Here is a 60,948-nt window from a genome sequence, read left to right as displayed (position 1 = left end):
AAATACAGCAGGTACTGTTGACTGCTACTGCGGCTGCAGTTTAATGCTACTGTTCACTGCAACTGCTGCTAAAAATATTACTGTATCAGCAGCAACTGTTCACTCCAACTGCTGCACCTGTTGCTACTTTCAGCTGATACTGCTGCTGCTGTTAATACAGCAGGAACTGTTTACTGCTACTGCTGCTGCTGTATCCTCTTTAGGTATTGATCAGCGCACAGCATAGGACTGGGCTTGGCCAGTACTGGCTACAAATGACTGAACGGGTATAATTTCTTTTGTGGCGGCTTATCAATATTATACAAAGTAAACATAGAATTCAAAACATCCTGACCTACGTTTATAAAGTACGATACATTTGTCCATTTGTTCTTTATACGGTTTGACCACGCCTTTTCTTTCCAAAAGCACGATCTTGGTATGCAAAACGCACATATTGTGCTATGTGTATGTGTGGCATATGCTTTTTGCGGTGTTTACTGAAGTCATTCTTATGTAATAACTCCTTTTATTGTTGCATGCCCATTATTAAGACTTTCTGTGGTGTCGTTTTAATTGCTTGTTGGTACAAATACAGAGTAAGTGAATTGGTACTATTTTTAACGTATGAGTACGATTAGCCTCCCTTTTGTGAACGCTTACGTCGTTTAGTCAAACACTCAAATGTGCATAATTTTAATTCTAGGTTCTGACACAGAGAGCATTGAGGAGTTTTCTGGCATTGAACAACCACCGTTGCTGGAGCAAATGAAAAGGATTCTTGACGAATACCGCAACGATGTTCAGATTATAAAGGTACAATTTCAGAACTAATCTAATAAGTAAGAGTAACAACACGTATCAGTCTATAAATATACATATAGATTTAATAACAGTCGTTGTCAACACTGACGATACACACTTTGATGCGCTGGATTTAAAGCAAGATTAAAGCACTCTTTAGTAGAAGTGTAAGAGCATGCTTAAATACAAAAATATACAAACATTCGTTTGCACGACATAATCAATTAGAGGAGTAATATAAAATTCAATTATTCTGCGTTACAATATTTGATAAAAGATTATTAATGTATCAGTATGTACAGTAAGTAAAACGCGCACAAAATGCACGATAAAACGTGACTGTGCAGCAGGATCACAATATGTACTTCCGGGCAGGCATGCGCACTTTTAAATATCAGGACCTATTTAGTAATGACTTTCATTTCAGGAACTTGTACAAAATGCCGATGATGCTGAAGCGACATCAATGAAAATTTTGTATGAGGGAAGAACGATCAATCCAGAACAAGAAAATGAAAAAGAATATCGAAAATTTCTTAGGGTATGGTTTTGTTAATCTTGCTGTGAAAATGTTGACTTTTATGAAATTGTAGCAGATTTATAGCCTGTATCGGATTTGTAGAGATTAGAGATTCATAGATTTATGAAAAACCAATGCCTTCCCGAGGTTTATTGTCTAAAGGTCGACCTCTAGATGTTTATGGGAAAGGATCAATGAGGGGAAGTCCTGGTGATTAAATATCTAAATATCTTACTTATGAACTGTGGTAAATAAGACGATAAGCCCAAAGAAGCTTATTATAATATTATGATAAAAATATGCTGAACTTCATTGACGTCATAATGTTCTACCAAAGTCCCGAGTGGCAACCGTTGTTTGTTATAAATTTTACAGCGCTTATTTCCTCCTTTGCTGAACTGACAAACCAAACGAACCAAGTTTAGACTACAGAATATGATATCTTTTACTCTCAATTTGTCCTATCTCAATATATAAAGTGTGAAAGTTTTCATTAAAAAGCAGCTTCTTAATAATATTAGATATGCAAAATGGTGCACCCATTATTGCATTTGCTTGCAATATCAACATTCCTGAGCTATAGAGAGCTGCAGTTTAGACTAACTTTAAAGGAAGACAATATTTCCACAGGCACCTGCTTTGGTATTCTACAATGACAAAACGTTTACACAGGACGACTGGAGAGGTATTAGATCGATATACACAAGCGTTAAGAGAGACGATCCTCTTAAAATTGGCCGGTTCGGTTTGGGATTCAAATCCGTGTTTCATCTGACTGGTAAGCCAAGATAGCAAAACATAAACAATTAAAGCTAAAAGAAAGTTTTGAAATGATATCCAGTATACTAAAAAGTAACTAAAATTTTAAAACAAATCTAGTCCCCTAACAATATTAGAATAATAGTCGACATCTTACATTATATTATGTTTATTTGATCCGAGAAATTTATTTATATGAAATAACTAATGTTGTAATCTGGCTACAACAGTAAGCATGAACCTCTTGTCGTACAGTCGACTTAAACTTTTGTTGTCTGTAATGTGCTCTGCATTTAACAGGGTAAAATACAATAGAAATGCTTAATTCGAAAATGAAACTAGTGTTGTCTGTAGAGCCAGATTTCCTCCTCACTCTTGGTCTTTACGACATGTTTCTTGTGGTTTAAAATATGTTGGCTTTGTTATTACATACAGAGCACCCTTTTGTTTTAGATTTCCCTTGTATAATTAGCGGAGAATATGCCCTGTTCATTAACCCACACGCCAGCGAATTCGGGAAAATCTGTGTTATGGTAAAGCTGAAAAACCTCAAGAAATGGCATCGACTCAACAATGAAGATTACATGAACAGCTTAAGCGGCACCTTTGGGTTTACAGAAGACACTCTAACGACGGGGATGTTTAACGGAACAATGTTTTGGTTTCCTCTACGTCAGTGTCCATCTCCACTCTCATATAATACCTACCAAGAGGAAAATGTTTTAAATCTTTTACAAGCATTCATTACAGAGTCACAAAGAAGTCTCCTGTTTTTGAAGACCCTTTGCAGTATAAAAATGTTTGTAAATATGCAAACGAAGGACGGTATAGCCTGTGAGCAGAAGCCACCACATTCAGACGATCCCTACAAGGAATTAGAATATATGAATTTAGGGAAAGATACAGAATGCTTTAAAGTCGAAGTTAACAATAAATCCAATGACCTTTCAGAGGAAAGGCGAGCCTTCTTAGGAGAGTTACAAGACATTGGTAACGAAATACCTGATCAGTCAAAACATTGGGTCTTCGATATTACTGTCCAAACCGAGCAAAAAAGTACTAAAGAAGACAAGAAGGTAGCAAAATCACGCTGGCTGATTGTTAATTATTTGAAAGGCGGAGAGATATCAGAAAAGCTGGGACAGCTCATGAAAGACAAAGACCTTGGTTATCCACATATTGTTGGCCTGGCAGCACCGATTGATACAAATAATCATTATTCCAGTACAGCTGGTCATGTGTTTTGTTACCAGCCACTGCCGCAGGAAAACGTATGCATGACAGGATTACCAGTGCATGTAAACGGATTCTTTGCTCTAAGTCAAAACAGAAGGCACGTGAGATGGCCGGACCAAGGGGACACAACAAATGGTCAGGGTGATAAGAAAATTGAATGGAACATAGTTCTGAGGACACAGATATTACCAGAGGCTTATGAAAGACTCATGGCGGAGCTTGTTAGCTTGTGTCGGCATGAAGAAAACCCGGATTATCTCTTGAATGCTGTATACAGTGCAGTTCCAGACCTGTCGGTAGTCGAGGAGCATTGGTCAGATTTAGCCAGCGCAGTTCCAGAACTCTGCAAAAACATGGCCGTTGTATACACAAAACAGAATGATGGTAAATGGATTCGCCCCCAGGAAGCAGTGTTTACCAGTATATGGAAATGTGTCGATAATCAGACAGACCAAAATGACGACTTTGACGTAACCCAGAAAGAAGAATACATGGAAACCGTTTTTGATCTACTGCTTTCAGATAAGGTCAATGTTGTAAACGTTCCTTATCATATAGCTGATGCTTTTGATAATGCATGTTCCGCATTAACATACGCAACACCTGCATATATGAAATTGCATATGAAAAATCACAACACTTACAAAGATCTCGATATGGACAAAAAGCAAGACCTCTTTGAATTTGTCATGCTAGAGTCTTCAAGAGAAGGGCTGGAAAAGTTAGAACTTTTGCCATTAGAAGATGACACTTTTCTGAATTTTGCTCCAGGAAAATTAATCTTTTTAGAACATCATGATGTAATCAAGAAGTTTCCAGGACAAGAGGGCAGTTTCGTCCGAGCTGATCTCAGACCAAGAACTATAACCCTTCTGACAGACCTAACGGAGAAAGGTAGGATAGCATATATTTAATTTAAATAAAATAATTATTACTATAACACATATTAGGATTTACATTTGTAAAGTTGCAAAATATCCTCCTTAATTGAATGCGTCTATTTGTCATTCTTTTCACTATACTTCAAATTGTGATTTTGTATAGGCACAACGTTAAATAAGTTACCAAGTTTTAAATCAGTTGACAGGTTTATACAAAATCAGATAATGGATGCCATAATATTAGTTTAATATTAGGTGGTATGCAAAATAAAAATTTAATTGTTGCTCATTCGCTCCTTGGTATTCACCGATTTATTTTATAAAGAGGGGGGAAAGATTGTACTCAGTTAAAATTGTTAGATATCTTAACAAACAAAACCCAAATTCATTGTTATTCAGTCCAGTACTCTGCTAAATTAGGCTTAGGACAAAACGATTCCGTTCTCTATGTGTATTTGTGTTTTAGACATACTCTGCTTCTTTTGATATTTGTTAAGACTATGAAAAAATATTAAAGCAGTATGCATCCAGATTTGGCTAAAATAATCTTTCTTTCTAATTGAAGTTTGGTCATATTATGAACATTAGAATATGCATTTTTGTTTCTAAAATATTTTAAGAGTTCCAAATCAAGAACAAAATATGACCGCGCCGGGAATCGAACCCCGGACCGCCGCGGCAATAAAGACATTTTCCCGTCGTCGTAAACAATAGCGCTATAGCTGAAATAGTGAATAATGACTCCAAAATGTAGATATTTGTAATCGAGACAGTTTACCTGGAGTAAAAGTGTGACAAACCCTTTTGGATTTTCACCGTAAAACGTAGTAAAAACAGCAAATTCTCTTGTTTCCGTAACATAAAGTTTGTCAGTAACTAAGTTTTAAAGCCTTTTTAAGAAATATAGCATTTATTTAAGCTAACAAAATTTTATAATTTTTGTTGTCGAACGATCAGGAGGCATTCTTCTTTAAGGGGTGATATTCATGAAACTTGGTTATGCCCACATCAAAATATTGCTTGTTCGGCGGATATATTGTAATTGTTCTTAATTATTCGTATGTCCGTCCGTCTTTCTATCAGAACCAAAACATTTAAGTCAATCCAGTGAATGTAATTTAATGCAACTAAATACAATAATAGCTGGTACATATAAATCTGGTATATGTAATAACAAGAGTTGAAGAGCTCAAAACCAAGGTCTTAACTTCTTGATGATTGAATTGCTTTTGCATTTGTGCATTATTGTTTTCACATTAAACACTATTTAGACAGTTATTTTAAAGCCGCTGAATAAATAGACGTGCACGATTGTATGCGCCGATTTATACCTCCACTTGGCTAGCCCGAGCAAGTGGTCGGTACACTGTCATGGACTTCTGAATCGAGAGGAGAACATATACACACCACAAGGTGTAGACGATATAATGCTTAATTTATACATATCACCGTTTTAGACATTATTATAATACGTTCTGTACCAAACTCACATTGATATCAGTTTATACATGTCACACATTTTTATACGCCTGTTTGAAAACCAGGACGTATTATGAGAACGCCCCTGGCGTGCGGGAGGGCGAACATGCGACGTCCATAGACTTTGTCTGGAGCATATTTTGTGCATGGAAGGATTTTGATGTAACTTGGCCCAAATATTCACCATCATGAGACAGAGTGTCATACGAAAGAAACAGGTCGGTAGGTCTACGGTCGAGGTCTCACTTAGAGGTCAACGGTCAATGTCAAGAATGACTGTCCGGAGCATTTCTTCTTCATGCATTGAGGGATTTTGATGTAACTTGGCACAATTGTTCACCATCATGAGAAGGAGTGTCATGCGTAAGAAACAGGTCTCTAGTATAGAATAACTTCCCTCTGTTTTTGCTATAAATAGCTTATATTGTAACTTTGTTTTTTAATTACTGGCCGTAGGGAAAAATCGAGGCCACTTTTCTATAGAACAACTTGCATGTTACATCCAATTTTTATGTGTATCTTGATCTGTCACTACCGGGAAAGGATTCTTAAGTGAATGTCACAGGGTGAGAAAAACGTGCAGCCAGACCGGAACTCGAGCACGGGGCCTCGGAATACCGTTCCGATGCTCTACCGACTGAGCTACCCGGCCACCTACACATTTTCTCAATTTAAATATTCAAGTCCTATACCATGACATACTCCCCCCGCTATATTAAATTCGTCCTCGCATTTCTAATAGGAATTAGAGAACACGGTAAATATATATATTCAGTTACTGCCCCACGTTGGTCGCCATTGAAGAAGGGCTTTCCTTGTCGTGCCCAGCGGTTAGCTCAACCCTTCTGTCAAAAATATATAGTTTATGGTAGATGCGGGTCCGTCCTTTGGGCGCTACACACCTTGGATCACTTATTTATCTACCAGAACAATCACATTACTGAAACAAAGTAGTAATTATCTTAGATAGTATTCATTATTGATATAGATTAAATCTATATGTATGCATTTACATCAAGAAGGCAAGTGCAATGAAGCACTTACTCTTGTTCTCAAAGGTTAGTTCATTTCAGGTCGGGGACCGGGGTATACAAGGATAACGGTAAACGGTAAATAACTATATGTCTAGTTTAGGGTTAAAGGATGGAAATGATGGACGGATTTAAAATTAAGCATATTTGGGTGTAATTGTTAAACTGAATGCATGTTAAAAGGGATGTACTCAATTTAATTAAAACAAACACTTTTAGTATGGTTTATATTTAATTAAAGAAGATGTAAAACAAATAATTTCAGAACGACACATATCCTATGACATAGACGTAGATAATTTTATTATTGTTTTTAACTTTCCTTTGTTGTTACTATAAATAACTTATACTGTTGACCGTAGGGAAAACCAAGACCACTTTTCTTTGGTACATCATAGATATTACTTTCAAATTTTATGTGTATTTTAAGGTATCTCTAGGTGGTTAGGAGTTTCTTGTGGACTTAGAAAAACAAAAGAATTACAATAATTTCTACACAACATAATTACAATTCCAAAAACATGTGCTAGCGTAAAAAATTGCTATGATGGGCGTATATTGTGACATTCTGGCACTCTTGTTTAAAATATCTTTTTTATAATATTTCTTTTTTTATTTTCCATCTGATGGTCATAAATATGCTACGGACCTATTGTGCTGAGCAGGCGGGTCTCAGACTTGATCTATATTACATAAACTAGGTTCATTTTACTTTAGTAGAAAATCACGGTATCCTTGGGTGTGTTAAAAAGTGTTTTTTATAATATTTGCATAGCAACATTTTTTTGAGCCCATATGACATATCTTCGAAATTAACATAAATTTCATTAAATGGAACATTATCACAAGTTTTCATATGTGTTAAGTGTATTCTGTGGACTGACGCAGTGGCCTGCTTTTCTAATACAGATGATCCTGTTTCAAACGACAAAAATACATTTTGACCTTGCGGCCAAGGCTTTCTGTTAAATACAATATAGTCTCATTTCTGATGTCAAGTAATCGAGTTTTGCATATTTTACTGTGATTATTTAGGGAAATATTCTAATCAAGTGTCATTAACAGTGGGCAAAAATTGTGACCTGCAGACCATTACCAAGCAAGCTGATGATGACGACTGACGGAGACGTGACGCTCACATGTGAGCTAAAACAATATCAGAAATGAACACGTGACCTACTTTTTATGTGGCTATAATTGTACCTAAGAGATTTTTAAAAATACCATCATTTTCGTCGCCGAAACACTGTCCTTCTATACATCGAGTTAAACGTGTACATCTCTAATACTCAGCATGTGAAGTTGTGCAACTGGGAGCTTGTTCTTGATTTTACTCAGCCAGACCATAGTTATGGTCCTTGACTAAGTAAAAGCTATGCGCAAAGCTCAGAAGTTAGAGTCGGATATACCTAAAAATTTTCTGACGTAGCGTTTCATAGTAATATTATCCAACATATGAAGTTTCAATTGGGATTTCATTCCGCCGAATCCGAGTTGTGGCCATTGACTCACGTTCAGAAATATGCTTCTTAATAAATAGGTTTCTGTTAAACGAACCTAAAATGTTATTCACCTAGGGTAATAAAACATTACATGAATGTTATTCAGCATGTGATGTTGTGTGCCTGGGCTTTTATAATTATGGGATTTTACTTTGTCGTTTGTGTCGCGCATGTTTGTGTCAACATGTGAGTTTGTGCATCAAGGATTTTATTTATGACTCCAATTTTATGGCCTATGATGTTGTCAAATATATGACCTTAAGGCCTAAATGATCGTGACGCTTGTATCTCAAAAATCAGTTGACCCAGAGTCATGAATCTATAAAGGAGTATTGTTAGCTTATGCATTTGTGTAGGTAGATTTTTATGCCCCCGAAGGTCCGTTCGTGAGTCCGGTTTATTTCTGTCCGGGCTGTAACTCTTTCATCCATGAAGGGATTTTAAAATAACTTTGCATAAATGTTAACAATAATGAGACGACGTGTCATGTACAAGACCCAGACTCTTAGCTCCAAGGTCAAGGTCACACTTAGAGGCAAAAGTTATCATGGTCTGTTTCGTGTCCTGTCCATAACTCTGCCATCCATGAAGGGATTTTCAAATAACTTAACATAAATGTTTACCATAATAAGACGACATGCCATGCGCAAGATCTAGACCCATACCTCCAAGGTCAAGGTCACACTTATAAGTCAAAGGTTAACAGGGTCTGTTTCGTGTCTGATACATAAGTCTGCCATTCATCAAGGGATTTTGAAATTACTTGGCATAAATGTTCCTCATAATGAGTCGACCTGTCATACGCAAGACCTAGACCCATAGCTCTAAGTTCAAGGCCACACTCAGAGGTTAAAGGATAACAGGGTCTGTTGCTTGTACGGGTTACAACTCTGCCATCGATGAAGGGATTTAGAAATAACCTGGTACTAGTGTTCCCTATAATGAGATGCGGTGTCATGCACAAGATCCAGACCCCTAGCTCAAAGGTCAAGGTCACACTGAGGAGCCAAATGTTTTTCCTATCTGGTTTATAACTCTGCCATTTATCAGGGGATTTGAAAATTATTTTAAACTTATGTTAACCATACTGAGAATGTCTGTCACGCTTATGACCCGGGTCTCTTAGTTCAAGGTCAAGGTCACGAAATGATTTTTACGCATACAGCTGTATCATTCTTAGGCATGCTTCGGGGCATTTGTCTCCAATAGTGACAGTTTTTGTTTAGCTAAGCTGAGCACAAAGTGCACGGGGTGACCTATTGGGATCGCTCACCGACGGCGTCCGTCCATCCTTCCGTCGTCCGTCCGTATTTCGTCCGTCCACACTTTACATTAAACAACATCTTCTCTGGAACCATGGTGGAAATTGATTTACATTTGCCTGCATGTTTCTTGGATAGTCCCTTTAAACAGTTATTCGAATTATTGAATTCCACACAGAACTCTGGTTGTCATGGCAGCCGAAAGGAAGAGAAATAAAAGTTAAATATAGGGTTATATAGGAAAAAATATTTTAAAAATCTATCTGATCAGATTTCCTAAATTGTTTGATTCCAATTACCTACAGATCCCAAGAAATTAGGGTCACTTGACTGTGACCTTGACCTACTGACCTACTTTCTTTTCTTGCTTTTTAAGATACAGCCTGGAAATTTCGATGATATATACAGTTTTGCAAACCGATCTTAACACTGACTATGAATGTGAATGTTTCAACATCAATTTGTCCTTTGAAATATGTAGCTTAGGTGAGCGATCGATCGAGGGTTATCAAGATCCTCTTTTTTTTATTTAATCCCACGTACTCACCTTCCTTTTCCCCTATTTTAGCATACAAGAGCACAAAGTGCTTAAGGTAAGCTATTGTGGCCGGTTATTGTCCGACAGCTTCCGTCATCCATCAGCATTCAAAGGAAAAAACTTATTAACACTATAGAGGCCACAGTTATGACCCAATCTTTATGAAACTTGATCAGAATGTTTGTCTAGATAATCTCTAGGTCAGGTTTGAAACTGGGTTATGTGAGATTAGGTCAGTAGACGAGAACAAAGGAAAATCTCGTTAACACCCTAGAGCTCACAATTTAAGTTTGAAACTCATGAGAATGGGTAGAATATTTGTTTTGATGATCTCGAGGACAAGGTTGAACCTGGGCTATGTCGGGTCATTTAACCAAGTCACACGGCTAAGTCAAAGGAAAAGCTTGTTTACACTCTAGTGACTACATTTATAATTCTATCGTCATGAAACTTGGTCAAAATGTTTATCTTGATGATTTGTAGGTCAGGTTTGAAACTTTGTCCTGTGGGGTCTAAAACTAGGTCGCCAACCCAAATCAAAGCTTGTTACAGGTGAGCGATAAAGGTCAGATCAAATGAAAATGTTATTAACATTCTAGATACCGCATTAAAAGTTTGAAACTCATGAGAATTAGTCAGAATGTCTTCCTCGATGACCTCTAAAACATATTACAATCTGGGTCGTGTTAGGTAAAAAACTAGGTCACCCTATTAAATCAAATATTAAAGCTTGGGACCACATTTATAATTTTATCTTCATAAGACTTGGTCAGGTTGGTTGTCTTGATAACCTTTAGATAAGGTTTGTATTTTGATTGTGTGGGGGTCAGTAATTAGGTCACCTGATCAGATCAAAGCAAAAGCTTGTTTACACTCTAGAGGCTACATTTATTACCTAAAAGACGTTAAACCCGAACACACACACACACACACACACACACACACACACATTTATTACCTATCTTCATAAAACATTGTCCGAATTTTAATCTTGATGATTCCTGAAACTGAGTCATGTGGGGTAAAAAACTAGGTCACCACTCAAATCAAAGTAAAAGCTTTATAACACTCCAGAGGTTCCTTATCGTCATGAAACATAGTCAGCATGTTTATCTTATTTAATAATAATGCCTAGGCCAAGTTTGAAACTGTGCCATGTGGGGTCAAGAATAAGGTCACCCACCCAAATCGAAAGTTTGTTACAGGTGAGCGGTATAGGGCCATAATGACAATCTTGTTTAAACTCTTTCAGTATCTTTTCTCATGCGTGTCCCGGTGATGTTTGTTTTCTATGATGCCTTGTCCATATGTTATATCAGAAGTCTTTTATCTTTTGTATTGTCAGCAAGTAACATATGACAGTACAGTATCGGGGAATGGGAAGGGGTGCATCTATGGACACACATCTATTTTCAACATCAAATATATTAGGCTTACGTAACTAAATTTAGCGTCTCCATGCCTTCTCGAAATTCGCCGTGCAGTTTCAGTCAAGCTATCCGGCTCATCCGGTAAATATACCAAATTGATGCGCGTTTGCAGACCGATTGAAACAATTTCAAATCGGGCAAAATCTGTGTATAGAGTGAAATCGGCGTATACAATCGAATCCGTCTGTTTCTTGATGAACTAATTGGATTGTAGTGCAATAAATTTTAGAACACAAGAGCAATAACCTTTTCTTAGATAATTTAAACTTTTTGTACAAAGGGTTTGGCCATATTCTAGCATTTAAGAAAGTTACTTGGACTGAGCATTCTGCTGCAGGGAGTGTTATGTAGCTTGACGCAATAATGAAATATTACGGATGGGGGAAGAGCACATGTTCAAGCACATCAATCTTGAAAACTTATTTTCACCTTTTCACACAGAAATTTTCCCATTTTCTTACGGAAAATCGTTTTCTTTGGAGGTAGAGACTTTAAAAGGTAGTGAAAAGATCAATGATACCGGTAAAAGAGGAAGTGCAATGTGCAAGAACAATATCTCTGGTTTGAGGAATATAATTATCACTTTTCACTTTTTTGTCACATTCAGTTGGTAAATCTTTCGTGAAACGGCAATAGTCTCAAAGTTCATAATGAAGTATATGTCTAACTTTGAAAACTAAACAGAGTATTCTATAAAAGGAAGTTCCCATGAAACATCGTTTTAAGATGAGGTGTTTGTAGATATAGGAGGGTGCGTGGGTTACCTTGAATGATTAATCTAGTTAAAGGTGGAAAAGGTATCCGAACAAAGGAAATGTAGCAACATCCTGTAATTGGTATCTTTGCTACATGTTCCCCTTTTGTATTTATTACAATTTTTTTCAGGTGCACATTGCCTTGAACGACTTGGCGACGACAGTGCGGCAAAAATGGCAAAAGATATTCTCAAAAATGAGTTTGGCGAAAGGGATTGTATCCATATTAACAGCTCAAAAATTGGGAAGTGGAAACTATGGGTGAGAGGTATTTGGAATTTAATTCAATGTAGGTTCAGAAATTCGGTCAAGAAGTTCAGTGATATTCCAATATTCCCAAAAGTTCCAAGCAGTGTTTGGAGACATGTGGAAGAGTTTTCGCTCTTAATGCTTAAGACACCAATTCTACATATACCATCATTAATTCAGCTTGAAGACAGGCAGTATATTAATCGATCTTTTGAGCTTTTGTCAGTATCAGTAATACAGAACATTCCGGAAGATATTGAAGTCGCTATTGTGGGTACATATTTACATGAAGAAACAAGTGAAAGTATCACGTCACTTTTGGATCGTGTAAACTATCACCAGGTTGAAAAGTTCAACAGCGAATCTTCCGATGTGTGCAGTGCCGTATTTTTGAAGTTCTTGTCAGAACGAATTCACACAAATATTGGCAAAACAGGTAAACGTAATCTACAAATCATGAAATTATTCAGAGGGTATCAAACGGTAAATGAAAGTGAACTCGTTTCGTTAAAAGATACAGAAGATGTGTACAAAAACGGAACACAATTTCCAGTCCGTTTTCCGTCACTTATGATTTTGCTGAATTCGGATGCAGAAATGGCTTTAGTGGAAAAGCTAGGCGCAAATATCATATCTGAACTTGAATTAGTCAGACGAGCACTTCGGAGAATCAGTGACTATAACTCAAATGACAAAGTGAGATTCATTCACTGGATAATAATGAATGGAGAACATTTCCAATATTACGATGTACAGGAATCCCTGAAAGAAATATCATTCCTTGAAGCAGAAGATGGTTCGTTCTACAAAGCCAGTGAGCTTTTTGATCCCACAGATGAAACTTTGTGCAAACTTTTCAGAGACGAGCATGTGTTCCCTAAAATGGTTGCTGAGAATGAACAAAATGTTGTGTACATTGACGGTCTGAGATCACTGGGACTTAAAACTGCTAAAAACCTTACTTGGGATGACATTGCACGTGTTTGTGATATCATTCATCAAACAGCTGTAGAGGAAGTAGCCATTGACAAAGAGAAGTGCCTTGCGTTGCTAAATGTTATGAATAAACACAGTGATTTAGTCCGAAAAAGCGATATTTACAACAAACGATGTCTCATCATAGAGGACACGCTAGAGGACACCATCCCCCAAAGCGTCCAATTGAAAAACAGATGCAGCGATTCATCAGTACTGGTTTGCATGCCAAGTGAAATACTCTCGGTCAAACACGTACAGTTGGTTGGGACGGTGATGTTCGTAATTGACTGCAAAAGGTTATCAGCTTTGTCAAAGATATTTGATTGGGAAGCTCAGCCGAAAGTCACAAAGGTTCTAGAACACTTATTTAACATTGTGAAAAATTATCAGGCAGAGTATAAAGCGTCATATCTGCCTATTGTAACGTCTGTGTACGAGTGGCTTTCAACGCAAAAAGAGTACGATGCGGTAGAACTCAGAAATATCGTCCACCAGCAATTTGCTAAACCATTTGATGCTTTTGTTTGGGACGGTAATTTATTTCAGCCAATCAAAAATATGTATGCTGAAAGTGCCAAAGGTGATGTAGATTTGCGGCCATTCTTACATCCACTTCCTTCAGAAATTGAAAAATTGGCGGACTTTTTCCAGGAATTAGGATGTCAAAAATCGATTGAATTCGATACATATGTAGACACTCTTCATCAGATAAAATGTTCCGAACAGTCAGCATCTGATGATGAAAACCTTGCACAAACGTTGACAGAAATGTCAATAGCTATTTTAAATAAGATAAAAAAGAACTTCTTAGATGAATATTTGGACAGTGAAGAACAGTTGTATTTCCCTACAATGACAGAAAATGGTGGTATCCAAATGATGCCTGCCAAGTCCTGTACTTATTGTGATGAACAATGGCTGAAAAATATGGACTTTCAGTTAGACGATGACATATATTATGTACACCCCGAGCTTCCGATAGCAACGGCAGAAGCCTTAGGTGTTCCGTCATTACGCCAGCAAATGATGTCTGACACAGAAGCATTTGCGGAGTGGGGTCAGGAAGAACCTTTAACACGACGGTTGCGAAATCTCTTAAAAGAAGGTTATGTAGATGGGTTTTCAGTGGCAAAGGAATTATTTCAAAATGCTGATGATGCAGGCGCAAAAAAGCTTTGGATCTTATTTGACGAGCGAGAGAATAATGAGGCAAAAACACGGCTAATTAGCGAAGGAATGGCTGAATGTCAAGGACCAGCAATTTGGGTGTACAATGATGCACAGTTTACAGAGCCCGATTTTAGAAACATAACGAAGTTAAGTGGGGCGACAAAAGAAGACGATTCAACAAAAATTGGAAAATTTGGATTAGGCTTTTGTGCTGTGTATAACATAACAGATGTTCCTAGTTTTGTATCGGGAGAAAGTATTGTCATATTTGACCCAGATATGTCACATCTTGGCAAGGTTCTGCCTGGAAAAAGTCCAGGATTGCGTGTCAACTTCAGAAAAATGAGTAATTTGAAAATGATGAAAAGTCTTAAAAATCAATTCCTGCCGTTTGAGGGTGTATTTGACTGCAGAATTATAGACAGTGATTCGCCTTTTTTCGATAGCACTTTGTTTAGGTTGCCACTGCGGAATAGAGCCAGCGACATTAGCGACGTAGTTTACTCTTCCTCTGAGGTAAAAAGTCTGTTTGACAAAATAATGTCAATGGCAGCCAACATGCTCCTTTTCAATCAGAATGTTGAAGAATTCAAACTTCTACATATTCCAAAAACTGAACGTAATCCTGCATCTGCCAGATTGTTATTTGAAATAAAGAAGAACTCTATAAGGTTGAAACCAACAAGCAATGAGCGCTTAAATGCCACGACGATTCTTGTTGAAGCTTCGAGACTGAAACAGAATAAGACATTGCGCGACAATCCCCTGCAAGTGATAGATAAAGTTTCTGTCATCATACGCAATCATGTTGATTCGAAGTTTAATGCACTTGCAGACAAACAGGAAGCAAAAGAGGATTGGTTGATCAGCTGGTCAACAGGAACAGAAGGGAAATCTGTTAGTTTAGCATACGAAGAAAAGGGAGCTCTTCCGCTCGGTGCTGTTGCGATACCTTTTAAAACTACATCCGGCAGTGTTACCTCACTTGATGTTTTACCATTGAGTAGTGTTTCGGAACAATTCTATCAAAGCGGTCATTTATTTTTCTTTCTCCCTTTACCTATTCAACATAGGTTTCCTTTCCACATCAACAGTCAGTTTACTGTGACCACAGACAGAAGGCAACTCAGAACCTCAACGGAGGATGACAAAAATGTCAACATGAAGAAATGGAATAAGTATCTACTGGAAGATTCGGTTACAAAAGCCTTGCTATTTTTACTGGAACACCTACACACGTTAGGGTCGTTAGAGGGATATCAGTTCCACAGTTTGTGGCCAGCACAAGAAACGGCGGAGCTATTAGAACATCTACCACGAGCGTTCTATCAGAATGTTGCCAAACCTGATCGATACAACGTCTTTGAAAAAAATGGTCAGTGGTTTGATATTTCGAGATGTGTTTTCATTGAGCGGCATTTTCGGTCGTCGGCCGTCGGTAAAACGGTATTTGAAGTTTTATCATCGCTGACTGATTTTGTTGTCGATATTTCGGAAGAGGTTTATGACATGTTGTTGCAGGCAAATCGGCCCTTAATTGAAGAGAAGACGGTGTCGGAAAAACAATTTTTCCTGAAATATTTTTTCCCCAGACTAGAAGAATTTTCATCTGATAAATGTTTGAAGGAAAAGAGAAAACAGTTATTGTATCATGCAGTTGTTCTACAAAATCATTCAATTGATATGTGGTTAGAAGAAAACAAGTGTATACCTTCACAACCTCATGGATGTCTTAAACGGCCCAGAGATTTAATTGACACGGACTCAAATTTGTCTGCATTATTTGTGGCAGCAGATGGCTGTTTTCCAGAATGTCCCTTTACTGACAGACATATGTTAATTAAATTGCGAAAGCTTGGGCTTATGCACAATGTGTTATCCAACAGCCTCGTAATTAATAGGGCTAATTCAGTCGAAGTTATGAACAAAAAATGTTCAATTTGTGCTGTGGAACGATCTGGACATATGTTGGGCTACCTTAGTGAAAACATATCTAAACACCGCTCAACAATTTCAGAACTTGGAAAAGTTAAGTTTATTCCAGTGCAGGCAAAACCAAATGATTGGTTTTTTGAGTGGCATGCTGACATACTTACGTCTAAAAAATCAGGGAAGAAGTGCAAGTTACACAAGACGGAAAGACATCAACTGTCGCATTTTGACCGCCCGTCTAATATTTACTACAGTGAATGTAAGACTATTGTCGGATGTGTCGCTTTTGTTTTTGATGAAAGGTCCTACTTCATGTGTAACGCGGAAATTAAAAGCAGAGGATTAAGAAACATGCTGAAATACATTGGAATGAACGGTCTGACGGAAATGGATATTGATTTATACTTTGTTCTGCAGCAGCTTGAATGCATTGCGACATCATACGGATCTGTCACAAAGCACATACCTTCTTCAAACATGTCTGGAATTCTTCAAGATATATATCGACACTTGGATACAGCATGTAGATCAAATGATGCTTTTGAGGCCGTAGCAGCGGCTACAAATGATAAGCCAGTTGTTTTTGTGTCAGGAAAATTTGTGTTGCCTAAAGTAGTTGCGAGAAACTGTTATTTGGATTGCAGGCCGCACCTTTTCAGGTTAAAAGACTCGCCATTGAAATCCAGTTCAGTATTATGTAAATGCTTCAAAATTTCTGATTACTTCCAGCCGCATGATATTGCTTTACTCCTTCAAAATATAAAGCACAAGAAAAATGATACGGCTCTAACTCCAGCAGAAATACACACAGTTATAAATATCATGTACTGTCTACAAGATAGTATACATAAATTACATGGTAAAATGTTCGACGTTCATAGTATTGTGCAAGATCAGATACAGGCAATCTATGGACCTGATGAGAATGGAATCCTAAGGGACTGTAAGACTATGTGCTTTAATGATTATGATGGTATTGAAAAAAGCAAAACAATGATTTACACTCATGTCAGTTTTCCACCGGATTTAGCAAAATTCTTTGGAGTGAACCCAAAACTAATCCACAGTCTTGAAGAGACTACTGAAGACTTTGACGAAGATTTTTATCAAGAAGAACCACTTGTTACACGCCTTAACAGGCTCGTAGAAGGATACCCGTGTGATACAGGAATATTCAAAGAATTAATACAGAATGCAGATGATGCAGGAGCAACAGAAATACGCTTCATTAAAGATTATACAACGCATCCTAAAACCAATATCATTGACCCACGTTATGAAGCTCTTCAGGGGCCTGCTCTGTTGGTTTTTAACGACAGTGCATTCTCCAATAACGACCTGAAAGGTATACAAAGGCTTGGGCGGGGAAGTAAATCAGAAGATCCGTCTCAGACTGGTAGGTATGGAGTTGGATTCAATGCTGTTTACAATTTGACAGATGCCCCGTCTTTCTATACCAAAGGTGGGGATATCGAGAATGAAGAAACGCTTTGCGTTTTTGACCCTTTAGCGAAGTACCTGCCGAAAGTCACGAGGAAAAGGCCGGGAAAGCGATACAGAAATGTTCAATGGATCAGAGAATTTCATAGTAATATGATGAGTGGTTACCACGAGAAGATGCTGATAACTGGGAAACAAGGAACAGTATTTAGATTTCCATTACGAACAGCAGACATGGCAGAGACGTCAGAAATAAAGAGAGAATTTGTTGATATTGATATGGTATCCGTCCTGTTGAAACAGTTTTCTGAAGAGTTAAGCAATGTCCTAATTTTCCTTAAAAACTTGAGAACAGTAAAAATCTTTACATGTAAAGAAAATCGCTTCCTAGAAGAATTCTGTTTAAACGTGAAGATGACTTCAGCCGAACTTGAAAAACGCAAGGCTTTTATTCAAAACCAAACACATTTGTGTGACATATTTAAAGAAAAAAGGCAGGATCTGTTTAAGTTTGAGCAGTACGAAGCGAAATACGAATTGTCAATGAATGTTCAAAGTGATAGTAAATCACAAACTTATGACTATATTGTCGTGCAAGTACTAGGCTTAAAAGAAAATGCCGAACTGAACCCTTTAATTAGGGATAAGATTTTAACTGGTGAAATCGGACTTTTACCACATGGAGGTTTGGCTTTGTGTTACGTAAGAGGGCCAAATTCTGCTGAAGATGTACGATGGAACACACAAACAACATGCAAAGCATTTTGCTTCTTACCACTTCCTATTAAAACAGGTCTACCTGTACATGTACATGGATATTTTGCCTTAGACCACGAAACAAGGCGAACGCTTTGGAGATCAGAACAAACGGAAACCTGCTTCAGAACATTATGGAATAACATGTTATTCGAACAAGTTATCTCAGTGGCATATGTAAATCTTTTGAAATACACTAAATGTCTACAGTTTCAGAAAATAACTAATAATACAGAAAATATGTTGGTTGTTTCATCTGTCCTTGACAATTACCAATTGTTATTTCCATTGAAAGATAACGTTTCCGATTTCTACTGGAAACATTTTCTGACTTCATTATACAAGAGACTAGTTACTGAACATATAGACTTTCTTCCTGTTCAAAATGTGACTACAAACATACACGAAAATGTCCACGTTAGAAAAGTACACCTGACATGGACCTCTTTGAAATCGGAAGGGTCGAAATTCCCTGCATACATTCGAAAGGAAAACACAACAGAGAAAGGTAATGAGTCACATCTTAACACTATTTTGCGTAGACTCGGGATGCGTATAGTGTTTGTTTCAGATCAAATAAAGGATTCAATGAAGTTCGCTGGAGTCGGTATCTCATTTCTCAAGCCAAAGCATGTCATAGCATTTATATGCAGTAAAACGTCACAGGACACATCTATACAAAAAGAATGCAATATTGAGCTAGGAGAACACATCGTTCAAACTACACTGCAGTCAATAGCAGATGCTGCGGATGTTCTTCTGTTTTGTCTAAAAGATTCTGAACAATTTAAGTTAAGCTTCAAAAATATACCTTTAATGGTTACGAAAGATTGCTTTGTGCGGACGGTGCCAGACAATGGTTACTTTCTTTTGGAAACACAAGAGGACTTCTGTGAGTTTTTTCCATCGAAGCGAAATGTGTTTCTCCATAACATAATTGCTAAAGTCCTAAGTATTTACGTTTCAGAAAAAGTTGATATTTTTCAGGGTATGGTGAAACGTTTCAGTCTGTCTCAATTTGTAACCTTAGTTAAAGAAACAAATGTAGTTGAACACGACTGTACCTCTCTTAAATCATGGATCAGAACAAGCTCAGAGGAGGCATGGATTCGGAAGTTCTGGGAGTTCTTCAGTTATCAGCTTCCAAACGAAGATGAAAAAACTGTATTTCAACAGCTTCAGATTATGCAGCATCTGCCACTGATACCAGTGGTAAAATCAAGTTCAAATGACTTGTACCTTGCACCCCCGGTCAGCATACATGAGCTTATCGATCTACAGAGTTTCAGTAGCAATCCTGTATTACACGAAGCGTTGAAAAGTTTGAATATACCCCATGTATACAATGCAGTCTTCAGTGGAAATGAGGACTCAAAAAGTTTCAAGTTGTTGGTGAAACAAGTTTCAAATTTGAATACGCCGATTGCCGTACTAGAATGTCTGGACATAAATGTAAACCAGGATACAATGTCGAACCTTACCGAAGATCAGGTAAACTCAGTACTTAAGTATTTTAACGATTGCTTGTATGAAAATGTGTCGCCCAACACTCTTGCAAAGCTGAAAAATATACCGCTTTTTCTATCTCATTTTGGCAAACGTGTATCGCTTAAATGCTTCAAGAATATATATGTTGTGCCAAGCAGTTTACCAACTGAAGGACTTGAAGATTTGGCGGTGAAGGCGGATGTGTTATTTCTGAGCAATACTGGACACCAAAATCTGTTCAAACACTTAAACATTAAGGCATTGTCTCTGACTGAGGTATATTCTACATACATAATACCGCAGCAACACTTCATGCAAAGAATATGCTTTTATGGGCATTTAGAATTTCTGAGTCGGCATTTATATAGCGAAGGACATGAGGACCTGAAAACATTACTTTCAGTTTTGCAAACTATGTCATTTGTTGAAATGCATGATGGAACACGTAAACGAGTATGTGATTTGTTTGATCCAGAACATGTCATCTTCGGGCAAATGTGCGAGAAGTCCGAACTAGTGCCGGTCCTTCTGCCAGATAGGCTCAAACAGTCCAATCTATTGAGACTGTTTCGTAAGCTTGGGTTGAAAACATTGATGACAGTTACACTATTTGAGCGCTTTGCCAGAAGTATTGGTGCGAGAAGTGAATCAGATGTACTATCTGAGAGCATTTGCGATAATTCGAAAAAATTAACTGAACATCTGTTGTCTATGAATGATGAGTTTTTCGAAAAGGGATCATTTGATAATCTTGCTAAAATTAAGTTTGTCACACCGCATGTTGTAAGCAAAGATTTGTCTTCGATCGAACAGCAGTTTAACTGCAAGACACTAGTGTGCTTTGAGGGATCAGTGTTAAATACGTCTGAAAACATTTCATGGACAGTCTTAAATATTCTTCCTATTCATGCAAACCCAACTATGCACAGGAATTCGAAGCCAGATGTCGTACTTAGGAAGTTGAAAATACGCCAATCACCGAGTTTTGAAACATTCGTGTGTCATTGCAGGCTTGTTGGTGAAAGCCTCGGCAAAATCATGAGTAAAATGAATAAATCGAGTCGTTCAAGATTGTATTCTATCATGGATGATATGTATTCTGCCTTTCGTATATTTCATGAAAATAAAGAGATAAATGAAGAGTCTTTGAGCAGCCTTGCAGGTGTTCCGTTAATATACTATCCGAAGAAAAAAATTATCGTCGCTGGTAAAAGGGTTGTAATCTCTTGCAGGTCAGACGAAGAGATACCTCCGCATCTGCTGAAATATCCAGACTCGTATTCTCGTCACACGGATGTGTTTCTGCATCTAGGAGCTTCCGAAGAGCCTACTTGTGATTCCTTCGCCTGTGTGCTTCAGGCATTGAAAGACGAAACTAAAAATACTGGAGGACCTGATTTAATGCCAAATGAGCATGCTTTTGCAGTTAAAGCTATGGGACATTTATTCAAATATCTCGCCAATGAGACTGATGAAGCAAATCTTTCCTGCAGAAAATTATTCCTTTTGTCCGAAAACAGAACGCTTGAAGATGCTAGAATGCTTATTGTTTCAAATAATATCTACTTTCGGCAACTGATAGATAAAGATGCCTCTGCAAACTGTATGTATCTTATCGGATTTAACCAGCTTCAGGAGTATCGTCTGAAATCTGAAGACTGTGTTGAGAACTTGAAACAACTGTCTGTGGCACACAGACCACATTTACTGACAGAAGTTGTGACGGAAAGGGTAGATCTTGCAAAAATTAGAATCAGAGGCATTGAAATGTCATCATTAATTGAGGGATTCATACATAGCAACACCTTCCTGTACGGATTTTTGCGACTATACAGGCATGTGTTAGAGTCAAAGAGCAAGAAATGGAAGTCAGAAGACGAAACGCGGATATTAAATTTTTTGAAGAAGATAACCATTAAACAATGTACTGGAATAGAAACAGTGCTATATTTGAAAAACATCGGACAACAGGGCAGAGAAATCCGTATTGCTGATTCAAATGCAAAGAGATTCATACATACAGAGAGAAACAAAGACAATACGTGTATCTATTTTGACACGTCGGATGCCAAATGGGAGAAAAATGTCAGAGATCATTTAACAATCCAGCTCACTGACCTTGTAGATGGATGTTTCGACACTACAAATTCCATTTACCTTATGGAAATAGTTGGTATGTTTCAAACGCCGAATGAGATAGATCTGTACCTCAGCCAAGCAAGGATTAAAGAATACACGTTTGATCCAACTACATTTGAGGAAAGCAGTCCGTCTTTCCCTATTCCAGGGGAAATTGTACCGAAGAAATTTCACAGATACCTAGATAATGACATTGGGGTTATTTATGAACATGACTATAAATTCATTGCTCTTGAGTTTGACGACCCTGCCTTTGATATAAATGATAATGAAGCAGAAGATGAAGATGAAGATGATACGGAATGTTCAGACAAAGATTTTGAACCAACTTATAAATATGTTCACATCACGAGACAAATGGGACCAGAAAACGAGTTACCACTTTTGCAGGAGTATGAGATAGACTGCGGATCTGACACTAAACTAGTAGTTAAGGCATTTCAACTGTATAAATTTGTAAGAAAGAATAAGTGCGATGAAAATAGTACAGATGTCGTTATTTATGCCAGAAATGGCAACGAGCCACAGAATGAGATACCAAAGGAAAAAGTGGTCAAACAAACATTGAAGGAGGTATTTTGTGAAATACGAAAATATCTCAAAGAAGCTTGGAAAAAAGAAGAACACGAGAGAAGGCGGATCATAAAACGTCTGATGCTAAAATGGCATCCTGACAAGAATCCGGATAATATAACTTTTTGCACAAAAGTATTTCAGTACATACAGCAATGTCTGAGTCTACTTGAGAGAGGTCTAGATCTCAAGGAAGGAAATGAAGAAGGTTCAGACGACACTGGAACAAACAGAAGCAACACTAACCCGTTTTCATCTGGAACATATAACTCGCATTCGTGGTCCTACGGAAATACTAGGTATGACAGGTATTGGAGGCGTTACGAGAGGGGAAGACAATATAATGAAAGCAGGTATAACAGTGATTCATGCAACCGTGGAGGCAGACGCGCTAATAGCTGGTACAATAATTTTTATGATACTTGGAGGGCAAGAGGAGGTTACAAGCATGCACAGTATGAACCTTATCACTGGTATAGTAGGGCAAAACTTTGGTATAAACAAGCAGAGTACGATCTCCAACATGCCAGGGATTCTATCAGGCAGTCTGTGAACCAGCAGTTTAACTGGCCATGTTACAGTGCACATCAGGTAATAAAAGGTTTATAAGGAATAAAATAGTTTTGAGGCATCTGACACGGCACTAGGAACTGTAATTCATAGTGCTAATTTTGCATTGATTCCGTCTTTAAAACTGATCAATAGCGATTTCTGATTTTCTTGTCCATCATGAAGGTTAAAACCTGCCATGCACGGATGATATATTTTGTTATTTTTACAAAACGGCTCTGACTTCCCCAGAGATGTAATGTTACATGGTAATAAATCAGCGAATAAATACAAGTTATTTATGTATACAAAAGCTGTGTTTATGGTCCTGTGTGTCTTATCCTAAAGGTTAGAGATGATAAAAGAAATTGTGATGCTTCACAATATATTACTTCCGTTTAAAAACCCGATCTCAGATACACATGTATTTAAATGTGTTTCTAGGGACCGGATTTTCAATGCTCGATATCAAAATGTCTTGTATAAATGTCATTTTTTGACGTATGAAAAATAACATAATGACATTCTATCAGTAATGTATAAAAATAAATGCTGCTCTACCAAGGCACCGTTGAGGAATTGTCTGCATTGAGACAGTCCGTCAAGGGTGTTTCGAATTATTGCTGATAGACAACTTTTTGTGGTACATGTATCCTGTTAATTTCGTAATCAGCTTTTACGTTCTCTTTAATCATTTATCCAAAAAGAGCCGTAGACGTCCGGATAAATAAATGGTTTGCTGCTGATAATTACGTGCTCTTTAATATCCTAGACATCCTTGTATTTCCTAGGTAAGTAAATAATGTCCTTTGAGATAAGATTTGATACATTGATTTCCTGCTTTCATGAGTTGGCGTGTAAATTTGCAAAATTCTACGTTTAGAACGAGCAGATAGATATCTAATGTTAATAATGAACTGAAAATTTTATTGCTATATGCAGGCAGCAGAAAAAGCCTTGAAGGCAGCTTGGTATGCTAAAGACGCTAACAAGATAAACGGAGTTATGGCTAGCCACAGTTTGGAGTTTATAGCTAGAGGTTAGTCTTATAGTTTCATATTTCTGTAGCAGCCACCATAACTTAATTTAAACAATACTGCTTTTTTGTTATTCTAATCATTACGCTTTAAGTTTCTTTTATCGCCCCACGTAATAATTGTTATTTTACGTTTTATGATTTTATTCGTTGTATTTTAAAGAAATAATTGTGCAAATTATATAACACATGTATATTGCTTTTGTCTTCTTAGAAGACATCAAACGTCTTAAGTCATATTTACGCAGATTGTTAAAACTGTTATTTTCAAATATTTATCAAATATGAGAAATTGATATATTGTGTAATTGTCTATCTCAATTCAGACGTTTTGTACGTATTTGAAAATTACGGTACAGGTTGCAATATCTTCGGCCATGCTATTACATTGGTTATAAGTTAGAAACACATTCTAAAGGAAGGAAAGGAAGAATCGCAATGAAACTGTTGTAAAATTAAATTTTATGAAATATTTTATCATTATGTTATCCAGATCTGGGTTCGTCAATACTGTTTCTTGCCAAACGTTTGTCAGACGTGACGGGAGATTACAAAGCAATGAGGTACCCGCGCTGCTTGCCAGGTCAGCAGATCCCTGCTGAGACATATAATAAGGAAACAGCAACAGCAGTGATTGATGTTGCTCAAGAACTATTAGCATTAGTCCATAGTAATTATATCAAATGAGGAAATTGCATAATTTGTATGTATGTCATATATTGGTGATACTTGATTTAATATAACCTGTGTTTTATTCTATAAAAATCTATATTCTTGATTATCATGGAGCCAGAAAAAGTCTGTTGTTACACGATATTACTCCTCTATGACATTATCATAAGAACAACTTTGCATGGGCTGCTTCGTTTGTCTTATCCTGTTGTATATACTGTTTGATTGGAAAACTTCAGTTATAGTGTACATACATAAAGTAAAATACATGTCCATATGTCATATTTTTGGTTTCATCTTCTGACTGGCAAAAATATATGTTGATGGGTTTGTAAATACTATCATGTTTGTTACAGAGTATATTTCCTTTGTGTGCTGAAGTGTTTATGAATGATGTAGTTTGGTGTATATTACTTTACAAATAATTCTACGTGATAGTCTACAAGTAATCATATGTGATACATACCCGTTTGACTCATTCTTATCTTCTGAATAAAGAAGATCAACCGGAATGTATACCATGTCTAACACTTCTAACTATTGAACATGTTTTCATCAATTGTGCGGACTTTGCTCCAAAACGCAGTACATACAATGACGTTCAATCTTTGCTATTTGAAAAAGTTTTAGTCGGAAATAGTTTATCGTTTTTAAAGCAGGTTAGAATTTATCAGAAAATCTGAACATTTCATATTTTTATTCACATATTTTGCAACATTTTATTTTGTTTTATGTTTGCAGCCGGTATCATAACATATACATATATACATTTTTACATATATTGTTTAAGATATGCTTTACATTTTTACATAAATGATTTTCGATATGTTTTACATTTGTACATAAATGATTTTAGATATGCTTTACATTTTTACATATATGACTTTAGATATGCTTTACATTTTTACATATATGACTTTAGATATGCTTTACATTTTTACATAAATAATTTGGAGTATGTTTTACAATTTACGTTTTCAATATAACTTCTCGGCGATATATAACTAGTTTGTGTCGGTTCGCCTTAAAACCCAAACTACTCTCTCACAGTAATTGCTGTCAGTAAAAATTACAATAATTTGCCCTAAAGCAATTAATATTGACAGTTATGAACATATTGAGCTGCAAATATATTAATGTAAATGATAGACTGTTTTTATATAAGAAAATAATATTTAAGTATGAAGATCATATCATTGAAAGGCACGTGTCGTGTCGAAAGTGCGTTCTGCAAATTAAACGTAGTTGTAACCTTTCGAAAGAAAACGAGCAAGCATGTACTGTATGTACATAATGTTTTGGATTAATAATTTGCGTCGCTGGTTTGAATCAGATGTCACCTCTGTTTGAGACATATAATGTTGACCTAACACTTCTGTTACCCAACCTATGAGAACTTTTTATGGAAGTTTGAAAGTATTTCAAACATCTAGAATGAAAGTTGTCCAAAGAGCAATATAGATTTATTGTACAAGTTTTTTGGGGGTAGATGAACACAATTGACTGTACATAATTTTATATGCATGTATTCATTAGTTGTAAATATTTCCAACAGATGTCGTTGTTTACATCGGTTTTAAGTGATTATTATAACATTGTTCATAAAATTGTATTGTTCACATCGTTTTGAATTTTGCACTTAAATAAATATGAGGATTAAATGTTACACTATACTAAGGTGTATTATATCTGTAGCTGGTTGGAATCAATAAAACGCTTACATCAATTATCAGAAAAGGTTAATATCGTGTTTTTTGTGCATAATTTACTTCGTTTGTTCACATATAGAAAGGACATTTTAGCGCACATTGCTCAATACCAGCTTGCTTTTTAGCGTGACGTAAAAGCTTCGCTGTTGTGGCAACAACCATTATTTGACAATAAAATTGTCGCAGTAAACTCGTCTAGTACAGAGTCAATCTAAATAGATGTTTAATAAGTTAGAGAAAAATTCAATCAATTTCTGCATTAGCGTTTTATCTGGTACATTAGGCATTTCTGCTTTGCAGAAATAAGCAGACACATTTGAAATCCGTTTTGTAATTTGTATGTAAAAAAGTTTGCCAGTCTATTATTTGAAATTTTATTATAATTACATCATTGTGTAATGTGCATTAGTTGTCATAGTCTGTCTATTAGTTGATAGCCGTTATGTCATTTTTTCAGACGTTTTATGCTATTTCTTGAATATCACATGTCGTTCAAATACTGCTTATCATGTTATCATATTTTCATATTTAAGAAGTATTGATACACTGGACATTCATTTCTGCTTTGCAGAAATAAGCATGGTTTGTAGTGGTTTCTCATGCCAACGTTAGTAAATGGCAAAAACATTGCTTTGTAAATGATAATGATAATGTTATAAGTATTTTATTATCATGCGTTCATAGGAGATATAGTAATTCTTCACTGTACGTAGGTCAACATTTTCTTCAAATAACTTCCTGTCTGAAACATTGAGTGACAATCATTGAAACTTTTCATGTATTTCCTTGATTGACTTCTAATACATCTGTTCAAATGGTTTCGTGGTAAATTTCGCAAAGATTTTTCTGTATGCCACTATGGAAAACATTTTATAAGGACATAGAATTCATCTCCATTGACGTCGCAGTTGATATTTTATCATTATATATTTTCTCTGATTAAAACTAGGTCTTCAAATACAAATTCCTTGTTAGACAAATTAGAACAGCTTTGAAGTTTTAGATTTTGAAATTCAGTGGAAAGTAACTATTGATTTATTCATATTTTTTTTCCTGAAACTCTCACAACATTTATATTATTAGATATAAGTTTACTCCTATAAAGTAGTTTAGCATTGCTGATTTGAAATGACTTCTGTATTAATGTATTGTTTATATATTATTTTATTGCTCGCGGAAACCTCGTTTTGTATTACATATATTCAGGGGAGTAAGTTTTGTATTGATATGTTGCTGATAAAAGGTACATGTTATTGTATTGCTCATACAAATTACTGTAAATGTTGCTCATATTGAGACCATATATTTTGTACTGAATGATTTGTAACGAATTCTGTATTTATTCCTATTATAGTATTAATTAATTTTGCCTATATTGAATGTTGAATATGAAGTTGCAAATGTGCCTTGATACAGAGTTATTTGATAAAATATGTCTGGGTAACTTTCGCATTGCATATTTGTTGATGGATTAAGCATTTTTTATTTGAAACTTTTGTATTGTTGGTAATAAGTCATCTTTGTATTACTAATACAAAACGATGATAATTATGAAGTAATGTGTAATATTTACATTGCTCAATATAAGTAACATCAGCGCAGCTTTTGAGTATCACATTCCTATTGTGTAATGAAGTAACGTTTTGTTCTTATGCAAATCTGTTTGTAGAAAATGAAAAATAAAGAAATATGTTCTTATTTCTTAATTCACGAAAAAAAAATTCATTTGACGTCATAGTGGATATTTCAGAAGGGAAATATAGAGTTGTACAACAGAAAAGCTGTTTAATACAACTGCTGATTTACTTGTACGTGGAAAGAGTCACGCGGAAAAATTATTTGGTACATCAGATCCACATCTGTATCACATTTGTAATAGAAATAGTTACAGTTACGCCTGGATGCATGTATTTACATTTTAATGTATACATGGATATATTTGAAACACGTGGGTTAGTCGTAAATACATTGCTTATCAATTTAATGAAACACATAATTATGTACATGTAATGTTACATATATAAACATTACAATTATTTGGTAAATTTGTATAAATTATAATAAAGAAGGAATAAAATAACTAGGAAGTTTGTCATGCCCTTTCACGGTGATCACGTTTAAACATTACAGAATAAAAAAATATTTAGGAGAGTACCTTATGAACCATACTTAGAACAATAATTTATCAATATTTTGTCATTGGTGTGCGTGTATTGATGTGGTTTACGGTGTCGGGAGACTGAGTTTTATGTAGATGGCTTTCCCTGTTAATTATTCATCCTTGTTTTACCTCTTCCCTCCAGTACCCCTACCATGTCTAGCCTTTACCCCTCTTCTTGTATTTTGCACATAATTAAACGTACTTGTTGTTGGAATTTTAAAGCAACCCGTTTACTATATTTTCTTCGTTTTGGACACACTTTGAGAAGCATGGCTCTATGCTCTATGCTTCGGGAAAATCTCTTAACTTTTATCATTTTAGAGACGGAATTAAATGATTAAATGATATACACTTAAAGAAGAACAGTTTTGGATGCGGAACTGTCAAATCAGTCACCCATGAAAGCCAAGGCAAACTGTTTTATAACGTTATCGCTCTGACATTAGCATTAACGTATTCAATCGTTTGTTCTACCAAGTGTTTGTAAGTTGGTAACAAAATAGAGAATGTTGAGATACGGTAACTTTATTGCATGAAAAGTTAGACGAAAAACTAATAATATTACGGAAAAGCAACAATTAGTTAAGTAAAATTTACGCTAAGAATGTATTTTCATATAAAGTTATTTTTGTTTGACGGGTTTAACATCGCACCGACACAATTGTAGGTCATATGACAACATTCCAGCTTTGATGGCGGAGGAAGACATCAGGTGCCCCTCCGTGCATTATTTCATCACGGATGGGCACCTGGATGGAACCACGGGCCTTCCGTTACCCAGCTTGATGGCTTCCATATATGAAGAATCCTATTTCTCCAGTGTGGCGCGAACAAACATCGGTGAGGAGCAAGTGATTCGAAGTTAGCGACCCTAGCCACTTGGTCATGGAAGCTCTTTATCAAATAAGGACAAACTATTATAAAATAGTGTCAATCAAAAGCGGAAACATGTGCTTGTTATTAAACTATATCGTTCAGTTCATCTAGCTATCAGTCTGCCCGCTTAACTCAATAGAGAGAATACAGATTTATGGGTCGTGGGACCGAGTTCGATCCGCGGGCAAGGCGTTTGTTTTCTATTACAATTTAGTTTATACATAATTTATTTTAGGTCGATTGTGAAGGAAGTTGTACAACTTATATTAGAGAGTTTGAGATTTCAAACTTCGCCTTCCCCTTCAACGTCTCTCATATATATTTTGGGTAAAACGTCACCGATATGCGTGTATTTTATTTATATCACACGTTGCTACTAAAGTTTTCCATGTAATATCACATAAGCCTAAGACTACTCTTTATTACTATGCGAAATAAAAAGCTTAGTTTCAGGATGTCTGCTTATTAAGTTATTTGATTATCCATATATATAATTAGACTAAATTTGATGCGGAACACTGTCAATAGGTATAAGAATAATAAAGTTTTGTATGGCTAATGATTTTAACTAAATACATTGAATTGAACCTGGAAGTATGAAGTTATCAACTGATTTTGAGAAACTTTGAGATTTTGTTCAAACTTTAACTTCTACGGCATATTTGTGTCCCCAGGCGGTATCGATTAAACCAGATTGGCCTTTTTGTCGTATGAAGTGAAGTTTTGAACGTCCGAAGATGTGATATCACGAAAGTCGAAACTTCATTCTTTTTACATCTACTCTGTCCACATACTCGGCATCAAAGACTGAAATCTGGATGGAGGCACATGGCATGACAGTCATTTTACTTGAAAAATAAATAATTACGCGCGAATATCATTTGGTGGAACATTTTATTTTCACATCCAAATAAAATCAATCTGTTTCTGTCGGACACTTAATACGACAATTGCGTTTTAATTATAAACATAAAATGGTACTAGTAAGGCGGAAAATTCTTCTGAAGTATCAGACAATTTCAGATCTATGATATCATGATGAGAGACGTTTCCTGTTAGCCGTATGGGATAACTCCATTCTTTAAATGCACGGAACCAGAGCCTGGCAGAGGGACATTGTGGATTAATTCCCCCTTTGATTCTTATATTTTACAAAGAAAGTCGGTCTTGAAACTCGGTGTGACCCTACTCCCCCCGCCCTGAAATGGGGGACCCGCCCTTTAATGTTGGTGTCCCTCTAACCAAAATTCCTGGATCCGCAGATGTTTTACTTATAAAATAGTATATTAAAATCATATTGTGCTGTCTGAGAGTTTGGCATTATACAGAGCCATACAGAGTGTCATTATCACGTTGATATGATCATTATAGGTTATTAACTTTGTATCATTGGATATATGCACGAGTTCTGCAGCGTTAATATTGCGCGACATTAGGAGCGCAATATTGTCCGCGAAAGAATGAGTGTATATATCCACATAAAAAATTGATAACCTTTTTATTACATATCCACTATCAAATGATTAATTTATATCCAAATTATCGTTCTGTCACGAAAGACAGGAAAAAATACGGAAAAAAAGTCTCCGAAAACGCAATAAACAAATCAAACTGACGCGCATTAATATTTCCCGCGAAAATGACGTCAACTTGTTGTCGCAACGTGCGCGTGGACGCCATGGACGTCACGCGATTATTTCCATTCGTTAAGAAAACATTCCACGTCCTATATTAGTCCAACTCATGACGTAATTATAACTTTTATTTCATTTCAGTCTGATAAATTACTACGTGCCAGTATCTAATAGGTCAGATTAATCAAAATGTAAAAGTAAACAAAATGTTGCATAAATTACATATTAAACAAACACTCAATAGCAACAAAAATCTAAAGAAACGAGATCCACAATGGACGGACCGTCAGGGGAGGTAACTAGAATCACGGATTGGGACTAGTCCGAAATGAAAGCGTTCAACGTCATGATATGGAAAAATATTGCACGATCGCGGTCCACTGAAACCCAGTGGAAAATAATTTTAGGTATGTAATAATCATTTTTATTTCCTCTCATGTATGATTTACAATCGTGCATTGTATACTGACTATACTGACATAATGTTATATAAAACCTAAATGTTTGGAGCAACACTAACGAGTTTTTATATTGTTCACATTGTTTTATCGTTTATCGTTTTTTTGTTTGTTTGTTTTTTTCGTTTGTTTTTTATATTTGGTAATCGCTCTAATATCCATGCGATGATTATATTAATTGAAATGTTTTTATTTAATTTTCATTTTTTCATTTTTAAAACCTCTTGTAAAATTCCTGCCCTTTCGGACGATTGGTATCAAAATGCACGAAAAAAAAAAACGATCATAATTACGGATAAATTGAATGGGCGGATTAAAAGAAGTAAGGTTCATTCTAATGTTTGAAATCTCAAGGAATTTTAATCGAACTTCAGCTTCATACGTTAACTTCGTAAGAGACGTTGAAGGGGAAGGCGAAGGTTGAAATCTCAAACTCTCTATTAATCACTCTCGACACCTCATTCCTGATAGAATCCATCGCCACGAGGGTATGAGAGAAGAGGCCAGTGTCCCTTTTAATCCTGAGCGCCAAGCAAGGCAGCTACTGGTACCATTTTTCTTGTCTTTGGTATGGCGCGGCCGGGGATCGAACCCACGACCTCCCGCACTCGAAGCGGACGCTGTACCACTAGGCTATCGAGACGAGGTGGTTCTATTACAATTTGATGATAGGCATTGTATCAGGACTTTTGTCCTCTGAATCGTGTGGAGAAGTTTGCAGTTACTTGCAGAGAACAGGCTAGAACGGGTACGTAATCCAGGAACGCTGGTGAAGTGAACTTCCCACCCCCCCCCCCCCCCCCCGCACTCCCCGTTACATGACTGAAATACTATTGAAAAAAGAACGATTTCCCATAACAACTATACAAACGAAAATATCTCATTTTTCAGAAATTCTACATTTTCTGTGTTCTACATTTGGAAGATAGTCTGAATGTACATATTGTAAACAACATAATTATACATATTCTTAATTCAAATCTTATAATAAAGCATATTTTATGCAGCGATATTTAACATAGTGCAAGTTAATAAAAGATTATTTGGCGTAGTAAATCCCACGACTACTCCACAAGAAAGCTAAGACTAAAGAATGGTTAGATAAAGGTATTAAATCAAAAGGGATCAAACACGTGATCCCTGGTTCCGTATAAAAAAGTGTTACAACTGGACCACTGCGTCAGAACTGACCAGTACGGCATTTATTTACGTGACCTTTTAGAACACAAAGTGATTGAGAATTACGACATGTCGTGAAATAACAGTATAATGATCTAGGTTAACAACTAAAATTACGCCGTAATGAACATTTTAAAGAATCTCTATTATCGGAAGCTTTCATTGATTATGGCGCCACGCGCCAAATGTTCTTCGTGTTTAATGCTCTGAAATCATTTATATTCCTGGAATTACTTTAGTGGATTTCATGACAACGAACATTCAATGAAATTACATTCCAAGACAAGACAAGTTAATATTTTAACATATATCTAAATGATGGTTGTAACATTTAAACATCGCATAAAAGTTATAGTGTCAATTGAAGTATACATGGTGTTTAGTGTCTAGTTAACTAATACTTCGTCGAATTATTGTGAATCATATTAATAATATTACATAGCAACTTGTGATTTTCATGACCATATTTAACAGTTAAACACATTACTTCCCATATAAAGTAGAAGCTTACGTGAAAATAAGTGACCCGGAACAGTTAAACGGTTTCCGTATGAATACCCAAGAATGCTCGGGGCTATGATCATCAAAGTTGATAGGGAGGTTAATCATGACCAGCAGATGTTCCTAATTTGATTTTGAGGGCAGTAGGTCATAGGACCACAGTGACCCGGACAGTTAAACCGTTTCCGGACGATAACTTAAGAAACTGATCAGCAGATGACTCCTATTGATTTGAGGTCAGTAGGACAAAGGTCAAGGTCTCAGTGATCCGGAACATTCAAACTGATTCCAGATGATAACTCAAGAACGCTTTGGCCTATGGTCATAAAAGTTGAAAGGATTAGTCATGACCTGCATATAATTCCTACTGATTTTAAGGTCAGTAGACCAAAGGTGAATGTCACATTAATTCAGCACAGTAGAACTTTTGTGTACAGTGACCAAATAATTTCTGTTACTTGCACAAAGAATGCATCAAAGGGTGCATTTCATGTTCTACGAGCTCTTGTTCTAAATTGTTTTATTGATCTAATGTCTGAATAAATCTATTTTTCTAACAAAAGAATAAAGTACCAATGTTAGAATCTTTTATGCGAAATCAAAGATTTCACGTCGCACCAACAGTTTCTGTAAGTCCAAAAATAGTACTGTCACTTTATAGCATCTCGTTTATATTCTTTACATAACGTTCATGTTCTGTTTATGGGTTTTTCTTTTTATCACGTAAAAATTTCTTCTGCGATATATTTCACCATTGTTTTTTCTGTATTTTATGATTTCATTTATGTCTTGCCAGATCAGGGCCCGTATTCATAAAGCTCCTAAGGAAACAATATTCCTTGGTTTTTGAGATTTGCCTTAGTTTTCTGCATTTTCTCCTAAGATGTTAGGAAATAACTTAAGTGTTATTTATAAAACACCTTAGTCTAAAAAACTCCTTAAGTCGATCATTTTTTTCCTTAAGTTGAAGATTTTTTCCCTTAAAATGTAAGGTACCTTAACTTTTGAGGACAAGGTTAAGGGAAAACAAAATTGGCGGATTAGCAGCCAATTCTTTTTTTTTTTTCGATATAAAAACAAGATTTTTGTGGTAGGATTCGTAAGACAATTGTAGCCCATGACCTTAAGCACATTGATTTACAAATATCATAACAGTTATAGTCGTATCAGACCACGTACATGTATGTAAACTTCCGATGAATTTTTTATGAACACAGGACAAAGAATGGAAGATCTACTAAGGTTTTGCAGTCATTTTAAACGTAGAAAATGCTGCCAGAAAGGATCTAGAATGCTACGGATAGAAAGATGTGTAAATTTCGTCATAACACATTAACAAATCATAAATAGCTAGAAAATCCATATCAAAATTGGACTAACAAAAGGTATACCTTGATACCTTGATATATGGTAAGGTAGTTCAATTCAGAATTAACATCTGCCACAATCACAATTATTTCCGAGCACTTTGATCAGGACAGGGTAAGTACTGCCAATGTCACAGTATGAAGAAATATATAGCCATACCTGGGCTTAGGAGTCCCTATTGGTGCACATTTTGAATCCTGTTGCAACTGGCTTCTTACAATGCGAATACAGTAAATTGGCGGAGATATTAGGCTGATTACAATGCGGATACAATGCCGACTGAGCTATCGGACTGCTTACAGTGTAAATACAATACAGACGGAGCTATCGGATTGCTTACTGTGCGAATACAATACAGATAGAGCTATCGGACTGCTTACAATGCAGATTTTAATGTGTTTTTAAACTGACTTAGCGTTTCGCGATTTCTGATTCCGTAGGGAAGTTCATCCTGGGACCACTAACCGGGAATAGACGTTCATATAATGCTGTTTTCTATCTAAGAACTTTACTATTTTCGATCTAGGAACTTTTAGATGTTCTCTTGTGACCTATCGTAAGGTTATGTTGTTATAATAGGAAACGTTTGTGATCAATTTATTAATGTATTGCAGTGTCATTATTAAGTGATTTATAAGTTAGTAGACATATGTGATAAGTCACTTGAATAGTGATTGACAGCCACCCTAAGTGCCTGAACATATCCACCGAGGGAATCATAATGTCAGCTTTAAGGATTATCCTAGCAGCATGTTTTTTGAAGTTTATACAATTTGTCTCTGTTATAGGCAGAAGTACTACCATTATTTCAGCAAATGTCTTCATCTAGTTATATAGTTAATGTACTCAGGATAGTAGACTGTTGGAATGGATATTGGATTTTAAGATCATTAAAGATGTGAAATGTGTAATTAGTTTTGTTGTATCTTTTCAGATCATGCGTAAGTAAAGATGTAAACTTCCAGTACAGATCCCGCCACAGTAATCAAAGTACGGTATAACTTTGTGAACATTGTCCTAACAGATCTCGCTTCGGTAGTCAAGTACGGCTTAAATTTGTGAAAATTACCCTAATAGATTGCGCTACGGTAATTAAAGTACGGTTTGAATTCGTGAATATTGCCGTAACAGATCGCGCTACGGTAATCAAAGTACGGTATAACTTTGTGAACAATGTCCTAACAGATCTCGCTTCGGTAGTCAAATACAGCTTAAATTTGTGAAAATTACCCTAATAGATTGCGCTACGGTAATCAAAGTACGGTTCGAATACGTGAACATTGTCCTAACAGATCTCGCTACGGTAATCAAAGTACGGTATAACTTTGTGAACATTGTCCTAACAGATCTCGCTTCGGTAGTCAAGTACGGCTTAAATTTGTGAATATCACCTTAATAGATTGCGCTACGGTAATCAAAGTACGGTTTGAATTCGTGAATATTGCCGTAACAGATCGCACTACGGTAATCAAAGTATGGTATAAATTTGTGAACATTATCCAACCAGATCGCGCTACGGTAATCACAAAACGGTATATGTTTGTGAACATTGCCGCCCTAACAGACCGCGCTACAGTAATCAAAGTATGGTATAAATATGTGAACATTATCCAACCAGATCGCGCTATGGTCATCAAAGTACGGTGTAAGTTTGTGAACATTGCCTGAACCTATCACACTACAGTAATCAAAGTACAGTACACGTTTGTGAACACTGGCCTAAAAGATCGCGCTACAGTGATCAAAGTACGGTATAAATTTGTGAACATTCCCGTAACAGATAGCGCCACGGTAATCAAAGCACTGTATAAATTTTTGTGGACATTAACCTAACAGATCACGATGACCGCCTCGATAGCCTAGTGGTAGAGCGTCCGCTTCGAGTGCAGGAGGGCAGCGTCATACCAAAGACGTGAAAAATTGTACCAGTAGCTCCCTTGCTTGGCGCTCAGTATTAAAAGGGAAACTGGCCTCTTCGCTCATACCCTCGTGGCGATGGATTTCATCAGGAATGCGGTGTCAAGAGTGATTAATATAAGTTGTAGAACTTTCTTCACAATCGGCCTAAGTAAATTATGTATAAACTAACAAATCACGCTATGGTAATCAAAGTACGGTATAAGTTTGTGAACATTGCCTGAACATATCACGCTATAGTAATCAAAGCACTGCATAAGTTTGTGAACATTGCCCTAAAAGCTCGCGCTACAGTGATCAAAGTACGGTATAAATTTGTGAACATTTCCGTAACAGATCGCGCCGCGGTAGTCGAAGCACTGTATAAATTTTTATGAACATTAATCTAACAGATCGTGCTACGGTTATCAAAGTACGGTATAAATTCATGAAAACTGTCCTAACAGATCGCGCTACAGTAGTCAGAGTACTGTATGAATTCGTGAAGATTGCCCTAACATATCGCGCTACGGTAATAAAAGTACGGTATAAATTTGTGAACATTACCCTAGCAGATCGCGCTACGGTAATGAAAGTATGGTATAAGTTTGTGAACATTGCCGTAACAGACCGCGCTACGGTAATGAAAGTATGGTATACGTTTGTGAACATTACCCTAACAGACCGTGCTACGGTAATCAAAGTACAGGATATATTTGTGAATATTGCCTGAACAGATCACGGAACAGAAATCAATGTACGATATATAAGTTTGTGAACATTGCTCTAGCAAATCGTGCTACAGTGATCAAAGCACGGTATAAGTTTGAACATTGCTCTAAGAGATCGCGCTTTGTTAATCATAGTTCAGTATAAATTTGTGAACATTGCCCTAACAGATTGCGCTAAGGTTATAGAAGTATGGCATTTTGTGAACATTGCCTTAACCGATCGCGCTATGGTAAAATTTGTGAACATTGCCCTAACAGATCGCGCTACGGTAATCACAGTACGGTATAAGTTTTGTGAATATTGCCCTGACAGATCGGGCTACGGTAATCAAACTACGGTATAAATTTCTGAACTTTGCCCTAACAGATCGCGCTACGGTAATCAAAATACGGTATAAGTTTGTAAACATTGCCTAAACAGTTCGCGCTACGGTAATCAAAGTACGGTATATGTTAACAGATTTACAGTAATCTGAGTATAATATAGATTTGTGAGCAATATCATTTTATATTTGTAACGTTGTCAATCATGTATATAATTGTACATAGATATGTCTATACACAAGCAACTCTACTAACCAGGTATATATTTGCTGGGATCTTGCTTTTGATGGAAACTAAATATTATTAATATATATAATATAAACACATAAGTGAGTGAAATAAAGACAAAATAGTAAACGTCATTCAGATAAAGGGAAAAACAGTAAATCTCTAATTGACGTTCAAAACAGAAATAAACATAACCATAACACAATAAGAAAGAAATGATTCACGTAACAATTAGACATGAAGTAATGAAATAAATCAAAACAGATGTCAAATTGATACAGATTCTAAAATCATACTATAATCATTTTGCATCTTAATATTATATTTTCTTTGTAGATTAAATGAGTGTGAGTATGATGGGAGAACACTCTTCTGTGACAGCTGTTGTGAATTCGATTGTTGTAAAAGTGTGGGCGGACTGTGAGTATATATGATCACGAAAAAACCTTTAAAGACTAAAAACATTCTTGCTTGATACTTTTTGCTAATGAAAGTATACCTTAAAGTAAGCTTTGAGTCATTTGCGGAATAGCCATATAGTGTTGAGTGCAAGCCGCGTAACCAATTTAGACTTACCAAAGCATCAAACGCATGTGCGTAATAGATAATAATAAAATATTTGTTAATTAAGCACCTAATGTTTTCCTCTTTGTGGCATAAACTGTGTCAGCATAAATACAAAACTAAAATAACAACGACAGCACACCGATAACAGGAAAAAAAATCCTATTAAAATCTTAATTCTGCATTTTTCAGGTCAGGTCATGCCAGTTTTGGGATTGCAGGAGGAAGTATGCTTTTCATGGCTGGGAGCTGCATCTGTATCTGTCTCCGATGGAGGATTCATAAGGAACAAAGAGAACGACGTAGAGCAGCAGCTATTGCAAATGTCCCAGGTATGTTAGCAACACTTTTATTGAAACAGCGATGATTGTATCGTCAAGTAAGCGAAATAATGGCGGAAATTTTGACCTGCGTTTCAGGAATCCATACCATGATGTATTTGTTCTTCCAAGTAATTGACAAAGCTAATATAAATTGATACACGTATTAGAAGCGTAAATAGCTGTTTAGTAGTTTATTTAAATAATGTATTGTTTCTTCATGAAATCGTCATGGACAACATTATTAGTCTCCTACCGGTTGAAAACCAGTTTCGGGGACAATAGGATTGCGCAATTGCATATTAGGTCCATAACTCTGACATTCATCAAGGGATTTTAATATTACTTGCCAGAAATGTTACACATGATGAGACATTGTGTCATGTGCAAAACCGTACCCCTAGCCCAAAGGTGAAGTTCACACTTGGAGGTCAAAGGTCAACACGGCTTATTTTCCTGTATGATGTGTTACTCAATTATAATTCATAAAGGGCTTTTGAAACGTACCTTATAATAAGATGATGAGTCATGCAAAGCTTTCAGAACCCTAGTTCAAAAGTCAATGTCACACTTGGCAGTCAAGTTTTAACATGACACGAACAGTCCATAACTCTGACATTCATCAAAAGATTTTAATATCATTCGCAGATATTTTTCACATGATAAGAGACGTCTCATGTGCAACACCTGGAACCCTAGTTCAAGTATCAAGGCTACATTTGGAGTTCAAATTCTTAAGGTCATTTACTTTGTCATGCAAAGCAGGATTTAAATATTACCTTGCAAAATTATTCACCTGGATTAGAGTCATGTACAAAACCCAGACCACTAGCTCAAAAGATCAAGGTCACACTGGAATCTCAAAGGTCAACAGGGCATATTATTTCCTGTCCGGTCTGTAACACAACTGTTCATAAAGGGACTGTAATATTACTTGACCCAAACGTTCCCCAAAATAAGATGATGTGTCATGAGCAGCACCCAGACCCCTATCTCAAAGGTCAAGGTCATACTTATTGTTTAAATTTAGATTTTTTTCTGTCTGGTTCTTAGCTCTGTGATCCATATAGGGAATTTAGTAATCCTTGACACAACTGTTCCTAATAATGAGACAACATGTCTTGCTGAACACCCATAATTATCCCTACCTTAAAAGATCAAGGTCCCAGTCGGACGCCGAGGGTCATTATCAGAGGATTAGAATATCATCTGACACAAATGTTCTCAATAGTGAGACAATGTGTTGTGCGCTATACGCAGACCCAATGCTCAAAGGACACGGTCGCATTTAAAGGTCAAAGTCAGTATTGATCTTTTCTTGTCAAATTAACATTAATTTTTCCCTGTCAAGTCTGTAATATATATATTTTTAAAGCTCATGTACATTTGAATCATATTGATGCAAATTAAAATATGTTTGTGTAATTTCTACAGAATTTATTCTCTTTAATATCCTTACTGCTGCCGTTACATTTAAATGCAATCTCGCCAAGCATACGTAATTTTTGCCAACACAGAAAAAGACATAAGACGACCTTCACCTTTTCCGGAGGTAAAGAAAATGAATGTTAACAGGCTCAAGGTCGCAATTGCACTGATCTATAATCAGGCGTCACACGCAGGTGTCACCACGTTTTAATGTATGCGCGTAGACTTCTTTTTTCTTTGCTTATTGGGAGTCAATTTACAGTACTTTGTAATAATTTGAAAAAAGAACTGGGCGATTGCACGACATGTTAGATTTGCATCTTAAAAATATATTTGAATTCGGAATATACACAAATTCCAGAGGAATCCGTAACGGAGCAAGGATACATAGAGATTTTTTGAACTTCGTCAAATCGTCATAAAGGCTCTTTTTGATGTTGTCTGAAAGTGTCATTTTATGCTTCGGATAAAAGATATTTCAGTATTTGAGAGCTGCAGACCTAGCTGTTGCAGAACTATTTTTAAAAGGAGTTTCGTGTTATTAATGTTGATCCTACGGAAACAAGAAAGGTCCATCAGCCGCAATAGCGTTTTACTACGTTACGGTAGCGGAAAGGATATGATGATTTCTTGAATTTAATTTTTTTTCTCATATTTTTGCACCCTTTTCAAAATGAAATGCTACTGAAATTGAAACTAAAACCTTGTTTATATAGTAATAAACAGCTGGAAATTTATACATATGCAAATTTAAAATGATTGTATTATAACATTTTGCATATATAATGCAATATTGGTTATACATCAGAACGGACGCAGCGGCCCAGTGGTAACTCTGGTGTCGTGAGTTCGGGCTCCGCTCCTCAGACTAAAAATATTATATTCTGGAATAAGCGTCCCGTCCCGTTAAAGAACCAGGGAAGCTTCTGGAATTGGAACGTCCTTTTTGTCATGCACTGTACTCCAATTTATATTACTAACAGTCTTCTAGAGGAATTGCCAATAAGGGTTACCGATGGCGACTATGAATCAGCTAACAAACTAACATCATCGACAGATATCCTAATGTTACACCTCAGAAGGCAAAATTAGTTACCTTCCAGTAGGGGACTTTATTCACGTGTTTGTTTTTGGGGATAGAACTGGTAACCTCCTGATTCGTAGTGTGACCGTTTACCTTATGTGAACGAGCGAGCAGCGACCCATTCAATCGCTAAATACCATATATTTGTACTAGTATCGCTCAAGATAATTTTTGCTTATCTCAACTTCCTTTCGTATTCTGGTTTAGATGAAAACTTTAGTCTCAGATCAGTGTGCCAGATTGTTTAGAACACAAATAATTCATTAACTAAAGAATAAGGGACGTCTAAAGCAATTCTTCGAAAATTATTTGAACATGTTTAATTTTTACAGGATCTGTTGTTCTAACTAATCCACACCATGCCGGCTACGACCAAACAAGAATTCCATCTATTCATCAGCCAAACCCTGATAAAATAAGGTTATCTGAAAATCAAGTTAGCAACACAAACCAGACTGGATACGACCAACAGGTGCCCAATTTCGAGCCAATCCCTCCACCGCCGTATGAGAGTGTAACTAAACAAACACAGAAATGATCTTGGTTGTGCAGAGAGATAGCAGGATAAAATAACTTATCATTATAAAGCATGTCTAAAAGACCACTTATATATTGAAAAATAAGTGACTTGTAAGGCCAGGTGGTCTCTGTCAACATGTGACTTTTAACACAGGCTTGACTGTATATTTGCTAGTAGTTTTAGACAATTCATTGACAGAGTCAAACAAGTTTGTTCTAATAATGAAAATGATGTAGATAGAAATGTAAATGTTTTATAAGCAATATTTATTTGCACTTGCCTACAATAAGTCATTAAACGCTATCAACTTCTTATAATCGAGATACTGCTATAGTGAGCATATTTATTTTGTATTTTTTTCGGCAAGATCGTTCATACATAAAGGAAATTTGAAATGTTTATACTGCAAGAACAGTACAAGTTTGATGTTACGATTCTTACATCTTTTACTTTAACACTAGACCGTTAGGCAAATGTAGAAATTTACATAGCTGCAATTATATATTATCTTTACCGTTCGTTTGCATTTAGAGAACAAAAATGTTATTTATTACTTGAAAAGAAACTTGTTTTTAGATGCTTTCATAGTTAAAACGACATCATAGTAAAATGTGGTATTCTGCTTCAACATTTTTGTTTACACATTTTACCTATTCTGTCATTTCTGCTTTTCGATGTAATGACCCTTTTATTACAACACTCCAACTTTTTGTTTTTGTGTTGTTTGTTTTGTTATCGAATGGAATTTTCAATGATTATCGACGTTAAAGTATAAATGATTGAAAGGTTTTTATATGCGCTAAGAAATAGAACTGTGTCTGGTCATGCATAATAAATGAAAGTAGTCCGGCAACATACAATACAAAATGTACAGTGCGTTTTTTTCCAACCTGTTCATATTTACTTGTCAAGTACATTATATAGGTAGATATATAAACATTTATATTCAGATTTTACATTTTTGTGTACTTTATACTGTAATACTTTTTGATCAAAGAAGTGTGTTTAATCATAAGGTTAAAACGAATTAAAAAGCAACATAATTATACATGATGCTTGAACTAAAGGATTATTGTTTGAGTTTTATTCAGAAATAAAGAAAATTAATTGTCGAACATATTTGAATAAATATCTGAATTATTTTAATGTTTGTATTATTTTATACTTTATCTGCAGAATGTAGAGTACTTACAAAACATGTCTTCATTGTCTTTTTTTTTTGTAAATCAAAATATGACAGTGCTTCTTCCAGTTTAATATTCAGCCATTACATCTCATCTACACGCTTAATTGTGTGGTAATAAACGAAATAAGCACGTACGGTAATCATAGAAGAGATGCGTAAATTACCATACAGTTAAGCGGGTACATGAGATATATACAATGGTTAAATTGAGTCTGTTCATGAGTGGTTATAAAACGCCCCCTAGCACCGCCTAAGCTAAACACTATAATTAAAGAACACTGAATGATATAAACGAACGTAATGGATCAGCCATAATAACAAGAGTATATGAATGAGGTGACTTCTGACAACCATCAGACGACAACACCGTTCAAAGTACGGATCAGCCTGCACATCCATGCCCTGCACAGTTAGTAATATTTCAATGAAGGCCTATTCGAATAAAAAATGGTACTGCTGAAATTGAATGATTAACGACAACAAGCCCTCTAAAGGAATCGAACTCGCGAGGTTTTAGTATGTGACACTGACACCATACATATACAGATAGACACTACATAGGGTTTCCTGTCATGTAGAATGTAAAATTATATCATTTCCAGAAAAAGATTTCGATACAATATGATTTACACATTCGAAGTTACACTGTATGGAAAATATATACAAACCCTGTAAATGGCCAGTCTCTGTAAGATGAGCAGAAAATGACAACAAAAAGTTTATACAACTTATTTGTCCTGCCTCCTCATCCTTATCTAAAATTCCAATTATGACTTTGTTTGATTTGTCTTTATCCATGATTTCTGGCTCTAAATACACCATGCTGTCTCCAAGTTGTTCAGATACACCATCAACAACATTGCGTAGTGCTTAGTTACGGAAATAATTGGTAAAACACGTTTTTTTTGTGAATTAATTTTAAAACTGTCACTTTTGTTGATCCTCTTTAATATTTTTGAAATTTGATCAAATTTTAGATCTTTTATGATTGCAAAAATATCGGTACTAGTATTATCATACATTTTATGCTTGTAACAAAAACTGTCACCACATTGCGTTTGATAAATACAAATGTATATGTAAATCCTCTCATTAAGGGCGTGAATCTTCACCTAACAAAAAGCTTCTCAGACAACTTGGAAAACACAAGTATCATTCGACTGGAAAGTCAATATGCTGAAATTGGAAACGATTTCATGCAGTATCTTATACAATTCATTTGTAGTACTATTACGTATATTAACCTAAAATGTGTCTTCGAGAAACATATACACAAAACAAGGAAGAATAACAATAAACCAGAATTTGGAAAGTTTTCAGGCACTGAATATAAATGAAAATGTTCCTTTAAATGGTACGACGATGGTTGCAGCTTTAAAATAGAAACGTTACATAATTTCACACAAGTTAACATGCCATTAATATAGGAGTATTATATACATTCAAACAATGTTACCATAGACACAATGAGCACGAACAATAAAATATTCTAGTTTCACCTTTCGGCATTTACAAATGTATGCTCTTCCAATGAATAAAGAGAAAAGAGTAAAAAGAGAAGAAAAAGCACACACTATATGTCGAATTTTCGCAGCTCAAACAATATTTTGTTAAATCTGACTGTGTACACTGGTTGTATGTTTGACTTAATTTTTATTTTTTCTTTATCTTTAATACATTTTGCTAATTGTGTTTCAGCAATAATAAGTTATCAAGCGTGATTTATCTACGATAACTCACATTTGGGAACTTGCTTTTTTTCGATTCTAATACGACATATTAGTATCGGTAGTGTTAGTAAAATGTTAACTATTTTTACACTTCGTGCTACGGTAACTTATACCGTTTTACTATGTATTACAGAATTATATATTTTTGGCGAATCAATTGTCCTGCATAAATTAATCACGGCTCAAAAATGTGTGCGACCTATATATCCCAAAGGGATGTATACTTATAATAGATAGAAATATGCCTTATCAATTAAAATATTCCAAGTAAGGTATGGCCAGTTGATGTGTTGGCTGCTTGTCACGCGGGCGAGGCTAGTTCGAAGCTGGTGGTAGGCGAGGTATATTTAAGTATTTTGTTTGTAGCAAAAATATAATATCGCTTGAAAGACCGTTTTTCTTTCTATTATATCAGAAAAATGTTGTTTTATATGTTTTTTGTTGTTGCTATATTTTGTTTGTTTTTAATGGTTTTTTATCAATCATATATTTTATTATAAAAATATCAGCTGTTAATGCAACATGTGTCTGCTTCACTATCAGTCAGCTGCGTCTGTCTCTGTGTCAGTCAGCTACGTCTGCCGCATCGTCATAGACAGCTGCTTCAGTCTCATCGTCGAAGTCATCTGTGTCTGTCTCACTGTCAGTCAGCTGCGTCTGTCTCAACGTCACAGTCAGCCGTGAAGGCAATGCGCTCTAGATGGTCCTCATTCGTTATGTCGCTCTTCCAGTATGCATCTTCCACACTTAGGATATGTCTACAACAGGCTTGCACGTCCTGGAGCAGAAGAAATTGAGATAAGTATACAAATGAAATAAATTATCGTGTGGGTAAAAACTTCCTGGTTCGAAGTCAGTACCTTTCGATTACTACAACAGCGCCGATACCCATGGGCTACAGGATAAGGGTTAATATTCATAAGGTGGAAAACTCGGCTACTGTTCACAATCAAACTTGCACGGCTAGAGTTTCTATATGAATAACAAGTAAGTTGAAGAGTTACCATGTTTGTTCGAAAAAAAAAATAAAACAAATACATATAGATCTTATGAAAATCACACCAATATCATAAAGAAGCACGTTTTATAAATTTATAAAAAACATTTACAACGTTCAGCGTTTTGTCTTGTAAGAATCAAATGATTTCGCTATATACAAAATGTATCACTTTATGCAAAGAAATTTCACATTTGCACCTATTATGAACAACATTCTCGTTGAAACAGAAAACACTGACAACAAAACTATGCAATAAAGAACTGTTTCAATATTTCTAAACATTTGAATACAAATCATTTAACCATTGAATTATCTGACAACATGTATTGCTTGGAAACAAATGACCAAACACTTAAATAGTGTGAATATTCTAAAGAAGTATCATGTAAAGTCTTTGATATGTCAGTCTTCTTAAAATGCAAATATGTAATTCAAGTTTGTGAAAAGTTTATTTTTAATTTCTTATCTTATATGAGGCATATCTCAGTCCAGTTCTTAACCAGATTCATTTACCGTGTATTTCCTGATTAATGTTGACATCGTCATAACTCTGAGTTTAACATTTTGTTCCCATAAAAACAGAATTATAAATGAAATTATGTTAAAATTGAAAAAATGACGACTAGGGAGAAGGACATATTAGCTATTCCTTAATATTAAGGACTGACAATAATTTATACTAATGCAAGCTTAAAGACTATATGTTTAATTTTTAATTGTTGTGATACAAAATTATAGTTACGATGCTTTGACAACATATCTGTACCAATGAAGTAAATCTGGTACTGACATCACACAACAAAGCACAAATGGCTATTTATTGAACATATAATCACAGAGCTATGGTACTAGTAGTCATATTTCGTAAATGGTTACATGTTTAACGTGACAACCATACAATCATGTCATCTATCGAGTTTCAAGGTTTTGATTGTTTAGGAAGACCCCACGTACCCCTTCGCACATTACTTCAGGCACGAGCAGGCAAATAGGTGGGACCATCAACCCTCCTCAACCCAGCCGGGTGGCTTCCCTAAATGACATGAATTTTTATATCCACAGTAATCTTTCGATTCTATAGGGCAGGTTACCTTATCCTCACAGCCGAGGAGGCACTTACATTTCAGGTCCACAAATAAGGGAGTTTTACAAATGTAAGAGCTGATATATAGTAGCATATGTGTAGCAGAATAAATCTGTTGCACAGGAAGAGGATGAACTTCATTTATTAGACCTAAAGACTGGAATAAGATGTATACGCCTCCTAATACTTGAATGGACCTAGGAATAAAAAATAAATATTACCAACATGCTCAATCAGTATTTTGAATATAGCCACATGTATGGGTACCAAGCTTATGGCCCAAGTAATAGACATAAATATTTCCATCATGCGCAACGTTTTATTGCATATGACCCATGCATAATAACCATGATCAAACAGTATTTTGAGGATGGCCCATTATAAATAATACCACTATTGTGGTTATGGCCCAAGGAATAGATATCAATATTACAACCGGCTCAACCAATATTTTGAAAATGGCTCCAGGATAGATATAGAAATATTACCTTCATGCTCAAGTAGTATTTTGATAAAAATATTACCACCCGGCTCAACCAATATTTTGAAAATGGCTCCAGGTAAAGATATTAATATAACCATCAATTATTATAATATGTATCAATTTGTCATTTGTTTTAAATTGCCATGTTATGTACACTTTTGCCAAATAAAACTACTATTACTACTACGACTACTATTATTACCAAACTTCAAACGACAAAATATAATTATAGTTTTCAAGAAATTTTACTTCGCAATTGACTGCCCATCAAATTTCAAATTTTAGTACATTGAGTAAATGAAGATTTTTCAACAACCTCATGTTCTCCGAGTTTAAACAAAACACTTATTATATGACGCCAGACAACAAACGGTTTTGACGATGAATTGGTATACAGACGCAGAAGTATCTAAGCTTTAAAGATATACCCAAACGACTCTACATACGATACGATTTTATGGAACGTAAAGGCATCATGGTAACATAATAGCAAACACAATTAGCAAAAACTTTAATGCAGACTTCAACTAGACTTGCTCTTTTGTGCCAATATTATACACACTCTGTGTATCAATACATTTTGCATGTCGTTTCTGTGTCTTCAGCAATATTACTGTGAGTAGTCGAATAACTTGACCAAGCTGGTAAATATTCTTCTTTCTCATCTCGTTAGATGAACACTCAAATGGATCATCTCTGATTTGTACATCTCCAATAACCTGGAAAATAGCATTCATGCATAATGGTGAAAAACTCGCTTAAATTATTATGCTCAGCAAAATTAAGGTTACTCTCCCTTCTTCACTGAAGTAGGGTTTTACAAATCTATAATGACTGCTTTAATGTGTTAAGATACATATTGCGCTAAACCAACAGATACAGACATACGTGTATAGTCAAAACAGTGATTAGTCAAGGGATGTACAGCTCAGCTAACATTTAATATGTCCTGGCATTTTAAAATAAATGGCACACCATGGTCGCCATATTCAAAGAGAGAATACTGCCCAGCGAGTTAAAAGTAAATGTAAAATATAATTTTCTCCCTCTTCCTTTACTTTGAGTTAGTTTTCGTGCGCCACTTTATTTTGGCTGCCAGAATCCTGAGGCGGTACTCTATTGTTTTATTTTCCTGCTTATAGGGGTGCGTTTGTGTGCTTGTGAGTCTAAAGCGGTGCCGTACTGTGTTCTTGTATCTTATTTGTTTGTTTTCCTATGTTAGTTAATTAGGTGTAGTTGTGTGTTTATCTTTGGTACATGAATGTCTGTGCTATTGTGGTTTACGTTGTAGTGCAACTGTGATTAAGGAACGTAGCATTCCATGGCTCTGAGGCTGTGTTTTTGGTGCTCTGTGCTTCCGAGAAATATACCCTTTCCTATTATCTTTTAACAATAGTAATACAACAGTATTATGATATGTATGATGTGTGGTATATTTTTACGTAAATGAGGACTCCGTTGCCGAGTGTTAAGGTTGCTGATTTCGAATCACTTGATCCTTCCTATGGTTGGTTCGAAAAATCGCTTGGGGTGTAAAACTTTATCATGAGAGGAAGCTACCCAACAGGAAAATGGAAAATTGTTGGTTCAGCCCAGGGCCAAATTGTTCGAAACTTTAACAGCTGATTAAGCAAACAATTGATTACCTTTTAGAATTACGATATTTTAGAAGGCTTAGTAAAACATATTATAATTTAAGAATTATGAACATTACAACGTCTTTACAGTAAAATTAAAACATCATACAAGTGGTTCCCATCATGCCTAATATTTTGAATCAAAATTTAACAGGCTGTTTGTTTATTATCCGGTTAAAATTTCGAACAACTGGGCCCAGGTGCCTGTTTATGCACGCGATAATAGAGGGGCACCTGGGGACATTCACATGGCTGTAAAAGTCGCCTTGTGACCTAAATTGCAAAAAAAATGAAAATACAATAAATGTTAAAAAGTCATTGTTGCCATTAAAAGTGTGTCTATTCATGGCCTTAAATTAAAGAAATAGTCACATTTATGCCTTTGGCAGGATGAGCAAGTTGTAATTATATGGCACAAATACCTGTCAGTATCAATTAGTATTTAAGCTATTGCAACTTGCATAAAGCGGGTTTCTATTCTCTATTTAGTATCAATAACAGTTGAGTTTTTTAACCGACTACGCAGTAGAAAATGGTGTTTGATATTGCAGGTGCATAATTTTTAATTGTATAAACTAATTTTGTTTGCATAATTAGAGCTTCAAAGACAGTTATACATTTTTAGCCATTGTGTTGGACAAACCTAAGCCGCATGGGGAATCTTCCGACAACATTCTTACAAAAACTGTTTACATAGCCAGTAGATGGATTCCCAGTCATGATAATTTCATTTAATTTTTTTTTGACATCCCGACGTTAATAATTCACAGAAAATCCTGAAGGTAGAATACAATTTACGATTCTAGTGTGATAATTGACGATATAGAACAAAACCGTCTTTGTTTCAAAAGTGTGTTGTAGAATATAGATATACATTTTAGTTACATATCTAAAACATGGCTAATCCTACAAAAGGCGTAATTGGAATATTTATTTAATTTAAGGTGACCAAAACCACCAAAAATGTCGTTGATAGATTATTGCTCTTAGAAAATTATCGGTGTGTGTAATTTATTCCGAATCATTACAGACACATATCGTATATATAAGTTAAAGCAGCTATAAATATATTTATCAAAATAAGTATGATATAGCTTTATATAGTAACACAAGAAATTAAGAGAAATTTCCGTAACCCATGCCAATTATTGGATTGGTAAGCCACCTGACATTAAGTTAAGGTATATAATAAACAATGTATTAAACGAACGTTTAGACATAATTTTGCCACTTTCGTTCGAGACTTTTTCATTACAACATTTTAAAATATTCCGTTCATACCGTCTCTCTAAGATTAATGTTACTAAGTTGAAATATTCGCTGAAATGTTTGTTCGAGTGTTTATCTCTCCTTTTTGGGGCATACGGCGATAAATGCAATTTACCTTGTCAGACTCCATGCATACATACACGATTCGTCCATTAATCTCCACAATCAGTGAATTTTTATGCAACAAGCAAATGTAACGAGAAACATTAAAGACAATGGTCAGAACATCCTTTGACGTGAGGGTGTTTTCTGTGTCACAAAGATCTTCTAGCCTCACAAATTTCTGATTAAGAGTATCGGTTTTTATGATGAAGTTTCGAAATAATTTGTTGAATGTTCGTTTTTTCGTGACTGAAATTAAACAATATTTCATTTATTACACGTTTTATAGTGAACGTATCGAAATATTCGAGTGATATATATCTGGCATTATCACAGGGAAAAATATCAAATATATTTTTTCAAAGGTACATAACTATACAATTAGTACTTTTATTGAGTTTTAGTCGAAACATGAAATAAAAAAAATATACTGTGTTTTGTTTTACACGCAATAAAATCGAAATATATTTCACCGTGAATACAACATTTACATTTTCACCTATGGCTATGCCACTCGGGAAAATATTGCATCTGGTGTTCACCCCTGAAAGATGTTTCAGTCTTATACTGAAACATATTCATATTTGTCTATAATTGGTTTTAATATTCTTTTTAACTAAACTAAACCGACATTGCATGAGCACATCGCGATTTAGGATTCAATAAAATGTCACGATTGTCCAAACGGGACACTGTAATGAGAGCATGTCACTTCCAGCAGTGAAATGACCAATGAAAGCAGTTTTAGAGTTTTCTGTGTGTTACTGGCAGCAGTCAAATGGTTATAAGACCAGTATACCAGTTTTTTACATGTAACTTCTAGCGATTAAATGTTTACAAGGCTCCTCTTACTGCTAGCAGTAAAATGTTTATGACAGCAAAAAGCAAGGCTCCTGTTGCGGCAAACGAGAGCAGTTTACCAGTTTCGAATATATTTCTGGTGTATTTACTGCTGAAAGAAAACCACTCAAGCGGCATTCAGCCACGAGTTCCTAAAAACAAGAGTTATCCTTGGAAACACCGCCCCACCTCGACCCGGGTTTCTCCCAAACAAGAGTTTTCCCGGAATGGCGGCCACCCGTGCCTGGTGGGGGGGGGGGGGCAACCCTCTCTACAATGGCCACCCGGTCCGATCCAAAACTCAAGGTCTGGGGCGGAGCTGGGGGCGCCCAAACTGAAGAAAATGAAAAATTCCGAAAATGACCCAAAACCAACTTTGAGACCCGCTCACGAGTAAACAAGAGTTTTCCCGGAATAGCCACTATGCTGGCCATCCATAGACCGTCACCCTCTACAACGACCACCCGGTCTCAACCCAAACTCAAGATCCCATAGGGACCTCCTATTAACTGCTGGAACGATTTTAGGCCACCCCCGACCCACCCCCGCCTCACACCTCGACCCGGGTTTCTCCCAAACAGGAGTTTTCCCGGAATGGCGGCCACCCGTGCCTGGTGGGGGACAACCCTCTCTACAATGGCCACCCGGTCCGATCCAAAACTCAAGGTCTGGGGCAGAGCTGGCGACCCCAAAACTTCTCGCTTTTACCAAATCAGTATGATGCGATAGTAATGCCTCGGTAACGTCCGCCTCGAGAGCGGGAGGTTGTGGGTTCGATCCCTTGCCGCGTCATACCAAAGACATAAAAAATGGTACTAGCAGCTTCCTCGCTTTGCTCTCAGCATTAAGTGGATAGTGCTAGGTCTGGTCAGCCCGGTGTCAATTTAATGTGACTGGGTGGGATATCATGCCACGTGTCTGAGGCAGCACTATTGTGCTCACTGCTACAAGTAGATACCGTCGTTTATATGACTGAAGAAATGTTGAAAAAGACGTTAAACTCAAACACACACACACGCACACATGATGCGATAGATGGAGTCCTAAAACCTAGTTTAGTGTCTTTACGGAGCCAGGAAATTCGATTCCACAGCAAGCAACTGTTTGTTAATATTTATTCCTATCTTCACGTCAATAATCTTAAAATATATCTCATTGAATATATATGCCTATAAAATACATGTACTCATTTTATTTAGAAAACGTGCCCGGGCCAAATACGAAACCATAATTGAACATACATGTAACTATCTAGAAAAGCGCGCGTTTTTCTACTTTCATTTTCATAACGAGCAAATCAAGGGAATTAATTACATCAGACTTGTTAAAACTACTTTACCATAGGCGTAGGAGCAAGGAAGTGTGGGGGGGGGGGGGGCGTAAAGGTAACGCACCCTCTCTCCAATTTTGTGCTTTAAATAACAGTACAAAAAGGAAACATTTAGATGCACTGAATGTACTAATATAGGGATTTACTTGATGTGATATATACTGCAAAGAAGGTGAATGTTTTTATTTACACAAAATACCTGATGTCAGCAACACCATCAAACTAGTGTAACAGCTTATTAACTGCTGTAACTGCTGGCAGTAGGAGCAGTTAACTGCTGTAACTGCTGGCAGTAGGAACAGTTAACTGCTGTAACTGCTGGCAGTAGCAGCAGTTAACTGCTCCTACTGCTGCTACTGCTGTACTGCCAACTTCACGCCGATGATTTATAATCAGTAATATATTGATTAACATTATCTCTCTATCTCTCTGTCTCTAGGGGGGAGGTATGCACGTCCGCGCGTAAATAATTATTGTATTTTATTTTCAAATAAAATAAATCAGTGTTTGGTTCCGCAATGATTCACTCTTCTTTGCCAACGTCCTTTTATAACTAATAACTACTTAATGTTTCTTCTATTGCGCTTTACAACGGTCTTCTTACAAGTTATTGTTTATACTACAGAAAATGGTCAGAATGCAGAAGACTTTATAAACACTTTTACATGTATGTTCATGAAAAACCCGAACATAGGAGGTACAGTTGAACCGGCTTTAGCCGCCAACCACTTCCCTTAAGCAGCCAGTAAGCTAAAATGTCGTATTTGCTGGTCTGATTTGATTTAAAATTGTCTTAACCAGCCACATGCCTTAAGCACCGGGAATGTATTGATCCCTTGCCTGTCTGCTAAATAAAGCTTTGACTCACTAGGTTCTTGTCGTCAGTCTGTTTGTCCCACGTTAAGTAAAGTAAATGAGTTTTTGTAACCTTTCGGTCATTCAGTTTGTAAAGCGTGTACAAGATTACATCAAACATTAAGGTAGTGGATCCGTAGTCGATCATTTTCGTGCTATTACGTGTTCTTGTAGGCCGTGACGATAGTGTAGATCGTACGAGCACCTGCCCTTCGGTTCTTTCCGATGAATGCCGAAATTGCATAGTATAACGGAGAATCAGAATAAAAAATCCGTTGGTCAATAAGTGTTCACTACCCTAAGTCATGAACGTCCATCAAGAATTTTAACAAATTCAATATAGAACAAAACAAATGTGATAGTATTAGCATTTAACATTTTTTCTTTCCCTTATATATCTGAAGAAGCTTTCGTGTGTACGAGCCCTCGGTAAGGATTTTAATTTACCCAACAACTTTTTCACCTATATAAGAATACAGTTCGGCAACAAATAGAGGTTTTGAATGAGGTCGTAGAAATTTAGCGATGTGTCGTAACCATGGAAACGGCTACTGAAGCTGGTAATCGCGGAAACTCGAAAACTTTCTTTGTCATATCTCAAAAAGTATTGGTATTAGAAACTTGATTTTTTTCACATTTTTATTAAGTTATGAATACCTATTGTTTGCAGTGATTTTATTCTAAATATCTTATTAAATTTCTTAATTGTCGTCAGCACGTGCAAATTTAGTAATAACGAGATCTTGTATATGAGTCAGATAAGGATGTGACAGTTATAGCTTTGGCTTAGCTGTATTGCTTATTGTAATGAGAAAAGATCTAGATCACTTTCACTGTGAATTTCCATGTCTACATGTATACGGGTTATCGCTAAATGACAAATTTCATGGAAGTATTTTCAATAGCATCTAAATACATTTTTTTTTTCATTTTTGGTGAGAAAACATGTTATATTTTATGGCTATATATGTGTTTTTATATCATTGAAATGCTGTAAAGCACTGAAAATGAAGTTCCAAGATTTAATTGTTTATATGAAACAAATGAAGAATGTGACCTTGTACCATTTCGGTATTTTCACTCAAAGCAAATTGATTCTAATATAGTGTGCATATTGATAAGTACCGGAACAGTCGTACAAAGTTGCAATTATGAAATAATGAGTTCCCAAACGTGGTTTATCGTAGAATAACCCGAGTTCTGAGTTCTTATGCGTAAGAATATATCAAGAAGGCCGTAGGCCTGAGTGATATATTGTTTCGCATAAGAATGAAAAACTCGGGTTATTCTACGATAAATCACACTTGGGAACTTATTATATCGATTCTAACACGACATTCTAGTATCAACAATGTTAGAAATAATGGTAACTACCTTTTACGACCGTGCTACGCACCTGAATCGGATGACGTCATTGCACGCGAGTGGTTTATTGCAGAATTACCCGAGAAAGATTTTGCTCTACATGGTATGTAGGTTATTTGCTGGTCGTGTTAGAATAAATAATAATTCCAAGCACTGAGACGTCTAGGATTTATTCAAATTGCTCAATTTGAGTAAGTGGTAGTGCGTGGGGGTGGCGGGATCCGGGGTTTGGCCATCCGCAGTTACTCATTAACACTTGAAATTCGTCCTTACACATAGTCCTTTACTTACGTTCTGTTTGCTTTTTAAAACGAGATGATGGTATATGTATGTTTTTTAATGTTTAGAATGTAAGTCATCATAGTAAAACGATCATTTGGATTTCATTTTGTGTTTCAATTTGTCAATAAACTGTGAAGTGTTTTTTTGTTTTATATAAAATATCTAGAAATATGCGACTTATTGAAGCAATGAAGCCGGAATGAAAACTTTTGCAAACTGTCACTTTAACATATGTATTTTCTTCGTAGCCGCATGCAGAGGATGTATATTGCTATTACAAATGTGCATGAAAGAAATACAGACATACTCTTCTAAAAACATCGTATTTTCCTTTTATTTTTCCATCTGGTCTATACACAAAATATATAGATCTAGTACTTGATAACATACCAATGCTCATGATATCTCCGGAAAGTGTATTGCATAATACGAGATTTCAGCAGAGTAACAATAAGTGACCCACCCCGAAAATAAGAAATACGCAAAACATTATTATTATTTAGTAAATTTCATCGTACATTCTTTCTACATGTACATTAGCATCACTTTGGTAGAACCGCTCTACACACACTGGAAGCCTTTACTCTACGCCTCGTTTACTCCCATAATGGTTCCGCTGAATTATAAAGAAACGTGCGGTAATATGATTAATTATTAAAACAATTGAAGTATCAAATCTAAACTATTTGATTTCGTAACAGTAATAGAAAAAATATCAACGAAAAAGGGAACAATTTTATGCATGCATTATAATATGTTAAGCGTATCTATATAATACTGACAGCTAACAAAAGGCAATGTCACAAAAACAATTTATCCACATGTTTTCCAACAATTAATTAAATAAACTTTGTTGTTTTTCATATAATATCTGTTAAATATTCCAAGCCGATATTTAACGCATTATTAATTAACTTCATTGTCCATATGTATTGAAAAAGGAAGCGAATTAATAGCTTATATGGCATGCAATCCGCTGCATTAATATATAAAATGATGTTAGACTGACGTATCAAAATTTTTAGAATTTTAATTGCATGCGTATTATATAACATTTTCAAGCCAAAAATCAGCGGTAGTTGTAATTAAGTCCAGGAAACATTTTCTGATTAAAAAAATGCATCTTGTTGGTTCACAACTGAATGCACGTGCTTATTACTAAATTTGCATGTGCTGACGACAATTAAGAAATTAAATAAGATATTTAGAATAAAATCACTGCAAACAATAGGTATTTATAACTTAATAAAATATGAAAAAAATCAAGTTTCTAGTATCATTACTTTTTGAAATATGACAAAAGAAAGTTTTCGAGTTTCCGCGATTACCAGCTTCAGTAGCCGTTTCCATGGTTACGGCACACCGCTAAATTTCTACGACCGATCTTAAAAGTCAGTTCTTACTTTACTTAATTGTTTTATCATAGTAAAAAAGTTTTGCATGATGAGTAAATTAAGTGTGGCATATATTTGGAAAGATTCCTCGTATAATATAAACAAAGTCAATTCGAACAACGCCATCTATACTTAAATGTAATTTATTTTCAACGAAAGTGTAAAATGATAAAAGCTATAATCATTGGTCAGCGGGAATAATCAGCGAGACGAGAAATACTGAATACAATTTGATCATCACAGTAGTAGCAGCAATAGCAGCAGCAACAACAAAATGTAAAAAAATGTCAAAAGACAAAATATGCGAATAAATCTGCAACTATACTTCAGCCCTCTGCCCAAAAAATGATAAACTTTTAAGTCAATAGTGACGGAAAAGCTAATTATTCTGTGATGAAAACTGTCACCGCAAGGGGACGCTGTCTGGTGAAATACGGAAATTGTCAGAAATAATAACATGCATTCAGGTCATATTTCACCGTTGTATGTTAATATTTCGACGCTTTGGTTTAAGATCCGAGGTTTCAAAGTCCAAATATTATTATATCAATGCCGTACCATTTTTATGTAATAGCTTTATTTCCACCAAACGACGTCAAACATTGATAATAAGGCCTCTGTGCATGTAAGAATTTACTTGATTTCCTAAATTCTGTTTTAACTATCACATACAGAAAACTTTATTTAGACCACGATAATCCGTAAATAGCCAATCGCAAAGCAGACTTGTATCCGTCTATATTTCATATACAACAGTAGCGTTGTATATATATTGGGGGAAACTTGGGCAAAAAACGCGTGAATTTCGTGTCAATTTACCATCTAACAATACAGGCTAACGCCGGAGTTAAATGACCTTGCAATATTCTCACCAATTATCAATGGGATAAAAAATAAGATTGACTTGGAGGTAAATTCAGTTGACAACGTTTAAATACTAATATCGTAAAAATGACCCCATGTTATTGGCTATCAGTAAAAGGGTTCACATGACTGAAATACAAGACTGGAATAACTATACATATAAAAATCAAATTGAATTACAAAAAACTCCACATTTGTAGTGTAGAACCAACTGGGTAAATACGTAATTTACACATTCATTGAAACGTTTCCAACAGTTGTAACTTTTTATGTTCACTTATTATAAAATAGACATGTCAGCACGATCCTTACATTTGCAAACAACTGGATCCAGTTGTTCGAAACTTTAACAGTCGACTGAGCTAACGGTCGATTAACTTTATTAGTATATTTCGACAGTTTAGAAAACTTAGAAAAACAAATATACTTGTTAAGTATTATAAACACTAAATCATCTTTACAGTAAAATTAAAACATCATACTAGTGTTTCCCACCCACCAAGACTAGAATCTTGAATAGAAATTTAACAGGCAGTTAGTTTAACAGCTTACTGCAGGGGTCGTGGGTTCGAGCACCATTGGGGTCACGACCATGACCTCATATGGCACGAGTAGTGGTTTTTCCAGGAAACGGACTCGAGTGTGGTTACAATAAGCTTGAAGTTTTCATCACAATCGAGCTAAAACAAATTAGTATAAACTAAACTAAACTAACAGCCCGTTAAAGTTTCGAACAACTGGGCCCTGTTAGAAAGTCGAACAACTACATCATTCTTACAAGAAAGGCACGATATAGTTAAAAGTGTTCGTAGTCCTAAAAGCATCTACGCACTAACTATATCCTGATAAACAAAATAAATAAATAAATTAACACCGACACTGGTTCCTGTTTTTATAAGAACAAAAATGAATATAACCATAATTATTTTGTCACTTTATACCGATTGTTGAAAAGTGATTTCTAATAGTCTTATAATTTGTATGTGATTATGTATATTACCAGTAAGCACTAGTCCATACTTAAAATACCAGATTGCTTCAAACAACAGTATTTTTTTTATCCAACATGTTTACCTCCGATTTGCTGTCAGTCTTTTTTTGTAGTTTCGGAACCTGGCTATCTTCTTGGATCAACATATCTGTCATCGTGTTTCGCCAACATGCAAACTCCTCACAAAAACTAATTTTTCAGTAGTTCAATTTTGAGTATTTTTGAGAAATCCATATTTAACTGTTTAACGATTGCAGATGACTCAAAGTGTTAATGAACGTCAAATTTTAATAAATCCGGTATTCGAGTAAAACTGAATTTATACAAAGTAACCTGCATTCTTTCACATGCCCAACTGACAAAAAGCGTTAACGGTACAAAGATAATATCACTCTTATAAAAACACGTTAATCCTAATTTCTATAGAACGCGTGGGACAGTTTTCAATAATTGCAGTTTTTATCTCACGTGGTCTAAGTCGGATAGACAACTCGTGCCGTTGTCTACGGGATATATACAACTCGCTTTGCTCGTTGTATATATCCCGTAGACAACGGCACGAGTTGTCTATCCTATACGTATAGGATATAAGACGAAAACGATCCAATATGTAAAATACTGGACTGTCCGAAGCGCGTTAGCGCTGAGGACCGTCCAGTATTTTACATATTGGATCGTTTGAGGCTTATATCTTACTTAAAACATTGTTTTTATGACATAACCTATAAAAAATACGTATAAACCATTGACGTAAAATATTCTTGAATTAATTCGGTTTTTATTCACATTAATACATTTAATAAAAGTTGCTATATGATTATGAAATACCCTGTAGATCCTCATGACAATTTTACGCACGTTTTCTCATAATGCACGATTGCGTTTTTCTCGGGTTTCTCGCCTTCGTGATATTGGACTTTCGTTAGCCCGGGATTCTCGTGATGCTATTAATTGTGTTTACACATGTACACTGATGTACGGAATAAGCAGTAGTATTCTCATGAGTGGCGGCGGGAGGAGATAAATTTTGTGACATTTTAGAAAGGATTTATTTTAATTCATGGCTAGGATAAAGTGATTATGTTTTTTTATTTAAATGTGTACAAGGAAACTTTCTTTGTGTTAAAAATTACAAGGGTATGGCGGATTATGATAATCAGATAATGTTTCACTGAAAGTATAGTTGAAATCGGACAGCTGGAGAAAATGAATGCTGCATGTGCACTGAATGAGAAAATGGGTTGTTTGTTTACACGCCTGACAATATACTGTTGTGATTTATTAATTCAATGACAGTTTTTGTTGGGTTGTACATGAACTTGCCCGAAAATCTTCAAATTTAGTGCAAGAAGACTTACAGAACAGACATTTTAATATATTATCGGATACAGCTACTGGTAAGTCCAAATCATATTATTTTCGTTCCTTTAGACGCATAGTGGCGAGGCGGATGCAGAAAACTAAGGAAAACTTGCTTTCAGTATGATTTTTATTGATGCACTCGAAGCTACTCGTATTTATGTTTTTATTATTACAACGGATGTTTAATGTAGTCCCAACTGAAATACTGAAAAATATATTTAATATCATTCACTTTGAATCTATTAGATTTATTTTCACTAAAATCTCAGTATTTCATAAAATAGCATAGAATGAAATAGAATATACGAGTACAAAATTATATAGATATTTCGACAAAACTAAGGTTCATGCAAGTACATGTGTCCCTTAATTGCAGTTCCTTTTTCTTTCCGAATAGGCCATCTCACAGACTGAACAAATGTGAGCAAATGCTTCACACTGGCTTCAAATACAAGAAATAAAGGCAATTTATTCTACGTAGGGTGCAATAAACGTTCATTTTTTTTTAAATGAACATCCTGTTTTTTTTTTTACAGTTTTTTTTCAATACGGATGTAATACTTAAATAAACATAAACTGTAACTGTCAATACCCAACAAATCTATGAGCTGCACCATAAGAAAACCAACATATTGGTTTTGCGACCAGCCTGCGCAGTCTGGCCAGGATCCATGCTGTTCGCTTTCAAAGCCTAATGCCATTAGACAAACTGTTATCGAACAGTATGAATCCTGCCCAGACTACGTGGATGCGCAGGCTAATCTTGATCCATGCTGGTCGCAAACGCACTCTGTTCGTTTTCCCACGGCGCGGCTCATATCATTTTCAGGGGTTTACATGAACATTAACGTGTAAGCATTTGTTTAGTTTTTTATGTGTACAGATGAACGGATAAATACGGGAAATGTGGAATGTGACATAACAAAATATGAGCCATGTATACGATGATGCAATGCTTCACCTAATTTTCGTATATCGCAAATTATTATTACTATTATTTTTATGCTTCCCGAAGGGCGAGCACTTTGCTTGAC

General features: G+C 35.8%; 2 protein-coding genes across 4 annotated transcripts; both read left to right on the top strand.

Annotated features, from left to right (window-relative positions):
- The first annotated feature begins 690 nt into the window (after window positions 1–690).
- On the top strand, window positions 691–28,565 carry LOC123526383 (sacsin-like). 2 transcript variants are annotated; one of them, XM_053522947.1, is made up of 7 exons: window positions 691–795; window positions 1,211–1,324; window positions 1,934–2,081; window positions 2,516–4,192; window positions 12,307–23,492; window positions 24,393–24,489; window positions 24,980–28,565. In XM_053522947.1, exons 1-7 carry the CDS (start codon window positions 748–750, stop codon window positions 25,171–25,173), a joined length of 13,464 nt encoding a protein of 4,487 aa, XP_053378922.1. In that variant the 5' UTR covers window positions 691–747; the 3' UTR covers window positions 25,174–28,565. The 2 variants fall into 2 exon arrangements, with proteins under 2 accessions (XP_053378922.1, XP_053378923.1); XM_053522948.1 differs by lacking the exons at window positions 691–795; window positions 1,934–2,081.
- A 9,972-nt stretch (window positions 28,566–38,537) lies between these two features.
- On the top strand, window positions 38,538–43,285 carry LOC128548365 (uncharacterized). 2 transcript variants are annotated; one of them, XM_053522946.1, is made up of 3 exons: window positions 38,538–38,643; window positions 38,980–39,119; window positions 41,952–43,285. In XM_053522946.1, the coding sequence occupies exons 1-3, from the start codon at window positions 38,565–38,567 to the stop codon at window positions 41,964–41,966; spliced, it is 234 nt and encodes a 77-aa protein (XP_053378921.1). In that variant the 5' UTR covers window positions 38,538–38,564; the 3' UTR covers window positions 41,967–43,285. The 2 variants fall into 2 exon arrangements, with proteins under 2 accessions (XP_053378921.1, XP_053378920.1); XM_053522945.1 differs by lacking the exon at window positions 38,538–38,643.
- Window positions 43,286–60,948: the final 17,663 nt, after the last annotated feature.

Source organism: Mercenaria mercenaria, chromosome 14, assembly GCF_021730395.1.
Source record: "Mercenaria mercenaria strain notata chromosome 14, MADL_Memer_1, whole genome shotgun sequence".
Classification (NCBI taxonomy): Eukaryota; Metazoa; Mollusca; class Bivalvia; order Venerida; family Veneridae; genus Mercenaria; species Mercenaria mercenaria.
This window is presented reverse-complemented; position numbering and strand designations above follow the sequence as displayed.

What these genes read in the sequence shown, in the direction of transcription:
- LOC123526383 (XM_053522947.1), top strand. Translation starts at nt 748, where the DNA reads ATGAAAAGGATTCTTGACGAATACCGCAACGATGTTCAGATTATAAAG. An exon ending in GACAGACCTAACGGAGAAAG is followed by an intron (nt 4,193 to 12,306) that starts GTAGGATAGCAT and finishes AATTTTTTTCAG; the next exon opens with GTGCACATTGCCTTGAACGA. An exon ending in CATGTTACAGTGCACATCAG is followed by an intron (nt 23,493 to 24,392) that starts GTAATAAAAGGT and finishes TGCTATATGCAG; the next exon opens with GCAGCAGAAAAAGCCTTGAA.
- LOC128548365 (XM_053522945.1), top strand. Translation starts at nt 39,017, where the DNA reads ATGCTTTTCATGGCTGGGAGCTGCATCTGTATCTGTCTCCGATGGAGG. An exon ending in AGCTATTGCAAATGTCCCAG is followed by an intron (nt 39,120 to 41,951) that starts GTATGTTAGCAA and finishes TAATTTTTACAG; the next exon opens with GATCTGTTGTTCTAACTAAT.